The sequence below is a fragment of the Stegostoma tigrinum genome, chromosome 27, assembly GCF_030684315.1.
Source record: "Stegostoma tigrinum isolate sSteTig4 chromosome 27, sSteTig4.hap1, whole genome shotgun sequence".
NCBI classification, from domain to species: Eukaryota; Metazoa; Chordata; class Chondrichthyes; order Orectolobiformes; family Stegostomatidae; genus Stegostoma; species Stegostoma tigrinum.
The window spans coordinates 32,093,395-32,154,342 of NC_081380.1; the positions used below are offsets into that span (position 1 = coordinate 32,093,395).

Below are 60,948 nucleotides of genomic sequence, written 5' to 3' on the forward strand. Positions count from 1 at the left end.
TGACCCCTTCTGAAATGCTCAAAAGAATGGATGACTATTCAGCCAAAATACTGTCAATGTTGAATAAGATGCTGGCTGTTGTAGCTAACATATGAGGCATGGCCACTTTGACGATCTTTGAGAATACACTGACACCTGAAAAACTGGACCTCAGCAGAAATGTATACATGCAGGAGACAATAGGAGAAAATAGAAAAATAGTTGAAAAATGATTAACAAATTAACAAATAAATTGGAGATATGGTAGAAGTCAAAAATAAAAGTTGATTTGGAATGTATCTGAAGTTGCAATGATCCTGGTTCATCTTAAATCTTGTTAAGACATCTAACCTGGTTGTTACTTCAGTGGTCATTGTAGGACCTTATTGTCATAAATGTAGTTGTCATTCTTCATACACCACAATACTAAATTCACTGCCAAATGAATTCAATGACTATGAGGTGCTTTGGGATGTCTCAAAATTGTGAAAGGTATATGATAAAATGCACGCATCATTCAATAAGTCACTCATTCATTCATAATTCATAAATTTTATAGTCAATATGAAACTGCAAACATACAGTCTCCTCATATATGCACATTATGATACTTCCAAGTACTAGTCAATGAAATGAAAGAGTATATCTTGTAAAATGACTTTTGTTACAAAGCTTCAAGAACCCTTCATCAAAAAGCCCACACAATATTCCTATTGATTTTTGCACAACAATGTAATAATACAGGTTGAATAAAAAATCAGGGCAAAATTCAGTCTGGCCAATTTAGTCTTATTGAATAATGCAGTCTGCTAAAGTTTGATGCAGTAACAATTTGGGTAGTCAAAAAAAATGAAACAGCAAATGCTGGAAATTTAAAGTGAAAACACAAAGTGCTGGAAATACACAACAGATCCATCAACATTACAGAAAGACAATGTCAGTAAATGTGGGAGCTGGACAAACACAGCTGGTCAGGCAGCATCAGAGGAACAGGAAAGTCAGCGTTTAGGTCCTGCTGTCATTGTCCACTTCCATGTTTATTGACTGACTTCCAGCATCTGCAGTCATTACTGTCTCCTAATCATTAAAAAGATACTCTGAGATAAAGTCTGCACTTCAAACATTAACCTTTCGTTTGACCTTCAGATTCTGATGGGCCTGTCATGCATTTCCAACATATTTTGTCATTTTTCCTTAAGATCCAAACTTGATAAGCTGCTAACACATCAAGCAAATGCAGCCCGATGGTATCAATGTGGACTTCACAAGCTTCAAAATCTCCCCTCCCCCTACTGCATCCCAAAACTAGCCCAGCTTGTCCCCACCTCCCCAACCCGTCCTTCTTCCCACCTATCCCCACCACACCCCAAGCCCCAGCCCATCTCCTACCTACTAGTCTCAGCCCGCCCTGTTGACCTGTCCATCCTCCCTGGACTGACATATCCCCTCCCTAACTCCCCACCTACACTGACCTTTATTGGCTCCCACCCCGCCTCTGACCTGGCTGTCTCCTCTCCATCTGTCTTCTCCTTTATCCATCTTCTATCCCTCTCCCCCTCTCCCTATTTATTTCAGAATGCCCCTTTGAGATGCTCCAGGTGCAAGTGAAGGGCTACAGTCCGGTACATGCTGCCAGTATACGAGGCAGAGCTGGAGGAGCCAGACCTGGTACAGAAACAGCCCAGGAGAAGCTACAAGAAAAAGAACAGGCCTATGTCCCAGGGCTTAGATGGGGAGGGATCTAGTAATTGGAACAAGGTCAGCCAAGTGGACCTCATAGAATATGAGTTCCTGATTGGGGCAGTCAATCTGGTCCAAATAGGGGGTGACAACTATGAACAGGATTGGCAGGAGCTCTGCTGACTCCAGGAGCTGGTGCTGAGGTAGCTGGGTTAGTGTTATGCCCTACGCACATGTGAATAAAGTGTGATTTGGTGACAGAATATTGGCCTACATGAAGTTATTTTATCGTGGATGCAAGACACATTTTACAATAATCCACTGCATCCAAAAGGCTCACATCCCACCTTGACTTTCAGAAGGAAGAGGCTCTACTGCAACTTCGGTTGGTGGTAAAAACACCCAGAAAGAAAATTAATCGTACAGACAAACTTCAAATGCGGATTCCCACTGGGGATTCTTTTCCTTCTCCAAGGGTGAGAGAACTCTGTCCGCATGCTGTCTGACACTGGGGTCTCATGGGCCCCTGAAGGGATGGGGAACCCTCACAACACAGAGCCATTAAACAGAAAGTAGGCAACCTGATATATACAATTTTAAACAGTCCCTGATGACTCCAATCCCTCCCAGTATGTATTTCAACCCCCGCCTTCCCAACATTCTGCCCTGCAGTGTAATCGTATGGGCAGCTGCCATGTTTCTGTGTGTGCATAGTTGTGGCACCACCTAGAGGCAGGAGATGAATTGGACAGCCCTTCTTTGTGGGCTTCTTGTCCTCCAACTGAAGACCAGATACCAAAGCACTCTCCAAACACTCACTGTTCTAAGAGCCCCAGTAGGGATCAACAACAAAGCAAATACTTTACAACAGTCATGTGATTTCTATAAAGCCTTGTTAAAATTAGTCTCCAACATCCAAAGTGACTTTTAAAGTCTTCCTTTATGGAAAGTGTTCTAGATATTTCTACAAAACTTGAAATTAATCAACTTAAGCCCTCCCAAAATATTAACTTTTTAATTCATTAATGGGATGAGTATATCGCTGGCAGCATTTACTGTCCATCCCTATTGCCCAGAGGGCAGTTAAGATTCAACCATATCACTGTGGGGCTGGAGTCACATCTGTGCCAGACCAGGTAAGGACAACAGTTTCCTTCCCTAAAGGACATTAGTGAACCAGATGAGTTTTTCCTGACAGCTGATTCACGATCATCATTAGATTCGTAATTCCAGATTTTTGTTGAATTCAAGTTCTACCATGGCAGGATTTGAACCCGGGTTCCCAAAATGCTACCTGGACCAACAGTCCAGCAATAATACAACTAGGCCATCGCCTCCCACATATGAAATAGTTTCATTACACGGGGTGATAACACTTGGGACAGCCTTCCAGAAAAGAATGGTACAAGCAGAGACCTTGCAAACATTTAAGAAACAATTAACTGCAGCAATGGGGAGATGTTAGAATCTGCATGCATCGATGCCATAATTTGGACAAATGGTTTTCCTCATCTATTATCCAATAGCTGAATGGTTTTGTACCTTAGTTTAATGATCTCATTTATGAATTTCTAAAAATTGTCATTGAAAAAGAATTTGTTCATGTATCTTTATGCAGAATTAAAAATATCTCGTGGTTTATTAGTGCATTCCTCATGAAGCAGCAGATTCTTGATGTTAGCAGTTGAGCAGTGGTTCTGATAAATAATGCAGGGAAATTACACAGGAGCCTATAAACAAAGAGAGGAATTAATATTCCATTATGTTTACTCTGTATTTAAATGTACTTTCAGCTGATTTATAATTTATTGTGTCAATACTTACTTTAAATTAACTCAACCCATTTTCTTTGGTTTGATTTTCCAGTCCTACTTTCCTGTGTTTTCTTAAAATTGCAAATACTAGGTTATGATCTGACAAAAGTACCAGCATGTTGAAAGAAAATGGCAGCAGATAACAGCATTTCATAAACGTCGAAGAAATAACGTTTCTTCAGTTTTATACAAGATTGGTAATTACTTTTAAAGAAATCTAAAACATATCTATTTCTAGAAACTCATAAAACATTAATTCAATATTAGAATTTTTTCTACAAATTTAAAATTTAAGTTTAAAATTTTGGTCATCAACCTACACAACATATCGTCTTATGTAATTTGACCTGACATACACTGTTCAACAGAATCAGTCACAGTTTTACTTTCCATTTGTTATGAATACATTTCGGACATATTTTAGTATTAGTCTTGAACTGACTTCTAGTCAAAAACTTGAAACATTTTACTTTTATTTTTGCCTCCTCACGCTGGAAATTCATCCAGAAGTTTAAAGATATTTTGAAAACTGTCGTAAACATGATTTAGATGATCACAGGCCACAAAAAGAATCTTAAAACAAAAATACACATAGCTTGAATGGCAATAAGACTTCATTCATTCTTGTTTTTAAATGACTTTGTTGGAATTTGAAAATGCACAGGATAATCAATACATCTGACACAAATTTGTTAGAAGGCAAATCATGTTTAACAGGCTTCACTATTATTTTTGAAGAAGTGACTGATTGGATAGCTGAAGTGAATTGATTCGATATGGTTAACATGGCTTCTTTGAAAGATGTTCGATAAATGATCTGACAGGAGACTCACTCAAACAAAAAATATCAAGAATGTAATGTAATCAGAAATGTGGATCCAAAAAAAAGTTGTTTGTGGACAGGTCGCACTGTGTTAGGGTCAGTGGTCATTCTAAGAAATGCTGAAAAGGCTACAGCTGAGGTTAGTGCTGGATGCACTTTGGCTCATAACAGAAATGTATACATAGAATTTTGACTTAGGTGCAAGAAACATGTTTATTAAGTTTAAAGATCCAATTGAGCAAATAGGAAGCCCACAGATATCTTTAAGAACAATGGGTAAGTAATAGCAGGGGACTTTCACTTTCCAAACAAAGACTGGGACTGCCAGAGTTTTAAGGGCTTGGATGGGGAGGAGTATGTTAAGTGTGTCCAAGAAAACTTTCTCAATCAATATTTAGATTGCCCTACTAGAGAGGTGGCAAAATTCGACCTTCTTTTGGGAAATAAAGACTGAGGTGTTAATGGGGGAGCACTTTGTGATCAGTGACCATAATTCTATTGGTCTTAAAATAGTTATGGAAAAGGATAGGCTTGGTCCACAAGTTAAAGTCCTAAACTAGGGCAAGGTCAAGTTTTACAGTATTAGACAGGAGCTTTCAAAAGTTGATTGGAGGAGGTTATTCACAGGTAATGGGATGTGTGACAGTGGGTGGTTTCTAAAAGCGGGATAACAAGAGTTCAGGGCCAACGTTTTCCTGTTAGAGTGAAAGGCAAGGTCAGCGGGAGTAGGGGACACTGGATGATTGGACAAATTGAGGCTTTGGTCAAGAAAAAGAGAGAGGCACATCAAGAAAGAAACAACTTCCTCCTTATTAATGACACAGGAAGAAAACACAACTGCTAAAATGTTTGGCAGAAAACATAACCTGAACTGAGCACATAGTAAAATAAAGGGAGCACGTCCCAATCCACTGCTTCGTTCTTCAGTCAGATGAGATTACTCATCAGTTTGCAAGACTTCATAAAGTTATCCCTCATAGATCCAAAAAAAATAGTTGGTGCAGCCTTAAATCTTCCCTTCAGGAGAGAATTTAGCAACGTTTATGTGTGTGATGGACAGCTATTCTTTCTTGAAGTGAAACATGGGAAATACTATCTATCTTCATTAAAATATTCATATTTGTACAAGACCAGATAAAATGCACATGGCATTAGTTGAGGGGTAAATTTAGGCCAGATACCTTTTTATTCATTCGTGGGATTAGGGCTTTACTCACTGGGCCAACATTTATTGCCTATCCTTTGTTGCACTTGAGAAGCTGGTGGTGAGTGTCCATCTTGAGCTGCTGCAGTCCATTTGCTGTAGGAAGACCCACAATCCCATTATGAAGAGAGTCGTAGAGGGTCTACAGGACTGAAAAAGCCCCTTTGGCCAATTGAGTCTGTGCCAGTCAAAATAAGCACCTAACATTTTGGCCTGAGGAATAGAAAGGCAACTTATTACTTAATTGGAGCAAAACTTCACAGTGCTTTGGTGCAGAGGGATTTGAGTGTCCTTATGCATCAATGACAGAAAATTAGTACACAGGTACAGCAGGTAATAAGGAAAGCAAATGGAATTTTGGCATTTATTGCTAAAGATGTACAGTACAAAAATAGGGAACTATTGCTGTAAATGTATAACATATTAGTGAGACTGCACTTGGAGTATTGCATGCAACTTTACTGCCCTTACTTGAGACAGATATAGTTACAAGGCAGCTCACAGGAGGCGCACGAGCTTGATTTCAGAGGTGAAGGGTTTGTCTTATGAAGTGAGGTCAAGCAGTTAGAACAGAGTGAAAGGAGATCTAATGGAGGTATATAAGATGCTAAAAGGAATCGACAAAGTAGAGATAGAAGGCACATTTCATCATGTGGGGAAATCTGGAATGATAGTTCATAGTTTAGAATAAGGGGTGGCAGATTTAGTACAGAGGTGGGATGGAATTAATTCTCTCAAAAGATCATGCATTAATAATGAAATTCATTACACCAGTGAGCGTGTAATTGTGTAAATTTAAAGAAATAGGCAGATTTTAATTAGTAAAGAGTTGAAAGATTATGGGGAGCGAGCTGGAAAGTGGTATTGAGACGGAGATGAGATTACCCATGATCATATGGAATCGCGAAGCAGGCTCGAGGGCCCAGATGGCCTACTCCTGCTCCTAGTTCTTATGTTCTTATTCTAATCTCATTCTCCAGCACTTGGCCCTTGGAGTTGCAAGATTTTGGCCCAGTGACCCCAAAGTATGGTGATATATTTCAAAGCATGATGGCGTATGGCTTAGAGAGGAACTTGTAGGTGGGATGTCGCTATGTTTCTGCTTTCCATTGTCCATTTAGATAGGAGTGGTCATGGTTTTGGAAGGTGCTAGCTAAGCAATAGCTCTTCTCACCTGCTCTTCTCTTACTCCCACCTGTGAAGTAGTCAGACCTTGGTTTAATACTTCATCTGAAAGAAGATGCTTCCCTTAATCTTGTAGTAACCTATTGAAATATCATCCTATATTGACATGTTCAGGTCTTTGAAGTGGGATTGCCAAAGAAGGCCCCTCCCCGTTTTAAGCAGGCTCTCCTGCCCTAAGTCCTACCAAATGAAAGCAATATATTGCAGACTGTGTCAATCTAAAATGAAAACAAAAAGTGCTGGAGAAACTTAGCAGGCTTGACAGCATCTGTGGAGAAAGAGCAGAGTTAACATTTCGAGTCCAATATAACTCTTCTTCAGAACTAAGTCCTGGCAGATTGGGATTTTCGGCTTGCACCATGGGCAGAAATCCATCAAACTCAGTCTTCTTCCCAACTTTAGGGGCTTCTGTGGCTATTCAACATCAGAAACCATTAGAAAAATCATCCTCATGTTCCAAATCAACAAGTTTATTCTCACTATCAAGGCACAATCTACAAAAGTCAGAAAATTCCTAAACAGTAAAACTAGTGAAATAGGAGCTGAATGGACATAATTTGCTTAATCGGTTAATGGAGAAGTTAGCACATCTCTAGCTTTATTTCGGCTGCGGGCTTTCTGGAAAGTTTTGTTTCCAGTGGTCTGTTACACTGTGTTGAAGGGGTTGGCACGTGCTATGCCATCATGCTAGTTACCCACTGCTATATCTCGGTATGAACATCAAGTGTTTGTATTGAGTGGCAATTCAAACAACCTTGTCAATGTCCACACAACATACTTTTAAACAATAGTGATTTTACTTGGTTGACTGGACTCATTTTTAACCCAGTGAAGCCAAGGCCCATTACAACATCCCAGCTTTAGTGATAGCTGTGATCAACTAATCTGGCAAAAACCAAAGGTAGAACCTGAGTCTTTCTAATCTGAAACAATTGTACGCAGGGCTCTTTAGCGACTGAGTTTTCCAGGGGCTCCTTTCTTTTGAGTCTTTTTTCGACAAAAAATGCCTGCTTATCTACACTTTGAAAGATAACAGAAAAATTATGCATTGATATGAAAAATGATAGGCACCTTATATTTGAAATATAAGGAAGTCATGAGAGAAACCATTGGAAAGAACAAGTGAAAAGGGAATTCTCCACTGTAGCACTTAGTTGCCATTATACTGGAATATGTGTCTTGAAACAGAAATTTACTAATAACTTCCTCTATCGTGAAAGTGGTCTGATCTCCACATCAATTAGATCTGGCTTGATAATTAGCCAGCAAAGCCTTGTGGTCCATCTAATATGTAAGAAGGTTGAGATTTTGCAATCAGCATTGAAAATGCACTTATTACTTCATGAATAAACCAATAATATAAAAAGCTGAAATCAGAGCATCTTGGCATATTGGGGAAGTGAGGCAGTTCAAACTTGAATTTTCAACACAATCAAAACATGAAAAACACTGAGTTTACATTTCGAGTTGGCTAGAGTTGATGCAAGGAGAATAATAGGCTACGCAGCATAATGGTGGTAATAGTGTCTGCTTTTATTTAGATCTGCTGGTGTTGATCACTGGTGGGGTTGAGGAAAAGGAGGCGATACTTTACAGCAGTGAAAAGCATTGTGCTTTGAGTCAAGGGTCACAATGAGAGCTCAGGGAGGAGATGATTGTAGTTGTGATATTCACCAAACAGCATGCACTAAAGCAGAGCTGGAAGAAATATAATAGTTTTTCAGGTCAGCCAAGATTGTGGGCTGCACTGTGTGTGGTCTACATGCCATTTATAGTTACTTTCAGTTGATATAATGCATGCTGATCATATAGCAGGGTGTTATTCCTTGAGCCTTCAACGAAAAGTGCTCTTTCACTCAGAGTCTGACATGCTTTTGATCCGAAGTAATCTCTGCACGTTCTCTAGTTCCCTGAGGCATGTAGATCATTAGCTCCATTTGGGACACACTGGCTCCAGTTTATCAGTGTGTCATCGTGGCAATTTGTTGCCAAGTCAATATCTTAGAATTCTGCTCAACACCATGTTGGGAATACATCCCCCAACTCCCCAAGACCAATGAAGGCTGTGCAATAAGTGCTGACTATCCATTTGGCACTCAATCCCAAATTCAGACATTTTATCAATTAAATTTATTTTAATCTTTGTGTCTGCAACAAAATAAAACAAACATTCCCTCAACATAACCATTTGACCCCCCCATATAATGAAGGAAAGCATTCTGGACAGAGAGGAAATTAGATGACAGACATACTTGCATTTATAATGGCATCATTCATGACGCCTGGATGACCCAAACTGCTTTACACCCAGTTAAGCACTTTATAAAGTGTAGTTGCTGTTGTAAGAAACGTAGTAGCCAGTCCACACACAGCAATTTTCTACAAACTCCAATGTGATAGTGAACATACAATTTGATTTAGTGAGGCTTGTTGGGAGATAAATGTTGGCTAAGACACTTCTGCATAATGGACAATTATCCCCATTTAAGGATAATTTAATCTTTTCCTTGCTGTTTCTTTCCATCCTGGTTTCATGATCAATATTTTTTTAATAAAGCAAACATGTGGATACTTAGGTAGTAGGAGTGTAATTTAGGTAGTAGGATTGTATTAAGGAGAAGATCAGACAACATCCCTGGACTTTTGGAAAGCTTGGCCAATTGTGAAGTTGTACAACCATCTCATATTGCTCTACATTCTCTATAGGAAAGGCGATGCAAACTGTAATCAAGCAAGGAATAGCCAGCAAAATAATACAACATGCTATATATGGCCTAACAAATCTTATAATATTATTATCCGACTTGTCAGGAAGTTAGGATATTTAGCGCTTTGAAGTTTCAGCTAGTATTCTGAATCAAATGTGGATCCAGGTTTAACATTTCGCCTTTAGCATTGTTTTGCTTTAATGTTATTATCAGGACCAGAAATCTCGCTGAATGTTGTGAGATTCGTTTTAATGATGTTTACTGCATTAGTGCCATTTTGGTGTGACTTTGTGGCTATCCCCAGTGATACATCACTGTTCAGGGTCTTCACCAGGGAGTTACCGCCCACTCAGCCCTAAACAGCCTGCTGTACCCTGGTCCACAGGGCAGACATCGTCACACAGCACCCACCCACACTCCTCCTCTCCCAAGACACCACAGAGCCTTCCGTTGTCGCCAGAATCTGGTGCCATGTGACAGAGCTGTTAGGCTTGAAATTCAAGGATTTTGAGCCTGCAATGGTGAATGGTTGCTGATATATTTTCAAGTCAGTAAGGTGAGTGCCTTGGATACAAACTTGCAGGTGATGGTGTTCCTCTGTATCTGCTGCCCTTGTCCTTCGAGATGGTAGCTTATGGTCCTGGGTTTGGAAGGCACTATTGGAAGACCTAAGGGAGTTCCTGATGCTGCTTCAATCATGGGCATGTAGTGGCTGTGTTTGATGGAGTTGCCTGCTTAAGCATAGCTTCTCATGGACACAATGCAAGGAGAAGCTGGTTTCCAGTTAACAGCTTGCGGGTGGCTAGAACTGAACCAAAGTCAGAAAATAAACTTTTCAAGGGAAGGAATTCTACCTGGGGGAGTCAACCAAGAACCAACACCACTTTCATAGGCAGCAATATGAATTCAAAAGCAATGACCATAACCTGGCTATTTATCCTTATTATCCTGAAGCAGGGTTGGGGGGAGGGGTGTGGCTCAGTGGTTAGCACTACTGCCTCACAGTACCAGGGACTTGGGATCAATTCCACCCTTGGGTGACTGTCTGTGTGGAGTTTGCATGTTCTCGCCATGTCTGGGTGGGTTTCTGCTGTGTGTTCCAGTTCCTCCCACGGCCCAACGATGTGCAATTTAGGTGGATTGACTATGTTAGTTTACCCATAGCATCCAGGGATATGTAGGCTAGGGGCATTAGCCATGGGAAATGTAAGGTGGGAGGGATGCTCTTCAGAAGATAGGTGTGGACTTGTTGAGCTTAATGATCTGTTTCCACACCGCAGAGATTCTGTACAATGTGCTACACTGTGGGGCCTTCAAATCAATACAAATTAAAAACTGTTGTCTCTTATTTAAATGTAATAAATCTATCATTACCTTGTGCTGAAACTCATTCATTTTTCTTTAATTTTGCAGATGGATTCAAAAGCAGCAGTTCTAGTTTTGTACATGTGTACATCAAACATATGAGCATAGCGCTGGAAACATAAATCTGTTTCTGGGGTTGTTTACTTCACATAGGTGAAACTTCACAAGTTGCTTACAAGCTTTGCTGGAGGCCGCAAAGAACACAAGTATCATTTTTAATATTTGACAGCTTCGTAGCTCCACAAGAACCCTGATGTCTCCAGACTGATATCTGACTCAGTCATCTGGGGGCTCCACTCCATTTAATCTAACAAGGCAGTTAACTAATTCAACATAATCTTAAATGTGCCCTCAACGTCCCACACAGATTTTAAAGTGAAATATCTAGCTCTTTAAACAAAAATGAACCACATTTGTGATCCTCCTTATAAAGCTACAGAGATAGCTGTTTTAAATAAACAACACTAAAGCTGAAAGTTCACTAGCTGATGCTCCCTCTGATTGGACTGCAGTGAGTCATTGAAAACACTTTTAATTTCTGAAATCAACTTCTTCCCGGCTAACTTTAACATTGGAAATATTGTTTAAGTTTCATTACTCATCAAATTGTAGGATACTATTGTACATGAGGCTTCAGGAAAGACATTTACTTTTTGCAGTAGATATCCAAGTAAGAGGTGTAAAAGCATTTTACCAAGCTAGGTCATTGAAAATTGGGTAGAAATTTACATAATTGCCTTGTGCTGTGGTTTGTATTTGATACAGTCATCAATGAGGGGATAGGTATTGTATTCATGGAAGGATACTCCAAGGAGATTTAGAAAGAAATAGAACACAAAAAATGGCCGGAATCAGGGAAAGAGAGAGAGAGAAATAGAGAGATAAAGAGAATGAAAATATAGGACAACTCACAGTGCATGAAACCTGTCATGGCGAGCAAGTGTACACATGACACCAAAATGGGTGGTATGGTCGGCAATTTACCTAAGTCACCTAAGATTACAAAGGGATCTTGATCAATTGGGTCAATGGGCTGAGGCATGGCAGATGCAACGTATTTCATTTTGGTGAAACAAACAGGGGAAGAATTTATACAGTTAATGGTAAGGCCCTGGAATATGCTGTCAAACAGTGAGAACTAGGGGTTCTGGTACATATTTTTTTGAAGGTTGCGTCACTAACAGACAAGGTAATTAAGAAGGTGTTAAGCACGCTTGCCTTCATTGCTCAGACCTTTGAGTATAGGAGTTGGGACATCATGTTGAGGTTGTGCAGGACATTAGCGAGGCCATTGTGTACACTTCTGGTTGCATTGCTTTTGGAAGGATGTTAATAAATTAGAGAAGATGCAGAAAACATTTACAAGGATGCTACCAGGACTGGAAGGTTTGAGCTATTTGGTGAGGCTGGAAAAGCTGGGACTTTTTTCCCTGGAGGACAGAAGGTTGAGGGGTGACATTATAGAGGCTTATAAAATCATGAAGGGTATAGATAAGTTGAATAGCAAAGGTGTCCCCCTAGGGTGGGGGAGTTCAAAACAAGGGGGCATACTTTTGAGGTGAGAAGAGAAAGATTTGAAAGGGGCCTGCAGAGCAACTTTTTCACACAGCTCATACGTCAAATGATCTGCCAGAGGAAGTCACACATGCAGGTACAGCTATAACATTTAAAGGACAGCTGGATAGGTACATGAATAGGAAGGGGTTAGAGGGATATAGGTAAGTGCGGTAAGTGGGACTGCATTACTACATTTGGGAAACTTGGTCAGCATGGATGAGTTGCGCTGAAGGGCATGTTTCCGTGCTGTATGAATGTATGACTCTAAAACAAAGATTTCTGTAAAAACAGCAGCTTGGTTCCTTCGGTACAGATTCTCAGGGAAAGAAAGTTATTGTTTAAAAATATTAAATACACACTTGAAAAGATGGTCAAGCTGGACAAGAATGGCAGGGGAAGGTAACTTGGTCTGAATTTGTATCACCTATCTCCCTTCACCTGAGTGTCAGTGAAAACCCACCTGTCATATAGCCAAGATGATTTCAGGTCAGTATTGCATTTGTAAATTTAAAGATATTTAAACATGAATTTCAAATAAACAAAATGCAGATGTTATAAGTTTGCAAACAGCTGGTGAAACTCAGCAGACCTGGCAGCATCTGTGGGGAGAGAAGCAGAGTTCATGTTTCAAGTTCAGCACATCTGTTTTTTAAATTGAACAGAGAGGTGAGAAGTAATGGGTTTTATGAAGTTCAAAAAATTGGGGAAATGGGAAGAAGATTAGAAGTGAGGTCAGAAAACAAAAAGCAAAGGGGTTGGTAATGGGTGCTGAGAAGGGAGCTGGATATTTTCTGTTCACTTACAGGACATAGACAGCTCTGGCTAGACCAGCACTTATTGCTGATAGGGCAGTTAAGGATAAACCACAATGCTGGAGTCACATGTAGGCCAGACCAGCAGATTTTCTTCCCCAAAGGACATTCATGAACCAGATAGGTTTCTCCCTCAGCAATCAACAATGGCTTCCTCTTAATTCCAGTATTTTTTAAAAAATCACTGAATTCCACCACGGCAGGATTTGAACTTAAATCTCCAGAACCTTTGCATTAGTAATCCAGTGATAATACCACTAGAGCATCACCTCCCCAACTGAGCCAGAGTAGATGTTAATAGCAGAAACTAGATTCATAAGTCCATGAGACATAACAGCAGAATTAGGCCATTCGGCCCATCAGATTTGCATCATCATTTGTTAATGGCTGATATGTTTCTCAATATTATTCTCATACCTTCTCCCCATAACCCTTGATCCCCTTATTAATCAAGAGCCTCCATACCTCTGTCTTAAAAAAGCTCAAAAACTTGGCCTCCTCAGCCTTCCATGGCAATGAGTTCCACACATTTGCCACCCTCTGACTGAAGAAATTCCTCCTCACTTCAGTTCTGAAGGGTTGTCCCTTCTCCCTGAGACTGTGCTCTCGGGTCCTACTAGTGGAAACATTTTCTCTACATCCATTCCGTCCAGGCCTCTCAGTTTTCAGTAAGTTTCAATGAGACTCCCTGCTCATCCTTCTAAACTCCATTGAGTACAGAGCCAGAGTTGTCATCCGCTCCTCGCATGACAAGCCCTCCTCTTCAGGTTCATTTTTGTTGAAAAAGTCAGCTCTACTGAAGGAAAAACCAAGAGATCCAGGCAGTTGGAGATTGGGGCTAGACAGGGTTGCAGGACAGACCTTGTGGTCTGAAGTTATTGAATTCAATGTTGAGTCCTAAAAGCTGTAAAGTGCCTGAAAAGAAAATGAGGTGCTGTCCCTCAGTGTGCATTGGGCTTCAGTGGAACACCACAGTAGACCTAGTTCAGAAATGTGACCAGCACAGCAAGATGCTGCATTAAAATGGCGAGTAACTGCATGGTTGGCGGCATACTTGCAGATAGAGTGGGCATGTTCCGCAAAACAGTCACCCATTCTGTGTTTGGTCTCCCCATTGTAGACAACATTGCTTACAAATATCTTCAAATAAAGGCTGCTTTCCAAAGTTCACCCACGCAACTGGAAATTTTTCATGCATTTAATCAAAATCACTTAGAAAATATAATTATAAGGAAGTTAATTAAATGATTTTATCATTGTTTCAGATTTGTTTGCCTGTTGAGTTTGCATGGGATTGGTCATCAGAAGTGCCGATTCTGCATTTCAACCAGTCAGAAAGCTCCTAGTTAACTCTGTGGTGATGGAGGTGCATGCCAGAGTGAGAAGTGCAGGTCTAGTTAAGGTTCAACTAGAACAGCCCTCAAGGTCACTGAGAACAGATGATATTTACTGGACATTGTGTTTAAGAGCTGGGCTCTCCCCTTCCAACTCCTTTTTGATTTAGCTTCTATCTCTCCCTTGCTTTTGATGATGCATTATTTTTCATACCAACACAAATTTTCATTTAGTACTTCCCCTTGTTTACCCTTCTTTGGTTTGAGATGTTGTTTTGGTTCTTGCCACATTGCCCCAATCATTTGTAATTTGCGTTTTTCTTCAGCTTGATCCACTGTCTGGATGCACTTTAGCATTCCTTTCTATGGCCAGAAGGTGGCAGTCTACATTGAAAGACCTTCTACACAGGCGCCCTCTAGCTCCCCACTGGGGAGCCGGGAAGGTTGTTGCACATGGCAGCCCAAGCGGCTGCCAGGCCAACCCACTTGGTCATTGGTTGCAGGAGAGCACACCTTTGTCTAGTTTTTTTTAAAGAAACCTTTTGTAATTCTTTTGGTTGCATTTTAATTACTCACTCCTGATCTTTGGACACCCAGCAGTCAGGTCAAAGGAGCTCTTTGTCGGCCTGCTCCTGGTGAAAGTATCCATCAATATCCAGGCAGTGGGCCATGAAAGGGATCACAGATCTCTCTGCCTGCTTTCCACAGTTACATAGTCATAAGGTTATATAGCACGGAAACAGATCCTTCGCTCCAACTTGTCTGTGCCGACCAGACTTCCTAAACTGACCTAGTCCCTTTTACCAGCATGTGGTCCATATCTCTCTAAACCCTTCCTATTCATATACCCATCCAAATGCCTTTTAAATGTTGTAATTGTACCAGCCTCCACCACTTCCTGTGGCACCTCATTCCACACACACACCACCCTCTGCATGAAAAAGTTGGGTCTCAGGTCCCTTATAAATCTTTCCCCTCTCACCTTAAACCTATGCCCTAAGTTTTGGCCTTACCCACCCTGGGAAAAAGAGCTTGGCTAATCACCCTATCCATGCCCCCCATGATTTTATAAACGTCTGTAGGGTCATCTCTCAGACTCTGAAAACCCCAGGGAAAATAGCCCCAGCCTATCCAGCCTCTCCCAATAGTTCAAAGCCTCCAACCCTGGCAACATCCTTGTAAATCTTTTCTGAACCCTTCATCCTTCCTATAGCAGGGAAACCAGAATTGAATGCAGTATTCCAAAAGTGGCCTAACCAAAGTCTTGTACAGCTGCAACATGACATCTGAACTCCTGTTCTCAATGCACTGACCAGTGAAGGCAAGCCTGACAAACACCTTCTTCACTACACTGTCTGCCTGCACCTCCAAACTCAAGGATCTATGCACCTGCAACCCTGGGTTTCTTTGTTGGGAAACACTTCCCAAGACCCCATCATTAATATCTGCATCCACATGCCCCTGGAGAGGAAGTATATGTTATCCACTGATACACTTCATGCTTTTTGAGATAGTTGGGCACAGCAAGGGCTGGAGTACGTTATTTCCCCCTCCTACAATACTTTACTCTTCCTGCTATGGACTAGGTTAAATCTGACAATTTATTAAGGAGACTGTAACTTTTATCTTATTTAAAGACAAGCATAAGGTGCTGCATTCCAGATGTGATTCAATTGGTCTTTAAGCAAAATACACTTTATTCTTACACCACAGTTAAAATACAAACACAAAAAGAAGAACTGGCATAACTTTAACTCTCAACATACTTAACAAAATAATGTATATTTTAACTACTACTCATTAACAGTTCCAATATAGCAGCATCCCATTAAAGAAAACCTTGACAGAAGCAAATTCAACATAACAGTGTTGTTCCTGTGTACAGTCATCTCACTCTAATCCAGCAGAATGAAATGCTGAAAGAACTAGTCCAGCAGTAGAGGGAGACACCAAGCTTTTGCCGCAGGTGACAGAGAGCTGTATCTCACATCGTCAGCTCCAAAACCACAACTCCAACAACTGAAATCAAGAACCAAAACCTTGGGTCTGTGTGAGCCCTGCTCCATCTACTCATGCTCCTTTTGTCTCATTTAAAATAAAGACAAATCTATTTGCTCTGCTTTTCAGGCAGCAGACACCACACCATCAAATTCACAACATCACAGGATAGACAAATTCCCTGTTAGAAGCATATTTTGTCACACTTCTGTCCTAGTTACTCCATTTTACTTTCTGCATTTTGGTTTAGTCGCCATGCACTTATGGGCAGTTTTTGTTTTTTGTCGATTTTATTTAGAAAAGAGAGAATTAGATTCTTCTCCAGTGAAGAGTTGGCTTCTGTACAGGGCAAGGGTCCAGAAAAGAAAGATGAGAATTGTTGTTTGTGCTGAACTGTTGATTTACAATAAATCCCTTGTAAATCTCTGAGAGGCTTTTGCTGCCTAATTCAACATATGGTTATCTGCAGGAATCTACTGAGCAGGACAGTGGGAATGCAGTGTTGTAGAGCAGTGGGTGGTTGAGAGTGGAGCAAAGGCAGTTTGCAGATAACTGCTACCCATGAGTTTGATTATTTTTAATAGCAGTATTAGACTGGGGCCTTTTTACTGTATTCATTGCTGAAAGCTAACGGGAAGTGGCACTGGGTTGAAGGTATTTCTGGACCGGCAAATATCCTTGCACCAACCCTGACCTTAGTGATAACAGAAACATTATTTCCTGATTATATTACCAGGTTCCATTTACACAAGAACAGGGTATCAGGTTCTGGAACAAGTCAACATGTGGTATGTGAGACAAACAAATCCTTGCTGCCATACACCTCTGGAAACCTCAGGGAAATACTGTTTAAGAGGATAGGGACTTTACACGGATGTTCCAGTAAAGTAGCCATATTTTTAAGTTATCTTGGCTATTTACATTCTACAGATAGCAAAGTATGGAGCTGGAGGAACACAACAGGCCAGGCAGCATCAGAAGAACAGGAAAGCTGACGTTTCAGGTCAGGACCCTTCAGAAATTCCTGAAGAAGGGTCCCGACCCGAAACGTCAGTTTTCCTGCTCCTCTGATGCTGCCCGGCCTGCTGTGTCCCTCCAGCTCCACACTGTGTTATCTCAGATTCTCCAGCATTGGCAGTTCTTGTTATCACAGTATTTACATTCTACAGTTTTTTTTATAAGGATGTTTACAAACAAGGTTTGGAGGGTTTGAGCTATAGGAGGGGCTGAATATGTTGAGGCTATTTTCCCTGGAGTGTTGAAGGCTGAGGGATGACCTGGGGTGAGGGAATCCAAAACCAGAGGTCGCAGGTTTAAGGTGAGAGGGCCAAGATTTAAAAGGGACCCAAGGGGGAACATTTTCACACAGAAAATGGTGAGTATATGGAATGTTCAGCCAGAGGAAGTGGTAGAGGTTGGTATGATTAAAACATTTAAAAGAGATATGGGCAGGTATATGGGTAGGAAAGGATATGGGCCAAATTCTGGCAAATGGTACATTGCAACTAGTCGGCTTAGGCAAAGGACCTGTTTCCGTGCTGCATGACTTTACACAGACTCAGATCTGAACTTACCCAAAAACCAATCTGTTCTTTCTTGGGATATACCCTACCTGTGAACCAAGGTTCATCTAAACTTGTGTCAAAGACAAACAGCTGAACAGTAGTAAATATATACTGATGGTCACCCTCAGAGTGAAAATTCATAAAACTGGAGAGCATGGGGGATTAGCCTTGTTAGTGTGCCTGTCAGATGCCTGCAGTTGGGGGAAAAGAAGAAAAGTTAACTTAAAATTACAACTTCATTTAGCAGCATTGCGGCCTAATGTCAAAGGGTTGTTCATTATCTCTGTATCGATCAATGATGCCGAAAGATCAATGCCTATTCTCGCAGTGAATGCAAAATGCCACTCAGAAAAAGCTACTTTTTCACAGTATTAAACATAATATTGTTGCAAGTTAATTATTGCAGCTTGCCTTAGACCTTGTGGAGCAGACATTATGGCAGCACAGTAGTATTCGATTTATGTTGTTAAATGGCAAGAACACTTTTGTAGCATGATGCTGGCATCTGGTGACATAATTTGTGTACTGCAGTCATACCCTAGGGAGATTAACCAGGTACTGGAAACCTAAAATAAAAACAGAAAATGATGCAAACATTCATTGTGTCATCTGTATCTGCGGAGAAAAGAAAGGCAAGTTACTGTTGCGTATTTTCTAGAGCCTGTTCTGAATCTCCTGACTACAGGACATAAGCCTGCAGCCCTAATCCTACCACACTTGCTGTGCCCTGACCTGCTGAATGTTTCTACCACTTCCTGAAATTAACTAGAATATTAAACTTGAAAGTATGGGAGAACCATCAGCATCTGTGGAGGTGTGTTGTAGTAAGCATCAACATCCTCTGCTATTTCTTCACAACTGTACCTTACAAATCATCTGAATTCACCATAAAACTTGTTGCCACCTCCTGCTAGCTATCAAGTTTGCTTAAAACAAACCTCTAGACCTTACCCCAATTTATACTTGTGAATTTAAAGTACTCTTATGTACTGTTTAAGAGAATGACATGATTAGGTAACTGGAAATAGCAAATGCTGGAGATCACAGTGAGTCAGACAGCATCATGGAGAGACAGCAAGCTAATGTTTCAAGTCTAGATGACTCTTAATGTTGTCTGTTATAATTATTTCACAGAAGGCTGTTTCATTGTTAGACCGATCTAAATTTCAACAATTGAATTTAACTATTGTGAGAATATTGAAAATTGGCTTGCTAATCCATCTGATTTCAGTTCCTGGTTTAAAGCGATGGAAGATCTGTGGAAGTTTGGCTGGTTTCCAGAGCAGGACATTCTTCACAAAAGCAATTGATTTGGAAATGTAATCTATCCATCCACAGCACATCATAACATAATGACTGAAATGTTTCCGGAAATGCACACTGACAAGAGGGAATCACCGAAGAACTAAAGGACTTCCCTTGAGGAACAGTGACAGTGAAGTTCTGAAATAATGCACATTTGGTTCTTTAGTTTGAGAGATCATTTAACCATGTAATGTCATGCTTTTTAGTCGTACTGAACAGAAATTGTTTGGTTGATGCAAGGCATCTGGGTTAGCCTGTGAATGCTATCTGCTCAGAGCCCATCTGCTCTGCGACAGTAGTAAAGATCTCAACTTGATTATATAAAACTCAGCCCCATCTATTATTATTAATAGGACAATAGCAAAATTTATACAATCAAAATAGAAGCAATTATTTGTTTTCTCCAGGGTGGAGGTATCTATATGGACCGAATTGTTGGTTCTTCATTGTTATTTATTGCCTGGGAGAATTAATTTCTCTAATTATTTTTATTAGAATTAGAACTAGTTTTATTGTCACAGGCACCCGAACGGGTGCGGTGAAAAGTTGCAATGTTGCCGATTGTGGTGCCACCTTAGGTCCAGATATTTAAGTATTTGTTACAGAATTAAAAGAATAATAAACAAAAGTCCAGCATAGAAATAAAAAGTTTCCAAAAGTACTCAAATTACGGTCCTCTTCACCAAGTCCATGCCCGCACCAAGCCTCCAGACCACTCCGGGCCAAGTTTCCAGACCGCCCCAGGCCAAGCCTCCAGACCACCCCAGGCCAAGTCTCCAGAACACCCAGGGCCACGCCTCCAGACCACCGTGGGCCAAGCCTCCAGACCACTCCGGGCCAAGTTTCCAGACCGCCTCAGGCCAAGCCTCCAGACCACCGTGGGCCAAGCCTCCAGACCACTCCGGGCCAAGCCTCCAGTCCACTCCAGGCCAAGCCACGAGACCACTCCAGGCCAAGTCTCCAGACCACCCCAGGCCAAGTCTCCAGAACACCCAGGGCCACGCCTCCAGACCACCGTGGGCCAAGCCTCCAGACCACTCCGGGCCAAGCCGCCAGACCACCCCAGGCCAAGCCACGAGACCGCTCCAGGCCAAGTCTCCAGACCACCCTGGGCCAAGCCTCCAGACCACCCTGGGCCAAGCCTCCAGACCACTCCGAGCCAAGCCTCCAGACCACTCCAGGCCAAGCCTCCAGACCACCCTTGGCCAAGCCTCCAGATCACTCCAGGCTAAGCCTCCAGACCACTCCGGGCCAAGCCTCCAGACCACTGTGGGCCAAGCCTCCAGACCACTCCGGGCCAAACCTCCAGACCAGTCTAGGCCAAACCTTCAGACCACCCTGGGCCAAGCCTCGAGACCACCCCAGGCCAAGCCTCCAGTGCAGATGCACATGTCAGCAAAGCATACATGTTTCACGCTGCCAAAAATATATATTTTGGTGGATGCATCGTGGGTTAGGCCCCTTCTAGTCGACCCTACTCGTTACAGTTGAGGTAAATGCAAAATATTATAGGTTGTTAACAAAAAAAATCAGTCTGCTGATGAACGTTGTGCTTCTAGCATCATCAGAATAAACGCTCAATTCAAGCTTGGGTGTTAAATGTACTTACACATACTCAGGTAATGTCTGATTTCCTGTAAAAGCCAAACACTGGATTTTTACCAAATACAATACAATTTTCACATGATTGTGTGTAGATCAATGCCTGACTTTTAGCCCAAAAACCCAAACTCTTTGTACTTGCCACCTGTTTCTGCTGAAGTTAATCTCCCTCCGTGGCATCTTGTTTGATTAAAAACCCGGGCCAAGCCTCCAGACCACTCCGAGCCAAGCCTCCAGACCACTCCAGGCTAAGCCTCCAGACCACCCCAGGCCAAGCCACGCGACCACTCCAGGCCAAGTCTCAGACCACCCTGGGCCAAGCCTCCAGACCACCCCGGGCCAAGCCTCCAGACCACTCCAGGCCAAGTCTCCAGACCACTCCAGGCCATGCCTCCAGGCCACCCTGGGCCAAGCCTCCAGACCATTCCGAGCCAAGCCTCCAGACCACTTCGAGCCAAGCCTCCAGGCCACTCCAGGCCAAGTCTCCAGACCACTCCGAGCCAAGTCTCCAGACCACTCCGAGCCAAGTCTCCAGACCATTCTGGGCCAAGCCTCCAGACCACTCCGGGCCAAGCATCCAGACCACTCTGGGCCAAGACTCCTCGCCATCCCAGGCCAAGCCTCCAGACTACCCCAGGCCAAGCCTCCAGGCCACCCTGAGCCAAGCCTCCAGACCATTCCGAGCCAAGCCTTCAGACCACTTCGAGCCAAGCCTCCAGGCCACATCAGGCCAAGTCTCCAGACCACCCCGGGCCTAGTCTCCAGACCACTCCGGGCCAAGCCTGCAGACCACCCCGGGCCAAGCCTCCAGACCACTCCAGGCCAAGCCTCCAGGCCACGCCTCCAGACCACCCTGGGCCAAGTTCCAGACCACTCTGGGCCAAGTCTCCAGACCACCCCAGGCCAAGCCTCCAGACCACCCCAGGCCAAGCCTCCAGACCACACCAGGCCAAGCCTCCAGACCACCCCAGGCTTCAAAACTTGAATCCTTGCCTCTCTCTGTGGTGGCCTCCAGGGCTTGACTGTTCTCAACACAGCTAAGTAAAATGACAGACATTTTATTCCCATGCTGTACTTTTCTGAAGATGGGTCTAGACCCGAAACCTCTGCTCCTCTGATGCTGCTTGCTCTGCTGTGTTCATCCAGCTCTACACCTTGTTATCTCAGATTCTCCAGCATCGGCAGTTCCTACTATCTGTAAGTAAAATGACAGATAGGATAATGATAGAGTCATAGAGATGTGCAGCAAGGAAACAGACCCTTTGGTTCAATTCAACTCATTGGTACAGACCAGCTATCCAAAATTAATCTAGTCCCATTTGCTAACATTTGGCCCATATCCCCGCCAAACCCTTTCTATTCATACATCCATCCAGATGTCTTTTAAATGTTGTAATTGTACTAGCCTCCACCACTTCCTCTGGCAGCGCATTCCATATATGCACCACCCTCTGCATGAAAAGTCACCCCTTAAGACGCTTTTACATCTTTCCCTCTCACCCTAAAACTAAACCCTCTAGGTTTGGACTCGCTTACCCTGGGAAGATGCAATGATAATTTATAACTTCATCACATTCATCCATGCTTAAAAGTAAATTTTTATGTTTCACAAGGCATATGAGATACTTGCCTTTATAAGACAAGCACAAAGTTTAAGAGCACAAGTTGATGATAGAACTGTATAAGGCATTGTCTGTATACATTGCCTGTATAGGCCACAGTCATAGTATTGTGTGCTGTTCTGGAAAACACATTATTCAAGGGATGTGATAGCACTGGAGAGAGTGCAGAGGAGATATACCGAGATGTTGCCTGGGCTGGAGGTTTCCACTTATAAAAACAGATGGGACAAACCAAGGTTGTTTTCCTTGCAGCAGAGGAAATTGAGAGGAGATTAATAAATTCATAGAGTCAAACAGAATGGAAGCAGACACAACTAGTCTGTGCTGACCATGTTCCCAAATGAAACTACTCCCCCTTGTCGTCGTTTGTCAAATCCAGCCAAAACCTTCCTATTCAGAATCCAAATGTCTTTTAAATGGTGGAATTGTACCTGCTTCCACCACTTCCTCTGCATGATTGATATGAATAAAATTATGAGGTGCATAGATAGGATAGACAAGAAAGAACATTTTTCCCAAATGGAGAGAACAATGACCGTGACATTAATACAGGTTAAGGGGCAAGAGGTTTAGAGGAGATGTGAGGAAATATTTTCAATTGAGAGGATGGTGGGAATCCGGAACTCACTGCCTGTAAGGGTGAAGAAGGCAGATAACCCCATAACGTTGAAGAAATATTTAGATGTGCACTTGTGATGCCACGGCATTCAAGTCTATGGAGCACGTACTGGAAAATGGGATGAGAATAGTGAAGTGGTTGTTATTAATTACTGTGTATGCAGTGGATTAAACAATCTTCTTCTGTACTGTAGATCTCTATGATTCTATGAAATAAATTTTTACAATAATTCAATGGTGAAGCCCTTTAGGAATCAATTGAAATTTGCCAAGACCAGATTCTGAGCACACAGCTGATAACATAGAGGCAGTGAGATGTTCAAGAGAAGTGGGGTGGCATCAATGTACCAACCTATCCTGGTCCACCCATGTTGTTGCCACAGTCAAAAAAGTACAACAATGCCTCTACGTCCTCAGGAATGTACGGAAATTCAGTGTGACTGCAAAGACTCTAACCAATTTTTATAGATGTACTATAGAAAGCATTCTATCTGGATGCATCATGGCTTGGTACGGCAACTGCTTTGCACAGGATTGTAAGAAACTACAGAGAGCTGTGAACACAGCCCAGTCCATCATCCAACCTAACCTTCCATCCATTGACTCTATATACACCTCTCACTGCCTTGGGAAGACAAACAACATAATCAAAGACCCCTCCCACCCCAGTTAGAATTTTTTCCAACCTCTTACATGGGCAGAAGATACAAAAGTTAAACACACGTACCAACAGATTCAAGAACAGCTTCTTCCCTGCTGTTATTAGACTTTTAAATGAATGCCTCAAATTTCAAATTTAATGCTGACCTCATTTTTTGTGTACCTTCTCTGCAGCTGTAACATTGTATTCCTCGCCCTGTTCTGTTACCCTTATGCACTGTATACTGCATGCAAAACAAATCTTTTCACTATTTGTGACAATAACAAATCAAACCAAATCAAATCAAAAACAAATCTATGTAAATGGAGAAAGAATAATGTTTCCCAAATTGAGCGTATAGATATGGAAAAGGGACCAAGGATAGATTCCTGATGTCTACAGGAGTAACAGTAAAAGGACAGAAAGAAAACCTAACACCATAACTAAATTCAAATACTAAAAATGGAACTGATCAAGAGAACACCCACTGAGCAGCTGGATGCAGGAGGAGCGATGTTGGAGGAGGATGGTGTGATTGGCTATGTCAAAGTTTGCAGGGATGTAGGGGAAGACTAGAGAGATAATGAAATACAGTAACAGTCATGGAGGATATTGCTTTATGATGGATTATGGCTGTTTCTATACTGTGACTAGATGATTAGTTGGTTGGAGAAATTTAAACATTGAATTATAAACATTACACAGATTTTGGAGATGATTTGGAGAGGTTGGGGAGATGATGCAAGGTGCGGTCATTTGTAAGGAAAGAGGAGCTGACGGTGATCTATATGAAGGGGGTGTGGTGATGAAGCTAGAGGCTTTGAAAACATGGGAGGGAGTACCTGAGGAGAGAAAGCCACTGATAATCTTAGGTAATTTGAGAACCAGCAGGAGAAGTTGGATGGTTGGCAATTTAACAGGAATGGAATCAAGAGAGAGATAGATTCAGTAGAGAGATGGCAAGAGCAAAGACAGGTGAGAATTTAAAGAAAGGTATGAATTTAAGGCTGGGGCAGGACAGCAGCGAGTGTCTTGGCTTGGCACTTGCAGGCAAGATAAAGGGAGGATGTAATCCTTGAGCTCTTCAAACTTGCAGTCAGAGGTGAAGGTTGGAGCAGTTGTAGAAGGGTATTTCAATTAGAGAAGGGAAACCTGAGAGACAGCCTTTGTTGGTCAGGGTGATCCTGAGGTAATGAACAGTTTTACAGAGTAGGAAAGAAGTTTGCTAATACTTGTTGCAACTGTGTGCTGTATATGCTCCACTGTTCTTGCTGAACAGCAGGGAGTCAAGTTGAATATCAGCAGATTGGGGATATCATGGAGCCCATCACAGCCAGAACCAGTTTTGTCCTTGCCCTGTATCTGTGCATCCAAAATTTAGCAGGATCTGTGGGTAACTTCTCCATCCCAGATTCCTTCAATGCTGACCAGTAACCTGAGTAAGAATGGCTCAATTATTTTGATTCAATTCACTGGATAACAATATTAAACTAATACAAAAGTAATAATAATGATTAGAATGTAAAAGATGTGACTATTAAAAAAGTGTTGTTATCTGATGGGGAGGGGGGGCATTTTCACAGTTGAGCCCTATGTTCCTTTGTATCAGCTGACCACACCAAACTAGGGCTGGAGTGTTAGCACTATGAAGGGTCCAGGCCCGAAACTTTAGCTTTTGTGCTCCTAAGATGCTGCTTGGCCTGCTGTGTTCACCCAGCTCCACACTTTGTTATCTTACATCTACAAATGTATTAGTTGGAGATTCCAGTTACAGAAGTGATTCTCATTATTGATGAATCTTCTATGACATTCAGAGGATGTGGTGTTTCATAATATGGACCCTGTGAGGTCCAATTATTCTTCTTTTCTCTAAGAGCCTGGGAATTTCTATAAATTTCTTTGACAACAACACTTCCAATACCTGTTGCCCACCAACTTATCTCTCTCTCTCCTCTCAGCCCTCAATAAGGATCCTGCAGAAATGTGCCTTTGAAAAGCTTCTTAATCTCCAGGCAATGGAATTAAGTTGTATATCAGAGATGAGAAATGACCAGTGAACACGCCAATATTCACACAATGCCATGTAGTGCTGAAAGATGTACACCAGTACCATATAATATTTTTGCTCCTTTCGTGTTTCAACTCAAGACATCAGCAAGAATGAGATATAGAAGGGGTGGGGGGGGGCAATTGGGTGACAGTCATTGGGGCCTGTCAGGGCAGGACCATCTTCCTCCTGAAAGTATAATATCATAACTAATCGGCTCAGTTCCAGTGGCAGAACATATGACTCATTTCCTCAGCAGAACTCAGTTTAACTGTAGCAACATCCATTTGCTTTCTATTCAAGCAATTTGTGAGCTGCTCAGAATAACTACACATAACATCAGTGGCCAGCAATTAAATGAGAACAACTTGCTTTATTGGCAAGGAAAAATCTTCCCTGGACAAATGTATGAATGTGAGGTTTAGATAGATGCAGACACAGGCACTGAAACAGTAGTGAAGATCAGTAGTCGTGGTGAAGGATTGGGTTAGTATTTCAAAGTCAATTCAAGACTGAATGAGTAAATGAGGGACGAGTCCCACTGGCTTCAGTTTAAGTGGGCATTAAATTGGCACTAAGGCATAGAGTTTCTGACAGAGATTGAGCTGGTAGTTTCATTCCTGTCTATCACTGATCACTTGAAACCAGACAGGCAGCTAGACAGTTCGGCAACAGTTTCAGAATCAAGATTGGTGACTGAGGCTTGTGTACACCAAACACATACTTAAAACCTGGTTACAAGGGACAAGAGGCATCTCGTCACTAACAATGTGGAAGGAAGTATTAGGGCAGACTGGAGGTAATGGTTCCAGAGAAGTCTATTGGTGTCTATCCTGGCGAGGAATAGGAGCAAGAACCATCAGCAGTGTCATATGGAGGAGAGAGAGCCATGGGAGAACACTGAAAGACGATGGAGTAATTGATCATCTGCAGACAGGCTGGGAAGAAGGAACTGAAGCAGTTCCAGATTAAGTAATCAGGTCGATCCATTTATAATGTATTTTCATGGCAAACAGTTTAACCAATTGTGAGTAATTTATTGTAATCCCTGCCCAGGCAAAGGTAGACGATTCTGTTTCAATTAAAATCATCGGGACAGCTATAGCCATTTCATACTGTGCCCCTGGTACAGTGGTAGTGTCTCTACCTCTGAGCTAGGCGCCCCTAGTTCAAGCCCGACGCGTGACATAACATCTCTGAACAGTTTGTCCAGGGAGTATTTCCTTTGTGCGCCAATCTATTTACGTTGTCGCGAACTAATTTGACAAGGGCGTGTTAAAAACCTCTCCCCTGACAAACCGTTAACTCCACGCATCAGGACTGGCTTTGAGAAAATTGAGTACTTTTGAAACAAAAGAAAAATAGTGTTGGCGTAGACGGCACTGTGCAAACGACCGGTCTTCTAAAAGATCCCAGCCATCCGAATGCATTAGCAGAAGTTATTTGTAGTTATCGATTTGGCGTTTAATGGACGCTCCTTGTCCCTGCAAACACAATTGTATGAATTATGCACAGAGCAATAAAAGTGTTGTGTGTGTGTGTGTATCAATGGGGTGGTGGGGTGCATGCAGTCGGGCCGATGCATGTTTTAGATGCATGTACTCCCCAGAGGCAGTTAGCAAACTGCACTCGCTGTCTCGAGCTGCTTCTAAAGCTTTTTATCTCTCTCTCTCTCTGGGGTGGCTGGAGCGAAGGCATCGGCAGGCAGGTAGCGCGACGGCAGCTTCAAGTTCCTGACACCGTGTTTTCCCTGAGAAGCTGGTGATGCGGCGAGCCCGGGACTGGGAGGTGGGTGGGGAAGAGGATTCAGGATGCTGTTCGCTCTGGTGGGTGTGAATGGACTAATCCAGTGTAAACATCTCTTTGGATTGGTGTAATGTGAGAGACCCCAGTGTCTGTCTCCACAGCGGCTGTGCTTCCCGCTTCACTCAGGAAAAGGGAGATTTCTCCAGCAGCGGGGATCCCCACCTCTCCCTTACAGTTCTGTTTCCCCCCTTGACCGCCTCTTGTTTTTACTTTGCACGGAAGTTTATTTTTAAAAAAGGGGACGGCTGTTCCCCCCTCCCACCACCATCTCTCTCTCTCGACGCCCCCCCCCCCCACCCCCCGAGGATGAAATTGTAACATTTTCTTTCCACACACTTGGCGCTTCTTGAGAGAGTGAGTGGGAAATGGCGCTAAATGCCGAGGTCGCCTTCGAGAATTTGGGCGGATCTGGACACACGGCCTCGACCAAGGAGCACCAGGAGACCGAGAAACTTCTCAACATCTCCGAAGCCAACCTGGAGAATGGCATCAAAGACTCCAGCGCGTTCCCCGCCAGCCCTCCGAGCGGCAAGAAGGCGGAGGGCGATAAGAATGGCCACGGCGTGCCCAGCTTCTCCTCCGAGTCCATGTCCAAAATCGGAGTGCCTCCGACATCCCCATCCCGGCTCAGCCTGGGCAGAGCGTCGTCCACGGTCACCATTAGCGGCCAGGACCAGACCCCACCCAGAGACTACCTGGTGTTGGCCATTGTCTCCTGTTTCTGCCCCATCTGGCCCATCAACATCGTGGCGCTGGTCTATTCTATCATGGTGAGTGCATATGTCTGCAACTTTCTCCCACCTGACACTCGGATCACCAGCGATGTTTGTCCAGCGGTAGAATGTGCCTCACAAAGAATTCCATACCCTGCCCCCACCCCCCGCAGCTTGTTTTAACTGTGTGTGTGTGTGTGTGTGTGTGTGTGTGTAACCCCCCCCCCCCCCGATTCCCTTCAGTCTCTGTACCCCTCTACCTCCCCAGGAGCTTGTTTTAACTCTCTCCCTCTCTGTCTATAACCATTCAGCCTGTCTTTTGGGCAACCCGCTCTTCAAAGGAGCATCATTCCCTCTGCTTTTCACCAAACTATTATTGATCAAACTAATCACCCAATACCCTCTTGGATAGCATTTGGGGCTCGGAAAACAAAACTTCTCTATAGGAGACAGACTTCTCCGAAGTTAGCACTTTCCCTAATAAAACAAACCCTCTTCAGAAAATGTGAATCTTGGTCAACACGAGTCGCTAAGAGCGAACGTCCCAAGTTTTCGTGTTAATGTTGGCTGATCGGTGTGCAGTGTTGACAGACAGGCTGCAAGACCCTTCTGTTTTAAGAGAGCGAGAAAAGGCTAACAAGATAAAACAACAAGTTACCAGCTACTATCATTGGAGGCTGTAGGAGGTGTGGCATCTTGGCGATGCAGTAACTGAACGGCTGCTCTCGAACTCGGTTTAGCCTGGGGTTGGGTTTCTCTGGCAGAGGCGATGCCCTTTCGCTGTGCATTTCCCGGAGCTACTGACGCATCCGAGCAAGCAGCGGCGGGCGCGTTGTTTCTGTTTAGCGAGGGTGTATGCGAACATAATTTGTACCCCAGGCAAACGCTTAACGTTTAAATGTTGCCATTTTCCAGTCATTCAGTCGGAGGGTGGGGCAGTTTGCCAGGCACATCCCTTTACACCCATCTCTGCCCAAACTGGTTGACCTGGGAGTCCCTCAAGTCAACTCCCTTAGTCTAAACTAGCTGCCCAATTCTGCCACCATAAGACAGTGTGTGTTGAACTCTTAAAAAAGAGCAGCTGTCCCTGAATCCGAACTGTCCGTGCTCAGTGTCAGACCATCCATGAAGTACTCGACGTTCTCAGCAAGTGCAGAAGCTGTTTTCAGGAACCTGGGGCTAGAGATGTTAAAATACCGCGAAGATTCCCGCTCGTCCTTCCTCTCCATTTCCTCACTACTTTCTTTAGAAGTTTAATTTTATTGAATATTAATGAGCGAGGTGGGGTGTCGGGGCAGGATTGGGCTCTTCAGTGGTATTAAAAGCCAAAAGAACTGCGGATGCTGTAAGTCAGGAACAAAAACAAAGTTGCTGGAAAAGCTCAGCAGGTCGGGCAGCATCTGTAGAGGAGAAAACAGAGTTAACGTTTCAGGTCTAGTTCTAAGGAAGGGTCAGCGGACCCTAACCGTTAAATCTGTTTTCTCCTCTACAGATGCTGCCCGACCTGGTGAGCTTTTCCAGCAACTTTGTTTTTGCTCTTCAGTGGTATTGTCTATAGGAAGTCTAGGCTCACAAATGCTAAATGGGGAGTTGGAGGAGGTGCTAGAAGGTACCTACCCACGGGGCCCTGTGCCAACAAGCTCGAGTGTGTTTAGAAAACTAGGAGAGGGACATTTACTAGGCTAGGATGTCTTTTTAAAAAATGCTGTTTGCCTTGCCTCTCTGCCACCCCAAACTTATTTACCCATTCAACAAATGAGATTAGCAAATAATAACAGAAAAATCAGGCTCAAAAATTTAGTCATTTCTTTGCAAAATGTTCATCCATTTTCTCTCTCAAGTGTAACACATTATTTGCTTGTTCATAATTGGCTTTGTAGGAACCCAATGTTGTAGGCTTCGACTATGTCCTGTTAAGATTCTTCTAATTATGTGGATTATGTCAATTCTTCTCTACCCCAGGACTACAGTTATTTCAGAGGCAGTCAGTGTTCAGTCAGATGCTGTTCAGAAACTACCCAATCTCACATGTGTCAAATTCCTAGGATAAATTCTCAGGACAGGAACAAGCCCACCCATCCCAGTCCTTTCCATTTGCAGATTTTGATGACTAGATTGATGGGAGAATTCAAAACTCAAATTATGTAGCAAAGACTGATAAATGGCCATTCTTTTACAAAGACTAGATTTCAGGATAGAAATTACTTATTAATCTTCCTTCATTTAACATAGAAACATAAATTTGACACAAATGTGAGTGGGTATTTCAAATGCACAGTCATTTAAATGCAGTTTCTTTGCTGAAATGATTGTCGGTTTAGTGGTTCAGGTTAGCAGGATTGAGTGAGGATCAATTCAGAAAATTTTACATCTGTGACTTGGAATAATTATTCATTGATATCCATTTGCTGATTGGCCCTTGATTTGATGATAGTTGACTGCAAACACAATATACGTAATTTTCTGGTTCTAAAACACAGGTCAGCATGCATCTGATAGACAAAGGATGTGGAATTGCATAATAAAATTGGTTTACTGCTATCAGTTACATGACAAGTAAATTATGTTATGCCTTCTTTTTATGTTGCTTACAGGCAGGTGCACAATAAGGGGTGACAGCTCCCCATTGAAGTAAAGATGTACCAGTTAATATGTAATATGATCTCATGTTTGTGCACTGATATTTGACCAGTTATGAACCCTTTTATGGATTGATATATGGATGAAGCAATTGCTCAGATGTTTACATTTTTATTAGCTATCTATGGATGATTAATTTGAACCTACAAGTTCATTTAAAATTAATTAAATACATATCACTCCAATGAAAAGCAAGTATGGTGAATATCCTTTCGCCATCAGTAAAATTGCAGAGGTGCATTTTGCAATATTTTGCCCTGAAGAAGTTTTTAATCATGAGGGTGAGGCAGTAATTGTGATTGGCTCACAAAGGATAAGGAAGGGAAGGTTAGAATGTGCTAATGTTAGTGCAATACCATTCTTCCCAAATTAGTAATACACAACTATTCCTAACAAATGGAATTGTTCAGTTTCAGACTTGGACAGTTAACAAGCACTAATTACTGCTACTGTCCCTCACTTGGGAAGGGAAAGTTGGCCAGGACTCCTAGTCCTAATTAATGTTCCATAGCTGCTGCAGAAATGTGCAATTAAGCCTTCCTTGATGTCCTCATGGTTAAATGCCTGTCAAGACTCTGAGCAAAATGTAGGCCACTAAATGTTGGCTAATTTTAGTGGATTCTCTGCTTCTTAAGAAGTTAAGTCCAAAGACACGAACGAAAGGTTGGGTGAAAGAAGTTCCATTGAGTTCTGCAATATAAAACCTATTTGTTGAAAGAAACATATTCCAAGATACAATTAATATAACAAACTTTCACTTCTGTTTAATTACTTCTTCATTAATATTCAAATTTATTCTAATGTGTGCAATATTAATAAGAAAGACGACATCCCTGGGTTCCTTAGGGATTTTAGCACACCAGGGATCCTGTTGTGAAATTAAAAACTGTAATTAGCTACAATGTCCCGAATCCTCAATAAACAATACAGCGTCAAGCCCAGTGTTAGCTTTATAATTCACCATTTGTACTAATTGTTTTCCTTTTTAAATTTTGGTGCCATATACTGCAATATCCTACACTGCACATTCTTGTAATGAACAAATTAATCAGGCTGAGATTGAATGCAGTTCTACTGATGTGATTTCTTTGATATTTTTCAGCCAACAGGATAATCTCATTTAAGACTAGCTGTAATTTAATACAGTGGTCGTTGTTTATGCTGGTGCCACCCCGTGCCGTAACATGTTTTTAGCAACAGAACTATCCGTACAGAGCTACTTCACTTGTCAAATCTCTAACAATTTGCAAGAAAGTACAAAACTGTGACTCCAGACTACTTAGTTGAAGTGATGTTACAGTAATGAGTGTATTGATTTACTGTAATGACCAGCTGCATCAAACAGTCCTGGCTTAAATCTCTAATGCAGCGTTTTGTGTCTTTGCCAAACCATACCACACCCTTCCTCATCATCATCTGCAATCATACGTTTTGTGCTCGATATTAACAAATCAATATTTTACTTCATGTACATGAAAATTCAACCAAAAATACATTGTAAATCTCTTGTTCTACTTTTTCACATGGGAATACTGCCTTATAAGAACTATCCTTTGTGAGCAGTACCTGATCACTGTAGTTTTATAATGTTACTGTTTGGCACCCACATTGATTTGCCCATTATATTGCATTGGCAATATCTTTCAATGAAACCGTATGGGTCGGGCATTCTGCTTTTGAAGACAACACCAAACCAGGAATTGAAGAAACTTTGGCCAGTCAAAATTAGTGATATTAGTATTGAGAATAAAAATATATATTTCTAATTATTAGCAACATCAAGCATTACTAAGTTCAGCACATATATGGTGTAGGTAGGATAATACTTCTTTGCATCCAGGATGTATTCCATTAAATCATCAACTATCCCAATAGCTCGACTGACAGCATTTATCAGCACTGAGTATGTGCCATAAATTTGTAAGACGTGAGGCAATGATTTCAGAGTGGATAAGCTCACTTTACTTGAGACACTTTTTTGATATTCCAGGCTTTCATCAAATTGATCTGAACTGGATTGAAATTCAGGATGCAAAAGTGAAGAAATGATGCATGTTATAACTCACTAAGCTTAAGAACATTTACCTCAAGATAATAGGGATGTTCTTTTAAAGAAATATTCCTGAAGAAGCTACTTTAATTGCATTATCTGAGAGATATATTACTAACACCACATATGTTTGTGTTTATATTCTGATCAATGAGTTTAAAGTGAACGTATCAAAATTTCCAAAGCTGGTGACTGTCCTGATGGATGGAGCCAGCCTTTCTGTTCCTGAGTTGTAACATCAGTGCCCACCAGAATGCATGTGAGCTGCCCAGTCTGTGTCGGCAATCCTTTTTAGCATTTCTAACGTAGGAAGAGAACTGACAGATCCACCAGCTCAGGCGTCACTTTAGTGTATTTCCAAATTATACCAGTTGTAGTTTTAAGATTTTGAGAATCCAATCTAAAGAGGCAAAATACGACATAGAATAGAGCATTTTCTGTAGCAATTTAGCAGCATTTAAAAATGCTTAATGTCCTTCTGTAAACATTTAATCCAACCGGCAATCCTTTTAAAAAATCTTCAGGTCTAATGAAATAATAGTGACTTGGATCTGAATGTGTCTCTTTGTTCTATCTTTGAAATGCCACATGAACAGTACAGACAGCAAGCTGAGCAGCAGGAACACTTAGCCAGGCATAAAGTTGTCACAGCTAGGTGCCTCTGCTGTCCCTAGAAACAGTCAATCTCCAGGAGAATGACAGCTTATACCACAAGGCCAAAGTTATTGTAGGAGAATTTTAAAATGCTCAAATTAGAATCTTCTTTTTAAATGAATGAGTGACTGTATCCACATTATATCAAGAAAAAGGCTTTCCACATCCCAAACAAGGCTCTGTAGATTCCTGGAGGCAATTCCATTCCTTAGAAAAGATTCTCAAAAATCAATTACCTTCAGTCTTGTTAAGTACTTGAATTTGTTTAGGAAATTGTCAAATAATAAAAATTGCAATATTTTATCCTGTTACTTCCTTATCTAATCTGTACTGCAATGACAGTGAAAGAAAATACAATATAAGGATGCCTGTTTGAGATTCTGTAATTATATAATTCCAAATTACCTTGAAGGTTTCTTTTTTCAATTACATTACACTAATCCATTTAATAAAATCAAGCTCAGTACAGGGTGATCTTTGGTTCATTTGAAATACTTCAAAATACATTAAAAAGCATGTCAGCAGCCACTTATAGTATTAACATTCATGGACTCAAGTGTAAAATAAACAAATTCCCATTTTAAAGAAATACTTTAAGTGCCTATGGAAATAATTTGAGACCAAACAGACATTAGATTTCCATCTGTTGCTCATTATGCTGTTTCCTTTATAGATAGAGGATTTGTGCTTTAATAATAACATTTAAAATGTAATGTTTGGCGCGTAGGACAGTGTCTGAATAGTATTACTTGCAAGTTTTCAGAAGTCCTGAGATAATAACTTTAATTCACAGTTAGCTACCAAATGAAAGAGTTACTTACAATTTAGAATATATTTTTGAAAATCTAACATTTGTTTTTGTTTGTTTCATCCAATAGTCCAGAAACAGTTTACAACAAGGTGACGTGGATGGAGCCAGGAGACTGGGACGTCTCGCCAGATTACTGAGTATTGTAGCAATAGTCATGGGGGCCCTCATCATAATCACCTACTGTGTGGTCAACTTTGCAGGTAACAGTGGCTAGGAAATGAGGCAAAACTGAAGCACTGTGTATGTGGACAGCTTATATTTAATAAAAAAATCACAATGGCTGTCAGGCTAATCTTCAATAATTTTGATGAATCTATACGCGTTATTGCAAAGTTTAGAAGATCAGGGAAAAAAAAATTAATTGAATGTTAAATCAGAGGTGGTGCTTGGTTAGTGCATAGCAATATCAGTAACATTCATTTCGCATCAAAACGTTCTTTTTCATTTCGGAATGTTTGGATTATAGTTGTAGTATATTTAAACAAGTCATTGAATAATTGTTCAGCATTTGCAACTATAAATGTATACAGAGGACACATAGCATGAATAGAATAGGAATTTGATTTGTTTCTAAGGTTGACTTGAAAATGTAATGGACATGCCCTTCACAAGGAGCCACCGGGTGTTTTGTTGTCCCCTATTGCCGTACTTGGCTTGCATCAGAACTTTATTTTCTTATTTCTTGCATAAAAGCAACATTGTAAGCTGTTAAACTATAGAAAGATCATATGTTATGGAAAGTAGTTCCAGCGTTGTCAGTTACCATGTGGTAGAATGCCATGTCTAGCTTAAAGCTCAGTGTCAAAAGATCAAATGACATAAACTAAGAAAAATCACTAGATTTTGAATTAAATGAGATATAGCAGTCTAAGATTCAATTCATTTTATGGCATCAATGATTATGGAACCCTTGGGTAAACCTGGACACTGTCTAGATTTGGGGTGACGTTGCCGTATGTGGCAAATAATGACCTGAGATTCATTAATAACCACATGGGGGTGTGATCATTGACCGGACCAACAATATCAAATCATCAAGCCATGTGTGGCTAGAAAAGATGGGGCAGGTATTGAATGTTCTCAGATAATTAACTCACTTTCTGGATCTGTTGTTGCTACTTTACCCATCTACAAGGCTGAAATCACGGATGTGATGGAATATTCATTGGACAAGTGCAATTGCAATAACTCTCAAGAACTTTGCTACCATCTAGAAAGAAGATGTCTGCTAGATCACCACCCAACTATTGAATTCAATGTCCAGCCCTATCACTACTGCTGTGAGATTATAACATATATAGGCTGCAAGATGTCTTGCAGCACTGTGACCTCCACCATCAGACGGGTTGAAGGCAACATCACCGTCATCTGCAAGATCCTCTGTTTGTTACGCACTGCCAGCTAAATGCTGGAACGTCCTATCTTTCAGTAACACGAAATCACCATGAACACAAGTGCTCAGTAGTTCTAAGAGAAAGCCTATTAGACATCAAGGCAGCCAGTGAAAACAATAAATGTTACTGTACTGGCATTGCTGAGAATACGTTAATGAAGGGAAATGGAAATGTTACTATAGTGATTACGTTACGAGACTAATGATCTCAAGAAGTGAGTTTAAATCCCACTACAGAAGTTGGGGAATTTACAAAATTAATTCTGGAATGAGAAACTAGTATCAGTAATTAGTATCCAGGGATGTGCAAGCTAGGTGGATTAGCCATAGTAAAAATGCAGGGTTATGGGGATAGGGTGAGGGGGCTGGGTTTGAGTGAGATGCTCTTCAGGAGGTTGGTGCAGACTCAATGGACTAAATGGCCTCTTTCTGCATTATAGGCATTCTATGACAATGATGACCATGCACTTACCAGATCGTTGCAAAAGCCAATTTGATTCACTAATGCCTTTTAGGGAAGGATATTTGCCGTCCTTGTCTCGTCTGTGGCTCCAGACTCACATCATTGTGGCTGACTTTTAACTGTCTAATGAAATGATACACAGTTAAGGGCAGTTAGGAATGGACAGTAAATACTGGCCTTCGCAACATCATCCACATCCTGTAAATAAATTAACGGATTTAAATTAGCCTTATAGTTGAACCAACCAAGTTGTGAATAGAATGTTATTTAAATAAAATTATATTCAACAATGAACAGGTACAAGCTTTTATCTTTGTAGGTTAAACAGGTGTAAGATAGACTCTTAGAGGTAACAGAATGAACACTTCTGTTAATTTTCATCATGTCTTAAATTGATGATATTAGCAGAACTTGATATTCTGTTTAAGTATAAATTATCATTGCCAGGCTTCCTGCCTGACATAACTCAAGCCAGTGAAAGGAGAAACATAGTGTAGTAAGAATGAGTGCTTGGCCTTTGGAGACAACCTTCCTGTGGTTGCCTGTGGTCTTAATGCCAGAGACTGAGCAGTTCCAACTCTTACAAATGGTCCTCTGTAGCTTTGTTGCTGTTAGAGAGTTAAATAGCTGTGTACGTATTGTCATTGCCTTACTGTATGGAACTGCTGATCGTATCCCTGACTGATTCTAATCAATGTGCTGTATCAAACACCCCCGGATTTAATATCATGCCATTCTGCTCTGATCTAAGTTAGGAGAATGGTGCCCCATGAGTGGTTATTTTTTCTTATAACACATTAGGGGAAGTTTTTGTACAATTTGTCTGCTTGAAGTGTGTAATACTGTTATAATTGATCTAAGACAATAGATGTCTCTTCTTGTAACTATCAGGGTAATATGGAAATTCAGCAGAAAGTAATTGACATTTAAATGCGAATGTTGTTTCAATAAACAAATGGTATGTTTCTCTTACGTCATTATCAGTAACGTATTAAAATTCTAGTAACTGCTAGAACAAATTACACATCGTCACACTTTCTTACAATAATGGAAACCCAATAATAGAATTTTATAGCACACAAGGAGCCCTTTCAGCCCATCAAGTCTGCACCAGCCAACAAGGAGCCATTCAGCCAAATCCCATTTTCCATTTTCCAACTCTTGATATGTAACCTTATCGATCATGGCACTTCATGTGTGAATCCTTGTAATTTGTAAATGTTCTGATGGTTACCATTGGACAATTGTACCATTCAGGCAGTGAGTTTCAGGCCCCCATTACCCTAAGGGTGAAAACATTTCCCTTTGAATCCCCTTAACACCTCCTACTGCTTATTTGAAATCTACACTCCCAAGTTATGGGCTTTTCTATCCATTCTGTCCAGATCCTTTATTAATTCTATTCACAGTGTAATGACCAGAACTCCACCTTGACCTAATTATTTATAACATGTTCTAGACGGCTCAGTGGTTAGCACTGCTGCCTCACAGCCCCAGGGACTGGGTTTGATTCCACCCTTTGGCAACCGTCTGTGTGGAGTTTGCACATTCTCCCAGTGTCTCTGTGGGTTTCCTCCGGGTGCTCCAGTTCCCTCTCACAGTCCAAAGATGTGCAGGCTAGGTGGATTGGCCATGTTAAATTGCCCATAATGCTCAGGGATGTGCAGGTTAGGTGGATTACCCATGGGAAATGCAAGTTTGCAGGAATAGAGTAAGGGGGTAGGTCTAGGCGGGATGCTCTTTGAAGGATTGGTGTGGATTTGATGGGCCAAATGGCCTGCTTCCACAGTGTAGGGATTCTATGATTCTTACTTTCTGTAGTAGTGATGATCTGCCTAATGATATATCTTCTGCTTATTTCTTCATCCCTTGTAGTTTCCTCCTCAACTGCTACTGGGAGTTCCCCATTTTCAATTCAAGTCTCCTAACTTCTTGATTCTCTTTGTTTTTCTTGGTTTACATCCTTCTAGTATTTCTTTATTTATCCTTTCAGTAAACCCTTAAGCCTCAGAATTCAGCCAACCTAACCAATCACTTCTTGATGATCTTCTATGAGATACTAATGATCTTGTATTCTCCAGTCATATCCTATGAAACTCTTCATTGCTCTTCTACTGTCTCTAATTCACCCGTTTCATCCATTTCCAGAGATAATGGGACTGCAGATGCTGGAGAATCTGAGATAGCAAAGTGTGGAGCTGGATGAACACAGCAGGCCAAGCAGCATCTTAGGAGCACAAAAGCTGACGTTTTGGGCCTAGACCCTTTATCAGAAAAGGTCTGATGAAGGGTCTCGGCCCGAAACGTCAGCTTTTGTGCTCCTAAGATGCTGCTTGGCCTGCTGTGTTCATCCAGCTCCACACTTTGTTATCTCGTTGATTTCCAGAGCTGCATTTCACCATCATCTAGTCTTTGGGTGTCTACTTTTCTAATTGCCTATATTTCAGATGTATATGAATGGTAAAGTCATCATAGTCCCAGAGGACTGTAGGGCTGCTCTCATTAGAGAGAGATGACTGGTGGTGGTTTAATCTGAGGGTCGCTGCATCTCAGGTGAGGGGAACGGTTGAGAAGGAGAGTCCTTAATGATAATGTCAGCTGGTGTGGGAGCCCCATGTAACAAAACACTCTAAATCCCAATTTTGAAGTTGCTAGGTCAGGACTTTTCACACCAACCCTAACTCTAAAATAAGTCAAAAACCATTTTTATTACTGAATTTTTATCTGGAAATAAATGATCACTTCCATGAAGACAAACATTATATTTGTGTACACTTAAAGTGGTCAAGATTATCAAATTCATTGAAAACATGCACGAATGTATACAATTTCATTCAGCTTGAAAAGAATTACCACTTAGCAGCAGAGTATGTACTGAACATGTTAAAATCCATAAAAAAAGTCACCCTCCTTGCCATCAACAAAATCAAATAACACTGCAGACTGCTTCATGAATGGCATCATCATATGGGTCACTTTCAGCAACAAACATGATGTTTGTGACCATGTCATTTCCCCAGAACAGTCATCTTCTGTGTCATCAAGTGCATTGGAGTTCCCACGTTTCCAAATGATTTTACCAGCCTCCTTTCTGATCTCAACCCAGACCTCCACAGTCCGCACACAGGGGGTTGCTAATGTTTCATTATGTATGCAGCTTCCCTTGGTATGTGACATCCCTCATCTGATCATCCAGTCATTTCATATTTTCTTCTCATGCTGTCTTTGCGGGACTTACTTAGAGAAACTTCAAATGGTTGAACAGGGCAGTTGAGACCACCTGGGTTCACTATTGTATCACTGTTTTGTGATCTCGACAAGGTGTAATCTGAACTTGCCCCAGATGAGAAGTTTTTTTCACATAATACTCCCACTCAGAAAATCTAAACCTTCCCCAGCCATAATTTCAACTGCTCCTTTTGGGAACTGCTATTCTACGACAGGGTTTTCTCTCCAACATGAAGCACGGGCTGACTGACATTGTTGTCACCCTAACTTTTCTCACTATTTGACAGGCCGGTATGTCAAAATTCATGGGAGTCTCACGTTCCCAATCCAGGCCAATGCATTCATTTGTCAATGTTTGATCAGAGACCCCTGAAAGGCGATAAGCTGGGCGATCCTGTCAACGCTTAGTCTTTGGTCACCAAACAAAATTGTTTCACTTTCTTAACCCAGTGCACTTAGTGGTCAGCACGTTGGTTTCTGAGCCCTGCGATCCGAGTTCAAGTCTGGGTGCAGCCTATTTCCTGCCCCGGTTAGGGCTGAGCCTCGGGGAGTCTTGTTTGGGGCGGCATGGTGGCTCAGTGGTTGGCACTGCAGCCTCACAGCACCAGGGACCCAGGTTCGATTCCAGCCTCGGGTAACTGTCTGTGTGGAGTTTGCACGTTCTCCCGTGTCAGTGTGGGATTCCTCCGAGTGTTCCGATTTCCTCCCACAGCCCAAAGATGTGCTGGCTAGGTGGATCGGCCATGTTAAATTGCCCATAGTGTTCAGGGGTGTGTGGGTGAGATGCTCCAAGGGGCAGTGTGGACTTGTGGGCTGAAGGGCCTGTTTCCACACTGTAGGGGATCTAATCTAATCTGAAGTGATGCTGTTTAGACTCTTCACTGCTCTCTGAAATAGCCTAGTGCGCCACTTATTTCAAGGGTATTTGGAAATAGGCAATAAATACTGACCTGATAGCCACAGTACATCAAAGAATAAAGGAAAAAAAAGTATCATTAGATTTGTCTGTCATTAGTTTTTAGATCCTTCCCCTCCCACTGGTGATGGTGCCTTAGCATGAATCAGTTTGCTGGCTCACTTTCTGTTGACCTCCTAATTGTCTTCAACAGATTTGATTGATATTGCACTCTTCATCTGTGCCTTTCCTTTTCTCTGCAATTGCAATGGCTTTCTCAACCATCTCTGTCTGCTTCGTTGTGGTCTCCTTCACCTTTTTCCTCCTCGCAATCTTCTTCTCTTTGCTACCTCCTGTAGCTCTGGACAATTCCTTGATATATTTGATGCCCACAGCAGTGTGCAGTTACTGTGTTCACAGTATAAGTATAGTAAAACACACCGCAGAAAGATGGATCCTCTCCATTTTGGGAGCTCCTTTCTAATGGTGTGATAAATCTTCATTTCTGCCAAATAACATCGCTGGCATTGAATGCCAGTTTTTATGTGTTATATTCATTTACTTCCACTGCAATTGGTGCTGGAGTTTCTTAAATGTGGACAGAATATAGTTTGTCTTTTGTCTCTTGGAATGTTCACTAGCGTATTGCTGTAGAGAAGGAAACCATTAAGTCCATCTGTCCTAATTCTAAGAAGTAGCAATCTTCAGAGCAGTCCCCTGACATTTTGCTGTACATCTGAAATTTATTTTTCTTCTTCAAGTGTTTATCGAATTTTGCTTTGAAGTCTGTTAATGCATTAATATCCACTTTCCATGGGCAATACATTCCCAAGCCTAACTTCCTGCTGTATTACAAAGCTTTTCCTCAATTTGCCTCTGGATGATTTTTAAAATTCATTCATGGGATGTAGACATTGCTTCCTGGGCCAGCACTTACCATCAATCCCTAGTTGCCTTTGAGGAAGTGGTAGTGAGCTGCTTTCTTGACCTGTTGCTGTCCATTTGCTATAGATTGACCCACATTGCCATTAATTAACGCATTCCAGAATTTTGACCCAGCAACATTGAAGGGACAGTGACAGATTTCCATGCCAGAAGTTTCCAAGTTGTGGTGTTTCCATGTATCTGCTGCCCTTGTCCTTCTAAACAGGATAGTCCTGGGACTGGAATGTGCTGTGTAAAGAGCGTTGAATTTTTGCAGTGCATCTTATAGACGGTACACACTCCTGCTACTGAGAATTAGCGGTGGAGAAAGGGAATATTTGTGGATGTGGTACCAATCAAGTTGCTACTTTGTCTCAGATGGTGTCAAGCTTCTTGAGTGTTGTTGGTGCTGCACGCATGCCAGGCAATGGGGAGTATTCCATCATACACCTGACTTGTGCCATTTAGATGGTGGACAGGCTTTGGGGAGTCAGGAGGTGAGTTACTTGCTGCAGTATTCCCAGCCTCTGACCTGCTACTCTGGCTACAACATTTCTATGGCTAGTTATTCTATTTTTAGTCGATGGTAACCCCCGGTTGTTGACAGTGGGGCATTTGGTGATTGTAATATTATTGAATATCAAGGAGCAGTGGTTAGATTCTGTCATGTTGGAGATAGTTATTGCCTGGTATTTGTACAACGCAAATATTACTTGCTTCTTGTCAGCCCAGACTTGGATATTGTCCAAGATTTGTTGCATTTGCACACAGATGGCTTCAGTACCTGAGGAGTTGCAAATGCTGCTGAAGACCCCCATGTCTGACCTTATAATAGAGGGAAAGTCATTAATAAAGCAGCGGAAGATGGTTGGGCTTAGGACACTACTCTGAGGAACTCCTGCAGAGATGTCCTGAAGCTGACATGACTGACCTCCAGCAATCACAGCCATCTCCCTATGTGCCCCACCACCAAAGACATCTTTCCCTCCCCACCCTTATCTGCTTTCTGGAGGATTATCAGGAGGACTCTCCAGGACTCCCTTGTCCGCTCCATACTCCCCTCCAGCCCTGCCACACCCAGCACTTTTCCCTGCAACCACAGGAAGTCCTACACCTTCCCCCCTCACTCCCATCCCAGGCCCAAGAAGACTTTCCACATCAAGCAGATGTTCACTTGCACATCTGCTAATGTGATACAGTGTATCCGCTGTTCCTGTTGTGGTCACCTCTACATTGGGGAAACCAAGTGGAAGCTTGGGGACCACTTTGCAGAACACCTACACTTGGTTCGTACTAAGCAACTGCATCTCCCAGTCGCAAACCATTTCAACTCCTTCTCTCATTCCTCAGACGACATCCTGGGCCTCCTGCAATGCCACAGCAATGTCACTCGAAGGTTGCAGGAACAGCAACTCATATTCCGCTTGGGAACCCTGCAGCCCAATGGTATCAATTAGGACCTCACAAGCTTCAAAATCTCCCCTCCCTGTACAGCATCCCAAAACCAGCCTAACTTGTCCCCGCCTCCCTAACTATCCTTCCTCCCACCTATCCCCTCCTCCCACCCAAGCCCACCCCCAACCCCTACCTACTAACCTCAACCCACCCCCTTGACCTATTTGTCCTCCCTGGACTGACCTATTCCCTCCCTACCTCCCCACCTACACTCACCTCTACTGGCTCCATCCCCACCTCTTTGACCTGTCTGTCTCCTCTCCACCTATGTTCTCTTCCATCCACCTTCTATCCACCACTCTCTCTCTCTCCCTATTTATTTGAGAACCCCCTTTCCCTCCCTCATTTCTGAAGAAGAGCCTAGGCCTGAAACATCAGCTTTCCTGCTCCTCTGATGCTGCTTGGCCTGCTGTGTTCATCCAGCTCCACACCTTGTTGTCTCATGATTCCAACCAGCAGAATTTTCCCTGATTCCATTGACTCCAATTTTGCTAGGTGTCCTTGACACCACACTCAGTAAAATGTGGCCCTGATGTTAAAGGTGCCACCCTCACCTCATCTCTCACCTCAGCTCCTTTGTCCATGTTTGAACCAAGCCTGTAATGAGTTCAGGAGCTGAGTGGCCCTAGCAGGACCCAAACTGGGTGTCACTGAGCGGGTTATTGCTGAGCAGGTGCTGCTTGATAGCACTGTTACTGACACCTTCCATCACTTTACTGATGCTCAAGAGTAGACTGCTGGGTCAGTAATGGCTGTGTTGGTAATTGACAGGGTTGGATTTGACCTGCTTTTTTCTGTACAGAATGTTCTGGGCAATTTTCTACATTATTGGAACAGCTTGGTTAAGGACATGGAATGTTTTGGAGCACAAGCGTTTAGAATTATTACTGAAATGTTGTCGGGGCCTATAGCCTTTGCAGCATCCAGCGCCTTTAGCTGTTTCCTGATATTACACAGAATGAGTTGATTTGACTGCAGCTGGGGACTTCTGGAGGAGGTGAAGATGGATTGTCCATTTGGCATTTCTGGTGGAAGGTTGTTGCAAATTCTACAGCCTTGTTTTCTGCCCTGTTGTGCTGGGCTCTCAATACTGAGAATGGTGTTATTTGTGGAGCTTCCTCCTCCAGCGAGTCATTTAATTGTCCACCAGCATTGATGACTGGATGTGGCAGGACTGTTGACCTTAGATTGGATCTGTTGGTTGTGGAGTCGCTTAACTCTGTCTATCACTTGCTGCTTTCACTGTTTTGATACACAAATAGCCCTATTTTGCAGGTTGCTGCGTAACCTTAAGTGTGCTGGTGCTGCTTCCTGCAAGATCTTCTATATTCTTTGTTGAAATGTTTGCCAGTTACTTGAAATGTGTGCCCATTGTTTATCATCTCCAATATCACCTGGAATAGTATCTCTTTATTTTGTCTGTACTCCTCTATTCAATCTACTCTTAGTTTTCTGTCCTCTGCAGTCAGCAATCCACAATTGCTTATTCTTCAAATTCTATTGAATATATCCTCTATCGTCTTCAGCCCCTTCAAGTCTTTGCTAAGATGTAATATCTAAAATTAGACAGAATGCTGCAGAACTTAAAGTAACTTCTGGCTAGTACGTGCCCCACTCTGTAAAGCATTAGACCTCACATGGTTCATTATCTTTTAGTACATACTTGTCCTTTTTATGGTTTGCTTTCTGAATTCAATTTGACATTTGAGCCTATTTGAATTTAGACTCTGGTTCAGACTGCATTGCTCATTCTTCAGTTTGAACTGATTGCTTCACGGGATATAGCTATTTGTGCTCTCACTACAGTTGTGTATGCCCTGTGGAGGGCTCCAGTCCTTTTCCATTTCACAATTACCCTGGCAAGTAGCACAAGGTTCCATGGAAATGAAGGGGATGAGGGTAAGTTGAATGAATGACAGGCAATGTTAGCTCACCAATTCTGGTTAATTCTGGCTAATCATTGTATTGGCAGTAGTCCTTGACACTTGAAATATCTCCACCCCCAGCAACAGAGAAAGAAACAGAATTAGATTCCACTGCATTAGAATGCCTTTCCAAAGATTTCCATTCCATCTGCTTATCGCTGGCGTGTAGGAGGGTTTTTATTTTACTGCCATTACCATGAAGTTGCAAGATGTGTTGTGCACCAAGACTGTTTTGCCTTTGAACTGTGGACAGTTCATGGGTCAAAGTGGTGTATCAAGGAAATGTTGCTTGTGCACACGTTAGGAAAGTTTCAGGAAGGTATTACACATGTCACCTTTGGACAGAGTTGTGGGAGCAGGCAGCAAACTAAGAAGAGCTCAGGTTATTCACGACAGCTGAACAAAGCTGTCTGAAAAAAATATTATTCAAAAGTCGGCATGTATTGTCAGAGAAAGTTGAAACTGGCGCATCCAATTGTTGCTAAATGTTACATTGACATTTGAGCACTAAGATCAGTAGGCAGAACTGGGATGGATGCTGACTCTTGGCACTGATCCATGATATCCAGCCAGAAAACACACTCGTGAAAAAAATAATCTGAGCTCATCTTATCCTGGAAAGACAACTTAGCCTTCATGAGATTCCTGTACACTGGATGAAGGACGCCACATATCATGGAACAGCCATTATGATTTTTATCATAGCATGTGAGAGAGAACAACTGTGCATTTTTAAAGTGTTTTCTTCCATTAACTCATATATAACAGTGTACATTTTGCACTTATGAAAATTTCTTAATTAAATTTGAAATAATGGCATCTCAGCAGCTCATGCTGCAGTGTGTACATTGAAACCATGGAGCCGATACTGGCACAGAAATAGATTGAAAACTGAATAACACCTCCTACCTAATGTAACAGTTTATATAATGGGTTCTCACTGTTCACTATTTTCCAGAAACATGTTTTTAGTATTCCTGTTTGTGACTTCATTGTAAGCAGCAAAAAGAAGATAATGCCTTTTTGTATTTTTATATTACATAGCAGATTTTCCAATTTCAAGTTAAACAGGATGCCATTAAAAGGATCCATTAATTCACCAGATTTAAGTGGCTGTGAGAAATCTCTGTTTTCATGCTGGCTTTATGAGCTGGTGGGCCTGAGAATGAAACAAGATTTTCTTTGCATCCAATTGGCCAGAGGACGACTTCCTAATTGGCTCTTCATGAAGCCACTAAATCCTTGAAAGCACCTTCCCTGGTTTGGAGCAACCAGCTCCCTGCAATCTGAATGAAAGCCTGCCAGGGCATGTCAGAACTAATGTGTGAACGCTCACTGACAAAACCAAACTGCTACCAACAGTTGCACATTCCGCTGCCAACCACTAGGCCTGTGTCTGGAGAGCTGAATGGCACCAGTGAGGGTTTTGTACATGATTTTAACGGACTGAGTGAGTCTATCACTCTGTGCCCTCCTTCCGCACAAGAAAACACACTTTAACACTTTTGATACTTAATCTCATTCGATTCTCAAAGTTCATCTCACTATGACTCCTTCCATCACAATGTAACTGACAGAATGTTCTTAGAAACGGTTATGTTTCAATGAGTTAGAACAAGCTTTGTCGATTAAATTCTAATATCTTCTTTATATTTCAGTTACTGCATAGAAAACCTGCCACACCTCAAGAGAGTTTTGGATTAGTTCCTTTGGGACATAAAGAGAAAGCTGTCTCTTTATGGAAAACGGCAGTTTATGAAATCCAGAACAAGAGGATCTTCATCAAAGGCTACCCAGCCTTTCCAATTCAGCTTAATGTGCATCACTTACAACTCTGCATAATGAATGCTGGAAACAACATTCCTTTTAATTGACATCTGGCAACAGATCTGAAAGCTATTCAAAGCCAACTCCAGTGAGATACCTGAAAATAGACAGCTCTGCAGAATCCTTCTTGTTAGGAATGGCACAAGTGCATGCCCATGAAAGTGGAGAAACTTGTTGCCATTTCAGATAACATGGTTACAAGCCCCTTTCTGTGTTATTGCACAAAAACCGTCAAGTGCACACTGTGATTTTTGCCCTCTTTTGTACAAAAAGAAAAGGACAGTGTTGTCTACAGAGCTAAAACCTGCCAATGGAGAAGGAGGAAGTGTTCAGTGAAAGAAACACGGAAAAGAAGCTAAGTGTTGAAAAGATTGGAGCGGCGAATGGAACCAATGTTTACATCATTGGTTACTGGGTGTCATGATGTTAGTTTTGGTAAATAGCACGATTTTGTACTTTTTATGAAAAAATACCACTTGCATGCTGAATATGAATGTGCTGTGATTGAATTATGTGCTTGGATTATCTGTGGGTGCAGATGTGATGGTCGTGTAGTTTGCTGTTGCATTATGCTCGTTTTGTGGTTGTATTTGCCAAAACAATGAGTGTTACTCAAACACGATAGCTCTTTCTGATTGGTTTTGTCATTTTCACAGAACGATTGATTGTACAGGTACTCGAGAAGTAATCTCCAAGCCACTGAACCCTTTCCTTGGCAATTTATTATGATAGTAATTAAACTCACACAGCATTCAAGGAACGTGTCAATTAAAAGTAGTTATTTGTCATTTCTAAAATTGTGATTTTTTTTTGGAAGCTGTACTGTGGCTACAGTCTTTCTTCTTGATTTCTTTTGAGTAGGGAATGGTAAAAATATGAGTTCTGAATGTGTAATATTTGTAACATGAACAGGGAATTAATTTTTGGTGTGATTAGAGTTAAATTCTTTCTCAGTGGCTGAAGACTTTCAATCAAATTCATGTCGCACACATCAAGTTAAATAAATTGTGTAAGTAGAGAATTTCACATGGAGTAAAATCAGAGTTTATTTCTTTAATATTTAGTAAGCAACATTTGGAGGGGATTTAATCGCAACAGTTTGTTAAAGCTGATGTCCAAATTGAGAAGATAAATTCTCTCACCCCTCCAATCTTTAAATGTTACCCAAAGAACGTAAATGTGTATTTGCTGTGTTGTTGTAACTGTATGCATCTCGAAATTTCAGCATGCAACAGGGAGGGTGGGGAATGACTCTTCTGTAGGACTGGCACTGCATTATTGGTACCACATTTAGAGAACATATAGAACATAGAACAGTACAGCACAGAACAGGCCCTTCAGCCCATGATGTTGTGCCGACCATTGATCCTCATATATGCACCCTGAAATTTCTGTGACCATATGCATGTCCAGCAGTCTCTTAAATGACCCAAATGACCTTGCTTCCACAACTGCTGCTGGCAACGCATTCCATGCTCTCACAACTCTCTGTGTAAAGAACCCACCTCTGACATCCCCTCTATACTTTCCTCCAACCAGCTTAAAACTATGACCCCTCGTGTTAGCCATTTCTGCCCTGGGAAATAGTCCCTGGCTATCAACTCTATCTATGCCTCTCATTATCTTGTATACCTCAATTAGGTCCCCTCTCCTCCTCCTTTTCTCCAATGAAAAAAGTCCGAGCTCAGTCAACCTCTCTTCATAAGATAAGCCCTCCAGTCCAGGCAGCATCCTGGTAAACCTCCTCTGAACCCTCTCCAAAGCATCCACATCTTTTCTATAATAGGGCGACCAGAACTGGACGCAGTATTCCAAGTGCGGTCTAACCAAAGTTTTATAGAGCTGCAACAAGATCTCACGACTCTTAAACTCAATCCCCCTGTTAATGAAAGCCAAAACACCATATGCTTTCTTAACAACCCTGTCCACTTGGGTGGCCATTTTAAGGGATCTATGTATCTGCACACCAAGATCCCTCTGTTCCTCCACACTGCCAAGAATCCTATCCTTAATCCTGTACTCAGCTTTCAAATTCAACCTTCCAAAATGCATCACCTCGCATTTATCCAGGTTGAACTCCATCTGCCACCTCTCAGCCCATCTCTGCATCCTGTCAATGTCCCGCTGCAGCCTACAACAGCCCTCTATACTGTCAACGACACCTCCAACCTTCGTGTCGTCTGAAAATTTGCTGACCCATCCTTCAATCCCCTCATCTAAGTCATTAATAAAAATTACAAACAGTAGAGGCCCAAGGACAGAGCCCTGTGGAACACCACTCACCACTGACTTCCAGGCAGAATATTTTCCTTCTACTACCACTCACTGCCTTCTGTTGGCCAGCCAATTCTGTATCCAGACAGCTAAGTTGCCCTGTATCCCATTCCTCCTGACCTTCTGAATGAGCCTACCATGGGGAACCTTATCAAATGCCTTACTGAAGTCCACATACACCACATCCACAGCTCGACCCTCATCAACTTTTCTAGTCACATCCTCAAAGAACTCGATAAGGTTTGTGAGGCATGACCTGCCCGTCACAAAGCCGTGTTGACTGCATTTGATCAAACCATGCTCTTCCAGATGGTCATAAATCCTATCCCTCAGAATCCTTTCTAACACCTTGCAGACGACAGACGTGAGACTTACTGGTCTGTAATTGCCGGGGATTTCCCTATTTCCTTTCTTGAAGAGAGGAATTACATTTGCCTCTCTCCAGTCCTCAGGTACGAGGGCTTGAATGAGACTGAGACTCACGAACATTATCAGTGTAGTCTGGCATCAGCCATTGCACAGAATGGTTTAAGAAGAATATTCATTTTTACTTTTAGGTGGCGTTAGTGTTTTATGTTCACCAGGAGCTTGGTTCATCATGCCTTGTTTTTTATGGGACGCAACACAAAGGCCAGCCCCACACCTTTAAAACAGATTAAACCAACTGCTTCAAGTTAATTAATGCCTCACTAGGTTTGTATATGGTAGAATATAGGAAGATTGTGACATAATGCCATTGAACCAATCATCCTCATTTCCTGTGGGCAGAAGTGTGCAAATCCCAACTTGGTAGCTGGTGGAATTTGAATTAATAAATTTGGAATTGTAAAACTAGTCTCCGTAATGGTGGCTGTGGCAAATATTGTTAATTAGTGTAAAATCCCAGCAGGTTTCACTGATACCTTTTATAGTGAAGGAAATCTGCCATCCTTACCTGGTCTAGCTGACATGTGACTCCAGACCCACAGCAATGTGAGTGACTCAGAAATGCCCTCTGAACAGGCCCAGAGAGGCAGTGAGTTCATTAGCAGTTGGGGATGGCCAGTGACACATCCGATGAAGGAATAAAGATAAAAGAAGTTTCCCAAATATATGTTTTGAATTCATTAAATATCTTAATAGAAAGTCACACTGGCCACTTATTGTATTTGACACTCATTTCAAATCTTAATGTTTACTTATTCCATCTATTATTTTCAATGTTACTCAGAGATCCATTACTGTCTGCATATATTCTCAAGAATCCAGATATAAAATACATTTTAAGCCTTAATGGCTGCTTCCCTTGAGTCAATTCTTTGCAATATATTCAGCTGCATGCAGGATGTATTGTAGGCAGCAGGACTAAAGCATTAAATAAACATGACTCACAAAACATTATTTCCTGGCAAGCCAGTTATTTTGTTTTTGATATCCTGTTTCTCAAAGATTCACATGAACAGGGAATGTTTTAACAAGCAAATAAGTAGCCATACCACATTTCATTGAATTTCAGATTGACTTGAACCATATTTATGGAGATTGTTTAACTTTGCTGACATTGCTGAGTGAGAGAAAAGGCCTGTCTGGTTAGTAGTCTGTTTGGTACCCTCCTCCCACTCTTCAATAACAGTTTCTCAATTCCTCTAACAATCAATTGTCTAGTGGCATATTTACTGTAAATGACAATAATCCAATAGGAGCAAAAATAATCAAATGCATAGAAATCTTCTACGTTAAAGGCCATCATTTCATATATTTAGTATCTGATGTGTTATTTATCCATAACCCTACATTAAAGCTTGCTTGTTAATTGCCACTCTGAAACACCATCCATAAATCAGGCACAAGTACTAGCCTACATTACATTGAAACATTTCCTTTGCAAATACTGTAGGAATACTTTACCCTCAGTGTGGATTTAATTACATTGTAACATGATTAATGCTTTACTGCAATATAGTATTAACATGAACGTTTTTGCTTATATGCGGTTGGATGACCAAATCTCCAATAGGTGACTGAATGTACACAACAGCTGTGCTAAAGCATGAATCTTCTGGTATCTTTGACCTGTCTGTTGACCATTTTCTTGCAAGTTGAAAAGGAGATCTCTGTACATATGCTTATTTTGTATAACTTTGCATGAGATAAAATAAAATGTAACATGCACGGTTACTGTGTGAATTGTAATTGACTGGCATTAACATAAATCAGTGTAAAACTGTGACTCACTAGTACATTAGTAACATTTCAAATATAGTTTCGACACCCTACAAGTTATTACAGAAAACCAAGAAAAAGCCTGCAAAATGCAGGAAATCTAAACCAAACCTGAGAAATTTAACTTTGTTAGGTCCAAATGCTTTATCAAAACTTATGCTGATTTACATCATTCCATAACCATTAATGTAAACTGCTCTGTATTTTACAAGAGGAGTAATCATGAAGCTATTAATGATTATTAATGGAATAGATCTGACAGCAACTTCCAGTGTCCGCATATGTTTGATTAAATATTAAACTCCTGAAGTTACTGTCAAGAGTCATCGAGGTTCGTATGTTGTTTTTGTGCTTGTGAAGGGACTGTGTTGCTGAAATCAGGCAATGGAGTCAAGACAGTTACCCCACTGAAGATGTCAGAAAGTGTTGAGACTAACATAACCTTTGCTAAGTGAATGTTTAATGATGTGCAAAGTGAAATAATGGTCAAGCAACCTCTGTAGTCCCTGAACGTGTAATTTTATGAGAGTGCAGTGTCATTGCTTCAGAAATGATTTATTATTGCTGATTTAGTTGTTTTAGCTTTTGCTTAATCTCTCTTAATCACAGCTGCTCTTCTCATTTGTTTTGCATTCTGGACATGGATTAAACCAATTCGTGTTTCCTGTTTAATATTTCCCGGTTGAGATGGTGTACGGGCAATTTTAACCCTGAAAAACAGTTGAGATGTAAAAAATGTTTAACTATCTGGAGCTTGATCCTAACCTAGCTCCAATTTGCCTACTATCAGGATAGGTGGGACAGAGCCAAACATTCACAGGAAGCATGTTGTTCATTTAAGTAATATTAAGTAACTGGAAGCTGCATCCTTAAGCTTCTATCAGTTTAAATCAGGCTGGCTAAGTTTCCTGTTCCTCGCGGAAACCAACAACCCAACAAAGCAAGAACTACTTTTGGGGAAAGGTATTTGGACTAGGATGAGCAGCAGTACTTCCAAACACCTTTTCCCCGTTACTAGGCCACTCTTATTCCAGGATCCACCATTAGACTAGATCTCCAGATCTAGGATCAGACTCCTGCACCCAAAGACGCCATGCTCCCAATCACACTGGCAGACCTGTTACCTGTTTCTCTGGTTGGCACTTCCTCGAGTGTTCTCTCCCCACATGCAGCCAAATCTTTCAACAAGGCTGACATCTGGGAGTGAAACTTGGAGTTAAAATCTTGCAGCACACAGGGCAACGTGAACATCTGCTTTTTCCCAGCAATGCTCATACCCAACACTTACACAACTCACAGGTTTTGAAGTCAGGGCCTGTGATTCCTCAATCGGCTTGGTTGAAGAATAATTCTGTTCTGTGCTGTAAACGGTTAAACTTTGGATATATATAAAGGAAACTAGATCAACGATAATGTAATAGAGCATATAATAATAGAGACCGTGCAGAGAGAAGCCATTGTCTAGGCCTCATGCTTAGCTAGAATGCACATATGTTGATGGAAATATAGAGTTACTTGGAAAAGTCCCTAGACTGTGGTTAAATCTCTTTCATAGTGCAACCCATACTTCCTTTAAGGAAGAGATGACAAGGTGCAGAGCTGGATGAACACAGCAGGCCAAGCAGCATCATAGGAGCAGGAAAGCTAACATTTTGGGCCTAGACTTGTCCCCCAATATTGGGGTGGCACGCTGGCTCAGTGGTTAGCACTGCAGCCTCACAGCACCAGGGACCTGGGTTCGATTCCAGCCTCAGGTCACTGTCTGTGCAGAGTTTGCACATTCTCCCTGTGTCTGTGTGGATTTCCTCCATGTGCTCTGGTTTCCTCCCGCAGTCCAAAGATGTGCAGGCTAGGTGGATTGGCCATGCTAAATTGCCCGTAGTGTTCAGGGGTGTGTTATAGGCGGATGAGTCTGGGTGGGATGCTTCAAGGGACGGTGTGGACTTGTAGGGCAGAAGGGCCTGTTTTCACACTGTAGGTAATCTAATCTAATATTGACATAATAGCAATCATCTCAATGTGCTTCTTGTATGTGAGGTATTTGAGTAAAGTGATAAAGTCAAAATTCAAGATAATAAAATGTGAGGCTGGATGAACACAGCAGGCCCAGCAGCATCTCAGGAGCACAAAAGCTGATGTGTCTAGGCCCGAAACGTCAGCTTTTGTGCTCCTGAGATGCTGCTGGGCCTGCTGTGTTCATCCAGCCTCACATTTTATTATCTTGAATTCTCCAGCATCTGCAGTTCCCATTATCACAAGTCAAAATTCATGTTTTTTTTTCCACTTTGCACTTATATAATTCCAATATGCATAAAAATGCTTTTCTAAAGTTAAGGAAATGGAGCCTAGGTTTAAATAGTGGATTTATATGACTTGGAGCCATGAGCCCATTATTTGATTAAACACAAACTGTGTGCTATAGCAGCCAATCTCGATAGTCACCTGGTGAAAATTCAGTTGGAGATCTGTGCTTTCAGTTGAATTGTCTGACCATCCGAAGTAAGCAACATGAATAACACAACAAATTGAGAACTTAAAAATTTGAAGTAATATGTGATTTTGATTTAATGGACGGATAGGAATAGCCCATTCAAACTCTCATGCTTCCCCATCACTCAATCAAATTAGGGCTGTTCAGTCTACCATATGATGGAACTTCAATTCCAGTAAACTCATCAAGCAGTGCGTGTGATTGGCAGATATTGTGATCGTATAACTATAGCTAGCTACCAAACTGGTGGCATGGTATTTTTTTTGGCAATAATAGCAAGGGTTATCAGCACTCTGTTATCAAAGTAAATATAGGCCCCACAGTCCACATCTGCGTAGCTAAATACAGAAATTCAAACACTGCCATTTGGAATTACCCGCTCCTTAACAGAGTTTATTGTGCCAGTCCCTCTGATAAATTTGACATTAAAATATTTAAAGATATGACGTGGTGGTACCTAAAACTGACAACCCACCAAACAAGGCAGAAAAGCTAGGTTTGGTGAATTTATGCACAAGTGAAATATTCACAGCGTGGTGAGACTTAATTATAACCAAACCTTTTACCCAGCACTAAAAACTAATTAAATGTGATGTCTCATTATTTAAGAATTTGGTTATCCTTGGAATTTTTTTGTCTTCTTATATTTTACTATTTTGTCTATTTTGTTTCTGGTTTTGAATACTTCTTCCATAGAGAGATAGAGTTGTACAGCATGGAAACAGACTCTTTGGTCCAGCTTATCCATGCCAACCAGACTTCTGAAATGAAGCTAGCCCCATTTGCCTGCATTTGGCCCATATCCCTTGAAACCCTTCCTACTCATATATCCATCCAGATGCCTTTTAAATGTTGCTATTATACCCGCCTCCGCCACTTCCTCTGGCAGCTCATTCCAGACAGTCACCACCCTCTGTGTGAAAAACTTACATCTTTGGTCACTTTTAAATCTTGGCTATTCACCCTCTCTATGCCCCTCATAATTTTATAAACCTCTATAAGGTCACCCCTCAGTCTTCGACGCTCCAGGGAAAATAGCCCCAGCGTATTCAGACTCTCCCTATAGCTGAAACCCTCCAACCCTGGCAACATCGTTGTAAATCTTTTTTGAACCCTTTGAAGTTTAACAACATCCTTCCCATAGCAGGGAGACCAGAACTGCATGCTTTCATTCCAAATATTTTCATTTCTGTATAATTTTACAGTTATGTATTCTAATTATTACTTTATGGCTTAGGCACTACCTGATGGAGTAGCCATCAATCTGATCGATTGAAGAAACACACTGTTCCTTGCATTGCTCACACACACACACCAAAGATGCCACATTGAGAGAGTCACACACTGAAAATGAGCTTTCAAAACTTAAAGATGCCACTCAAAGTCCTGTGGGCAGCTAGAACCAAAATAAATGGCAAGCACCATTCTGTTATCTCTAACTGGAAATTATGGGATATTTAACTTGAAAATGTTAACATTGCACTGAGACGTAATGTCTGATGTTCTTAGCTACATATAACATATTGATGGGCTTCCTGATCATTAAACTGCTAACGAAAGAGGTAACTTAATTTTATGGGTCAGGAAGCCTTCATGCTTAAACATCATATTATGTTCTGTTGGACCATCTCAGACAGGACAGTGTTTGCAAAAGTCCACCAGACATTCTAAATACATGAAGATAGCCAGGCAAACCAGTCACATGTCAAGAACACAGCATGTATGAAGGTTCCAAAAACAAAGTTGCTGGAAAAGCTCAGCAGGTCTGGCAGCATCTGTGGAGGAAAAGACAGAGTTAACATTTCAGGTCCGGTGACCCTTCCTCAGAATGCGTTCTCACCCACTCTCACTCACCTAAGACTACTAATCCCAACATACCTACCTACTCATTCGCCTTTGCTATGTTTCCACCATCTGCACCAGTACTATCGGCCATATATCTCACACAATCCTCTACTTTGTTTTGTTCCTGGACAGAATGGCTTACAACTAGGCAGAAAGAGCTGAAACACAAACATACTAACAAGATAGGTGATGGCGTTCCTAACATTCGGCTCTTCAGCCTCCTATCCTGACTGTGACCACTCTTGATCTCAGTGTCAAGAAGGGCCTTGTTTTGCATGTCACCTGATTTTCCCAATTTTTTCTCCATAGTCCACATTGTTCAGGACCATTCTGCCTGTGGTATCAGTTCTGCTGACTGTCTTTGTGAGAATATAATAATTGAAACAGGGGAATATTTACTGGGCTAGAACTTAAAAATTAAATAGGCTTCTGTTATCAGCCATAAATGAGCAACATAAACCAGCATGGAATTGCAATTCTATGAAATGGATTGCTTTCTAAGGTAATGGCTCTGAAAGAGTTAATGTTTTGAGTTTCATTCATTGATAACATTGCCCTGCCTCTGAGCGAAGAATTAGTTGGAGTTTGGTACAATCCCTTGTTGGAGATACAAGTACCTTGTTAACCTTTTCATCAACATGCTTAAGAGTTCTTGTAATCTGTGAATAAATTACATCTTCTCCAAGGTAAGTATCTCTTCTACTGAGACATGTGGTCTATCTTCCCCCATGGATTACTGAACAGCCCCTTACACTGGCAAAGGAAGGTGGCAGCTCCTTACCCCACCACAAATCACTAGTGATTGGTACCCATGCATTATGCATATGACAACATGGCATCAGTGCCCAATACCACAAGAATAAAGAAAAACATAAGTGAACTTTGAGTGAGTAATATGGATCAGTTGTATGATTTTTTTATAGTTCAGAAGAATAATTGATGACATAAAATACAACTAATCAAACAACAGCATAAAATTTAATTCCCTGATGTATGATTTGACAAATGTGTTTATTTCTAAATAGATTGGATTGCTTCTCTGTTCCCAAGACTTTATACTTTAATTAATATTGACTAAATGTTCAATAGACCCTTCAAGTGTTTTTTGATATGTTCTTTGAAAGTGCAGGGTTTAATTACCCAGGTGAAATTATGCAAATGATGTTCCAAAAATAAACTAATGAACTCCTCCACAACAAAGTGTGAAGCTGGATGAACACAGCAGACCAAGCAGCATCCCTGGAGCACAAAAGCTGATGTTTTGGGCCTAAACCCTTCATCAGAGGGCCTGATGAAGGGTCTAGGCCCGAAACATCAGCTTTTGTGCTCCTGGGATGCTGCTTGGCCTGCTGTGTTCATCCAGCTTCACACTTTGTTGTCTTGGATTCTCCAGCATCTGCAGTTCCCATTATCTCTAACGAACTCCTTCAGTTGTTCACACAGAGGTTGGTGGGTGCCTGGAACGCGTTGCCAGCGAAGGTGGTAGATGCAAACACGATAGTGTCTTTTAAGATGTACCTGGACAGGTACATGGATGGGCAGGGAGCAAAGGGATACAGACCCTTAGAAAATAGATAACAGATTTAGACAGACGATCTCGATCGGTGCAGGCTTGGAGGGCCGAAGGGCCTGTTCCTGTTCTGTCATTTTCTTTGTTCTTTGTAATACATTTCTATAGTTATGCTGCACCATTTCCCTCCTCCAGTCTTAAACCCTCCACAAGATCATTATGCGTCAGCTTTTGGTCAAGAACTATTTGCTTCTACCAATATCTTTCACTGTCCTGTAACTGATGGGTCTGGAAATGAGTTGTTCAGATTGATCTAAACCATCCCATCTCCAACATTTCTTGCATGTCTGAGGGAACATATCAAAGTTTCTGCAATCAAATATAAACATTACCCCTTTGTTGAATTGCATGAAAGTATAGTTATAGTTCTAGAAAGCTTAGAGCAGAAAATACTTTGGAAAGGTCAATGAAGATATTAACAAAGTAGTCATTAGTTCAGTTTTGCATCAACCAGAACTTACATTTATTATGAATGTACAATATCTCAACATTTCACAGCTAATTATGTGCTTTTTCGAAGTGTGTTGTAAAGTAGGGAGCTCCTGAAGACTCCTAGAAACATCCATTTGCTAAATAATCCATTTTTGTGACGATAGTTGAGAGGTAAGCATTGACCAGAACAACAGGGGAATTTCTGCACTCTTCAAAATACTACCTAAGGGGGCCTTTGACTTCACATTCATCCAAAAGCAAAGACCTTCAACTGTGCAGCATTCCCTCAGTATTATCTAAAATATGACCTTGAGGTATTGCTTAACTTTCTTACTTAGAGGTAAGAATGTTAACCAGTCATGGTGGACCCTGAGGGCTCACATGTCATTTCACTGGTGATGAAAATCTACTATTTGATTTATTTAAGCCTTAAAGAATTCCTGCAAGGCATGATCCAATTATCTATGACTTACTGTTCTGACAAGAATGCTTTTCCCTTTAATGCTTAGAGTTAGAAAGAGGTTTAAAGACTGATGTTTGTTAAGTTTAAAAGTTTGAGACATTCCCAGTTACACTGTACGATAATTCACCAATTTCCTTTGGGTGGAAATCATTGTGACAGTATTTCTCCAGAAGATTGAGAAAGATTAGGAGCACCAAGGGCTTTGAACTTCTCCATGACTGAAGTGGAAGCCTGATGCAGCTGTTAAGTATTGAACTAGATTGAGATTTACAATCTAATTTTCACTTAGCACCATCAAGTGGTTTAGTAGAGAAATGAAGACTTGCGTACAGTCCCTCAGCGCTGTACACAGGATCGCACAAACACAGTAACTGATCTCAGCAGCATTTCAACTAAGATGGGAATGTACTCACTGAAGGTTGGCTCTGACAAAACATTCCCTGCAGTACCACATCTTAATGATCATGTTACAGCCGTGACACTGATGATAGCAGGAATGGAGAAGCTCGGAAGGGGGGATGGGGTTGGTGGTAGTTTGACATTGCTTGCTTGACATGCATTATTAAAATTATTTTAATATATTATATTTATTATATATCTGTAAACTACTGCTTGAGGCTAATTGATTTACTCTGCACGGTTGTCTCTCCTTCTTTGTCCTCTGCCCACAGTATACTAGTTATACTCAGAGAGGAGCAGCTCTGTGACATCATTGTAAGATTCCTCCAGAGTCCTAAAGCACTTACACAACACTTGTGTCCCAAGTTTTCCCTAACATAAAATTTGTATATATTCTCAAATAAGTTACCTATATTACTTAATGTTTTACTGCATTTACTTTCTTGCATCTTTTTCCTTATATCTCCCACCCCTCCCCAAGTCTTTGAATTGATTCGTTGGTAGGTGGGTAAGGCAGGTCTGCTATAACGTCTCTCCTTGAGGTAGGGGAGCTTGGTTTCTCTATTGGATTCCATTAGATCAGCCATACTTGCTAAACGGTCTTGTGCTGATGTAACTGCAGGAATGTACGGGGAATTTATGTGGTTTCTTCTGCTCCATCATCAGCTTCTCAATAGATGCTGGTGTTAGTTGGTAAGATTATGGAGTCCATTATGAGGGATGAGATTTCTGAATACTAGGAAGTGCATGGGAAAATTGTGCAAAGTCAGCCTGGTTTCAAGGGGAGGTGATGCCTGACAAATCTGTTAGAATTCTTTGAGGAGGTAATGCACAGATTGGACCAAGGAGAGCCAACAGAGGTTACCTACCTGAACTTCCAGAAGGCCTTTGATAAGGTGCCGCACAGGAGGCTGCTGAGTATGTTAGGGGCCCATAGTGTTAGAGGCAACGGGCTTGCATGGATAGAAGACTGGCTGTCTGGCAGGAAGCAGGGAGTGGAAATAAAAGGGCCCTTCTCAAGATGGAAACTGTTGACCAGTGGTGTTCCACAAGGGTCAGTGTTGGGACCACAACTTTTTACTTTATACATTAATGATCTGGATGAAGGAACTGTGGGTGTTCTGGCTAAGTTTGAAGATGATACAATATAGGTAGAGAGACAAGTAGTATCAAAGTTGCAGGGAAGCTGCAGAAGGACTTAGACAGGTTAGGAGAGTGGGCAAAGGAGTACATGGAATACAACATGGGAAAGTGTGAGGTCATGCACTTTGATTGGAATAATAAAAGCATAGACCATTTTCTAAATCAGCAGAAAATTCAGAAAACTGAGGTGCAAAGGGTCTTTCAAGTCCTAGTCCAGGATTCTCGTAAGGTAACTTACTGTTTGAATCTGTAGTTAGGAAGACAAAACAATGTCAGCATTTATTCTTAATGGACTAGAATATAAAAGCAGGTATATACTTCTGAGGCTTTATAAGGCTCTGGTCAGACCACAGTTAGAGTATTGTGAGCAATTTTAGACCCAATATCTCAGGAAGGATGCATTGGCCCTGGAACAGGTCCAGACGAGGTTCATGAGAATGATCTCAGGAATGAAAAACTTAACATATGAGGAACATTTGAGGGATCTGTGTCTACACTCGATGGAGTTTAGAAGGATGAGGGGTATCTAACTGAAACTTACAGAATACTGAATGGCCTCAGAGTGGATGTTGACAGGAGAGATTAGGACCTGTGGTCACAGTCTTAGAGTAAAGAGAAGACCCTTTAGAACAGAGATAAGGAGTAACTTCTTCAGCCAGAGAGTGGTGAATCTATGGAATTCATTACCACAGAAGACTGTGGAGGCCAGGTCATTACTTTTTCCTTTGTTCATTCATGCGAATGAGGGCATCACTGGCTAGGCCAGCACTTACTGCCAATCCCTAATTGCCCAGAGGACAACCGCATTGCTGTGGATCTGGAGTCACATGTAGGCCAGACTAGGTAAGGATGGCAGTTTCATTCCCTAAAGGACATTAGTGAGCCAGATGCATTTTCCAACAATTGACATTGGATTTATAGTCATCATTAGACTCTTAATTCCAGACTTGTTTTTTGAATTGAATTCAAATTCCACCAACTGCCGTGCCAGGATTCAACCCTGGCTCCCCAGAACATTTTCTGGGTTTCTGGATTAACAGTCCCATGTTCATGCTGCTAGACTACAGCCTCCCAGGTCATTGAGTATATTTAAGAGAGATAGATAGGTTCTTGATTGTCCAGGGTTATGACGAGAAAATGAGGGAGAGAAAACGTCAGCGCTTCCACTCAGCCTTAACCAGAATGTGCATGTGCTAATGCTCGGTAAATAGTAATGTTTGGCTGAAATGGCTGACACCACCCATAGGAATGATCAAAGGAGCATATCAAATGCTTGATGACACTTGTAGAACTTTACCCAAGGGAAAAGCCTTAAGGTCAGAACATGGCAGAAAATAAAATTGAAAGGATATATTTATTGCTCCACCAGAGACCTGGAGTTTCCAAACCATATGTAGAATCACCCCGGTCTATGCTTTATGTCGTTTTGCTGATGTATGTGCCCAGTAAAGTAATGCTGGGAGTGTGGGGGTGTCATGTGCAGCTCT

At 41.6% G+C, this 60,948-nt stretch overlaps 1 protein-coding gene across 1 annotated transcript; it reads left to right on the top strand.

Annotated features, from left to right (window-relative positions):
* Window positions 1–27,645: 27,645 nt before the first annotated feature.
* LOC125464666 (trafficking regulator of GLUT4 1-like) lies at window positions 27,646–48,495 on the top strand. Its single transcript, XM_048557332.2, has 3 exons — window positions 27,646–28,434; window positions 34,600–34,732; window positions 46,474–48,495. Exons 1-3 carry the CDS (start codon window positions 28,030–28,032, stop codon window positions 46,482–46,484), a joined length of 549 nt encoding a protein of 182 aa, XP_048413289.1. The 5' UTR covers window positions 27,646–28,029; the 3' UTR covers window positions 46,485–48,495.
* The last annotated feature ends 12,453 nt before the right edge of the window (window positions 48,496–60,948 follow it).

What these genes read in the sequence shown, in the direction of transcription:
- LOC125464666 (XM_048557332.2), top strand. Translation starts at nt 28,030, where the DNA reads ATGGCGCTAAATGCCGAGGTCGCCTTCGAGAATTTGGGCGGATCTGGA. An exon ending in CGCTGGTCTATTCTATCATG is followed by an intron (nt 28,435 to 34,599) that starts GTGAGTGCATAT and finishes TTCATCCAATAG; the next exon opens with TCCAGAAACAGTTTACAACA.